Source organism: Marmota monax, unplaced genomic scaffold (genome assembly GCF_021218885.2).
Source record: "Marmota monax isolate L192 unplaced genomic scaffold, Marmota_monax_Labrador192_F-V1.1 WCK01_AAM20220418_F8-fsc00009, whole genome shotgun sequence".
Classification (NCBI taxonomy): Eukaryota; Metazoa; Chordata; class Mammalia; order Rodentia; family Sciuridae; genus Marmota; species Marmota monax.
The window spans coordinates 18,508,967-18,581,055 of record NW_026694710.1 but is presented as its reverse complement, the minus strand read 5'-3'; the positions used below and the strand labels follow the sequence as shown (position 1 = coordinate 18,581,055).

Below are 72,089 nucleotides of genomic sequence, written 5' to 3'. Positions count from 1 at the left end.
TTTGAGTATTAATTGTCCTACAGCCTCAGGATACCTAGTAAGAATAGTGTTAGGAGAATAAGATAAATGTATCCACAATAATGGACCTTCTTGCCAAAATACTACTGTAGGAATATTTTTTGTTGGTAGTACAATAAATAATAAAGGCAAACTTATATCAATTCTATCCAAATGCATATTTTCCATATATGTTTCAATAATTTTTAATGTGTTTCTTGCTTTAGGAGTTAACATGCGGGGTGAATTTGGATCTGATGGACCTTTTAGAATATCAAATAAAGGTCCCAACTCTCCTGTTGGTATGCCTAGATAAGGCCTTATCCAATTTATGTCTCCCAATAACTTTTGAAAGTCGTTAAGTGATTTGAGTTGATCTACTCGTATTTGAATTTTTGGTGGACAGACCATGGTTGAGGATAATAGAACTCCTAAATAATTAATTGGAAAATTTAATTGTACTTTATCTATTGCTATCTCTAGATTATAATTTTTTAATAAGTTTGTAAGTGTGGCATAACATTCCAGCAATGTGTTTTTATCTTTATGTGCTAATAATACATCATCCATATAGTGAAATATTTGTAGTTCAGGATTTTGATTTCTAAGTGGCTGGATTGCTTTGTTAACATAGATTTGACACATAGTTGGACTGTTAGCCATCCCTTGAGGGAGTACTTTCCATTCATATCTCTGATCAGGACCTTCATGATTTAATGCAGGGATAGTAAATGCAAAACGTGGACTATCCTCGGGATGAATTGGAATCGAAAAAAACCAATCTTTAATATCTATAGCTAAAACATGCCAGGTTTTTGGCAAAGCAGACAATTGAGGAATCCCTGATTGAGCAGGTCCCATAATAACCATCTCATTATTAATGGGTCTTAAATCTTGCAATAATCTCCATTTATCAGATTTCTTTTTGATGACAAAAATGGGAGTACTATGGGGAGATACGGAAGGTTGTATATGTCCCTCCGCTAATTGTTGTTTGACCAGATCATGGGCTACTTGTATCTTTTCTTTAGTCAGGGGCCATTGAGGAACCCACACTGGTCTTTCTGATTTCCAAGTAATTTTGATTGTCTCAGTGGCCCTTTCTGAAAATCCAGCCCATGTCTGTCTGTTCCTTGATCTATTTGTATTGGTGCTGCTATACCTTGTTCTTGTTCTCCTGATCTTTTTTCTTTCCTAAAACCTTGTCTAGCCCTAGTAGTGGGCGCATTAGGATTGATGTTATTTGTTAACGTCAAACCTAATTGATCTAGGACATCTCGTCTCCATAAATTTATAGGAAGATGATCCAATACATATGGCTGTATAGTTCCTTCACATCCTTCAGGATCCTTCCAATCTAATGTCATTGCACTTCCTTGGGGATTAGTCGCCACTCCTGGGCCTCGAAGCGTTTGAGTGGCTTGTTGTAATGGCCAATGTTTTGGCCATTCTTGACGAGATATGATGATAAGGTCAGCACCTGTGTCCAGTATCCCATTAAAGTCATGTCCTTGAATATTTAGTTTTAGCATTGGGCGAGAATCTAAATTTAAAGACAGCATAGCCCAATCTACACCTGTGGAGCCTAATCCCCTGGAACCTCTTTCTACTACGACTACGACTAGAAAATTTATTATGTAGGCTGGGTATTATTAACAACTGTGCTATTCTATCTCCTGGTGAAATTACTGATATACCTCTTGGAGAACTAGCTATAATTTTTATTTCACCTACATAATCGGGATCAATTACCCCAGGACTTATCATAAGTCCTTTTAGTGTAGATGAACTACGTCCCAATAATAAGCCTACTGTTCCTTGGGGAAGAGGTCCTTTTACTCCTGTGGGAATGATTTGAACTCCCATCTCTGGAGTTAGTACTGCTCTGGCAGAAGCGTAGATGTCCAACCCTGCGCTCCCTCGGGTTTGTCTGATGAGGGATTTAATGGACAATGTGTCCTGGGCACTACCCTGATGGTGTTGTTGGGTTCCTCCACTGCCCCGTATATTTGTGGTTGTGGGCCCCGGAGCATTGGGCCCCCCAATCCGTTTTTTGACAATGGAGCCTGATGCCTTTCTCCACGATATCGTGGGTAAATACCTGGTCCTTGTCCATTTTTGATAAGGGAGTACCCTCTATGGTGGTTTGAGAACGCCATTCATTAGCCCAATGTCTCCCTCTACGGCATCGTGGGCAAATACCCGGTATTCTATTCCTTTGATACCTAGTTTTGTTAAACCCTCCTCCTATGGGGCAACTCCTTTTAAAATGTCCTGTTTGTTCACAATTGTAGCATGTTTTTGGCCTGGCATCTAAAGCCTGTTGTACTGCAGCTGCCAAGACTTGCCCTTGTTCATTAGTATCTCTACATAATTTAATATATGTGTTTAAATCTTCATGTCTCCATGGTCTAATGACCTCTCTGCAGCAACGATTTGCTTGGTCATAAGCCAGTTGTTTTATTAATGGCATTGCCTGTTCTGTATCCCCAAAAATTCTGGAAGCTGTTTGAAGAAGCCTATCTACAAATTCAGCGTAAGGTTCATTAGTTCTCTGTATTACCTTAGATAGCTGACCTTGTAAATCTCCATGTCCTTGTAAAGTCTTCCATGCCCTAACTGCGTCTGCAGCAATTTGTGCATATATAGCAGGATCATATTCAATTTGTTGCTGTTGACCCTCATAAGGTCCTTTTCCTAACAACATATCTAGATTTCTTTGAGGGTAACCGGCTGCTGCATTTCACCTAGCTTTCTCCGTGCAAAATTCCTCATTGGCAACCTTCCATAACAAATATTGTCCTCCATTTAGCACAGACTTACACATGCTAGCCCAATCTGCTGGCGTCATGTTCAAGTTAGTAATGGACTCGACCATGCTTACCGTGAAGGCTGCATGGGGACCATAGGTTGTTACAGCCTCCTTTAACTGCTTCACTGTTTTAAAATCTAAAGCATGGTGAATTCGCTGCCCTCCTACCTGTTCAAGTACAGGGCATGCTAATCTTTGAGGTCCTGTCTCAGGATCCCATTTATCAACTACGGGGTTTGAGGGCCACTCAGCTGTCTCCATAGGTGGGGCTGTTGGTTGAATTACGCCCTGTGGTGATAAAACGGAGTTAGTAACAGCCTCCTGTTGTAGCCTTTTTCCTAATAACCCCTTTTCCTTTAAATTTTCTTCCTCTGTCTGACTAGCTTGAGAGACCTTCTCTTTGCTTGATCTAAAATGTCTTTCTCCATGGTCTGAACCTCTAACAATTTACTTAACACTTTTTCGGTTTGTTTTTTACTAATTTCTAATCTACTATAAAGATAACACAACCCAATAAGATAACACAAAACAAAACCGAAACTGAATGAAACAAAAACGGAATAAAAAATCGTTGTATCAATTTTCTCTTCCTCAGGGCCGACAAACTTCAAACCTTTAGCCAACCATTTTTCCCAGTTTGCCTGAGAAATTTCTAGGGATAGGCAGCTTGAAACAAAAACAAAATAAATCAAAACAAGAACACATTGTTTTTTGAAATGGTCACCCATTCTCTCGCCTTCCCTCAGAAGCGAGCAATTTCACTTACCTCCAAGTTTCAGACGTTCCCCGTACGGGCCACCAAATGCCACAGTCTGGCTGGGCACAAAATCAGGAGCCACCACACACCTTGTAGATTCAAACAGCAACTCTTTATTCTTGAACTGTCACCGGCACTTTACGATGCTGAGAGCCATTGCCAAGTAGGTATGACGCATGGCATGACCCAGGTCATTTGCAGTGACATTGCATGTAAGGTGACCTTGCTCAAGGACCAGGGCGGATCCAGGTTTAGGGTGTATCCTGCTGGGATTAGGGAGTATCCCACTCCTTGGGTTTAGGGCGGTTCCAGGTTTAAGGTGTACCCTGCTGGGAATAGGGCGTATCCTGCTGCCTCAGGCGTGCCTGCTCCTTGAGTTCCCGTTGAGTTCTCGCGGGATTCAGAGAGTATTTGGGATTCAGAGCCCGGTGGAGTGTGTGGTTTTGCCCAGAACGTGGATTTGCCCAGAACGTGTGTGTAAAGTGCCGGTGACAGTTCAAGAATAAAGAGTTGCTGTTTGAATCTACAAGGTGTGTGGTGGCTCGTGATTTTGTGCCCAGCCAGACTGCGGCAGTTGGGCAGAAATAAAAAGATGAGGGAAGCAGAATGATAGAAAGGGCAAAGGAAAGAATGTGAAAATAAAACAATAATTAAAATGCATTGAAGTTACCAGCTACCAGGCACTGTAAATGTTTTCCATGAATTCATGTGTAATCCTCATAATATGTGGAATATTCTATTTTTCCCACTTAACCAAAAAATAGAGCCATTGTTTAAAGAGAGCCTTTGTTTTATTTAAGGTCAGAGAGGTAGTGAGTGAAAAATCCAAGATTTAAATAAATGCTTTTTAAATCTTGCAATGTGTACCCGATCTTACACTGAAAAGACGATTCTGTTAATTAGTTCATACAACAAATTACATGTCTAATAAGTACTATTAACTTCTGAGCTAGAGCCAAGTGTGACTATTGTGGGATCCTGTTCTGTCTTAGTGGAGTAACAAACAAGTAAACAGAGAATAATACAATTATAATCAGACCAAGTAGAGGTCCCAAGGACCCACACAGAATGGTCTCTCACTCTGCTTTCTACATAGCTAGAGAGGACTTTCTGGTTGAAGTGACCCTTGAACTCAGCATTGACAGATTCACCCACCTGAGACCATAGGGACTTATTTTTATTCACTTAGCATTAATTGGAAAGCAGAATAAAACACTGAATAAATCTAAATTACTAGTCTTGAAAGTCTCACAACTTTTAAGGAAATTCAACATTTTATTACCCATCCCATTCTGAATTAGCTGAAGTTATCTGTCAAATATTCTTCATTAATTTCATTCCCTCCTGTAATGACATTAAGTACATCATATTTTTAAAAGTATTTTTAGTTATAGATGAACATAATACCTTTATTTTATTAATTTATATGTGGTCCTGAGGATCAAACCCAGTGCCTCACACATGCTAGGCAAGCGCTCTACCACTGAGCTACAACCCCAGCCTAAACTATATCATATTTTAACAACAAAAATCAGAACAATGACATGAATAACAGAATAATCTAAATGTCTTATTTCTTGGCAATTTTACATACTTGACACTACATGGTTATGTTCTTATCTACCTTTATCTATGTCCCCAGAACAAGTAGTAGGCATACATAATTGGAATAAAATATTTCTTGCTGCAAGAATAAATGAAGAAAAAAATAATTGAGAATTTGAAAGGCCTTTGTAGACAAGCCTTCACTTTTTTCAGTAATATACATAAATCTTTCTAAGAAAAATGAAACCAAACAAGCTACACTTAAAGTCCTCTTCCTTCAACAATATTTCCTCCCTTTAAGGGTTTCTCACCTTGACCCCTAGGGTGGGAATTCATTCCTATCCTGGGTACTAGGTGAGGCTTAGCAGGGGCCACCTCTTGACCCAGATTTTCAATTCCTTCTCCCAGAAGAATGTAAACCACACCATAAACTATGGTAGAATAACCTTAGATAATTTAAAATGATCTTAGTGGGCTGGGGCTGGGGCTGGGGCTCAGTGGTAGCGTACCTGGCATATGTGGGCACTGGGTTCGATCCTTGACACCACATAAAATTAATTAATTAAATAAATAAAATAAATATTGTATCCATACTAAAAATATTTTTAAATTATCTTAGAAGTATTTTAAGTAATTAGAAAAACATACTTTGCTTCATTACAAATATGGAGATATAATATATACAGTGGTCCATAAAGTTTCTTTGCAAACACTTCAGACGAAAGACTTTATTTTCCTAAACATGCTTATAATGTCACCTATCTTGTTCTTCTTCCTCTTCCCCCACCCCCCCACCCCAGTGCTGAGGACTGAACCCAGGGCCTTGCATGTGGTAGGCAAGCACTCTCCTACTCAGTTACACCCCAGCCTCCACTTATCTTGTTCTCAATAAATATTGCCAAGTCAACACCAACTGCTTGACTTCCAATCAAAGGCTCCATTATGGCTGGCTCACAGAGTGTATAGCCGGAGGGAAAGGTGGCTGCCTCAGGAACAGCTCAACACAGCATTTGTAATGTACAAGTAAAGGTAAGTATAACAGGTTTCTGGGATGAAAAAGGACGATAAGCTTCCTGTAAATCATCAGGTTTACAGTCATCATAATGATGAAATCTGGCAGGATATTGCTTAATCCCTCTCCAAAGAGAGGGGGGAAAGTGTTTAGGGAAATGTCAGTTCTGTTTCCTTCCTCCCTAGCCTTGTTTTTTTGAAAACAACAACAAAGAAGACAAAAAACTAAAATGATTACCCAAAAAAAAAAAAAACCCATCAAAAAAATGACGACAATGTTCCTAGTTGCATAAAGCAGACTTCTGAAAATTTTAAAAAGCTGAGAGCTAATAGGGAAAAAGGCAGAAATTTCTATTCACTGACTGCTAACTTCTTTTGGAACAGCTTGGTTAATACATAAATCAATCTGAGTCCTAATCCCACTTCTGCAACTATCTGTCTACTCAAAGGACCCTCAAAAAATCAATGCCCATTCTGTTTCCTCAACTTCAGACTTGACCTGGGATGCTACTGTGTGATAATGAATGCTAAATAATTAATAAAATAATAATTAATCTACAACACATGGAAAGAGGACTCTGCAGGACAAATGTTTATCTGTTCTAGGAAATCAATCACAAATTACCCAGGTAAGTGAATCAAGAGTGAGGTGACTTTCAACTAATCATCATTTCCTTTGTATGACCAGCTTAACTATGATCAGTTCCATTCACTCTTCCTAAAATGTCTCTACCAAGGTGATTTTTTTGGACTACTATAGGTCTTCTCCCTAGTGTGCAAGTCTTTGACATTTGTAATTGGATCTTTTTTTTTTTTTTTCAGTACTTGGGATTGAACCCAGGAGTGCTTTACCACTGAGCTATTTCCCTAGCCCATTTTATTTTATTATTTTATTTTGAGACAGGGTCTTGCTAAGTTACCTGAAACTTGTGATCCTCCTGCCTGAGCCTCCTGAGTAGCTGAGATTACAGGTGTTCACTTTTAGCCCGGTTGAATATTTTTTTCTTTTCATGCTGAGGATAGAACACAATGCCTCAAACACGCTAAGCATGCTCTCTGTTTTTGAACCACACCCCAGCTCTTAGATTGTTTACCAGTAGCAAGGCAGTAAAGCAAAAATGAATAAGAGTATGGACGCAAGTTCCTCATGTGTGAAGGGAATAGTAAGTCTAGTAAGTCCCTACCTCTAAGGTTATCCTGAGAATGAAATGGAATAGGCCCAGAGCTTGACATAGCAAATAGCTAAATATTAGCTATTACTTTTACCTGTAATATAAGGCAATTGGACAAGACATTCTCTTTAGACTCTGCAGTTCTCAATTCTAGAAACCCTAGGAATAGCATCTTGAAAGCTGTTTCTTAATTCTATAATTAATTAATTTTAACTGCAGAAGGGTATTAGAGTTAGATTTCTTTTTTTAAGTCTAATAACTATTTTATTCAAATATTGAGGACAACAATACTCATGCCCAGTAGTCCAAATATCTCTAGGTTAAACATTTTAAATTTCTTCTTCATTTTTTTTATAACAGAAGAATGCATTACAATTTTTATCACATATATAGAGCACAACTTTTCATATCTCTGGTTGTATACATCGTATATTCACACCAATTCATGTCTTCATACAGGTACTTTGGATAATAATGATCATTACATTCAACCATCATTAATTACCCCATGCCCCTTCCCTTCCCCTCCCACCCCTCTGCCCTATCTAGAGTTCGTCTATTCCTCCCATGCTCCCTCTCCCTATCCCACTATTAATCAGCCTCCTATATCAAAGAAAACATTCGGCATTTGTTTTTTGGGGGGATTGGCTAACTTCACTTAGCATTATCTTCTCTAACTCCATCTATTTATCTGCAAATGCCATGATTTTATTCTCTTTTATTGCTGAGTAATATTCCACTGTGTATATATGCCACATTTTTTTTATCCATCTATTGGAGGGCATCTAGGCTGGTTTCACTGTTTAGCTATTGTGAATTGTGCTGCTATAAACATTGATGTGGCTGTGTCCCTCTAGTATGCTGTTTTTAACTCCTTTGGGTATAGATCGAGGAGAGGCATAGCTGGGTCAAATGGTGGTTCCATTCCCAATTTTCTAAGAAACCTTGATACTGTTTTCTACCTTGTCTGCACCAATTTGCAGTCCCACCAGCAGTGTATGAGTGTACCTTTTTCCCCACATCCTCACCTTAGAATTAGATTTCATTGTAAGTGACAGAATACAAAATACAAATAAACAAGATAGGGTTTTCTTTCCTTTTTCTCATGTATTAGTTTTCTACTGTTACACGACAAATTGCCCCAAAACTTAGTGGTTTAAGACAGCAACACTTATTATCTAAGGATCAGGAAATTTAGAGCTGCTTCAGTTGGCTGGGTGTGCTAGCTCAGATTCTCTCATGAGCCAGGTGTTGTGGAGCATGCCTGTAATCCCAGATGTTCAAGAGGCTGAGGCAGGAGGGTTGCAGTTTCCAAGCCAGCCTCAGCACTTTATTGAGGCTGTAAGAAATCTAGTGAGACCCTGTCTCAAAATAAAAAAGCCTGGGGATGTGGTTCAGTGGTAGAGCACCCCTGGATTAAATCGCTGGTACCAAAAAAGTTGCTGTCAAGTTGGCAGCCAGGACTGCAGCCATCTGAAGACCTGACTGGGATGAAAGGCTCTGCCTTCAGCTCAAGTGGCTGTGGAGAAGCCTTGGACCCCCATAGACTGTTAGATGAAGGACCTCAGGACATCACCACATGGAACTCTCGATAGGGCTACTCAGAGTATGTCAGCTTGCTTTCCCCAAGTTTGAGTGCCAAGAAAGAGAACAAGTGAGCATGAACACCCAAGATTAGCCAGGATTTTATGATGTAATCTCAAAAGACACCACTTCCGCCAGACACTATGGGTCATACAGCCCAACACCAGTACAGTGTGGGAGTCTACAAAAGGATATGTATCTCAGACATCAGGATTATTTGGGGCCCTCTTGGAGGCTGGCTACCACACTTACGTGAAGACCAGCGTAAGTAGTCCAGGCCTGGTTCGGCAGCTCTACTTCATTTTGTCATTTTAGGGGAACAAGCTCCTTCCAGCTCATTGATTTGCCAAGTCTAGGGTGTAGTCTTTGTTTTTAAGTGCGGACAGTGGCATTTGCACTGCAGGTAGAAAAATGGGACAAAGAAACAGAGTCTAAGAGTTCCTATATATTAGTTTTCTCCAGAGAGTCTCTTAAAGACATTCCCATTTATTTCCCATGGGCTAAAACTTACACCACATAGATTACCTTGTTGCAAAGAAGGTGAGAAGAATAACTACATATTCTTTTTGGCTATCTATCAAGCCAAATACCAGGGTTCTACTACTATAGGAAAAGAGAATAACAGATGAGAGCAAACAGAGATTTCTGCCAAAGGACACATTTGAACAAATAATATAACATTGCTCTCCTTTCTTAGTCTCTATTGCATTTTGACAAACCCTCAATCTTCTCACTTTTTTTAAAAAAGTATTTGTTCTCCAAATCGAACCCAGTGCCAATAAATAAAGGTCCATCAATAACTAATAAAAATATTTTTTAAAAAGTATTTGTTCTGTGTGTGTGTGTGTGTGTGTGTGTACTGGGGGTTGAACCAGGGCCTCACACATGCTACCACTCAGCCCCACCCCCAGCCCTTAACCTTCTTTTAATGACCTACAGAATCTAGCTCTTTTCTTCTGGGAAATGAAATGTGCCAGTGAAATATTTAGTGAGGTTCCTCAACTGAAAATGAACATAATCATAGTACTTATCTCCAGATTATTATGAAATAAAAAATTGAAACTACACTTTGAAATAGTTAACATACAACAGGCCATGTTCTAAATTAAGATTCATTATTTCATAATGAAGATATTTTTATATCTTTGCCATATGAAGTTCTATCATTACCCCTTATTGCATATGCAATAAACCAAGGAACTGGCCTAAGTCATATGACTAGCAAACATTAAATACAATGTTGTATTGCTCCTACTCTTTACAAGTGCTAGTGTATATTCTATTGCCATCTTAATTAAAATGTTAAAACAATTCCAAAAAATAAACTGAAATAATTAACTTGAAATGCAAAGCTAATCTGATGAATTAGATACACATATAACAGTGATTCCCACTATTTAGACCTATTATGATCTGTCGTGTTGTGTTTGATTTGGTGGCATCCCATTTTCAAAGAAACCATAATATGGCAAATATTTATTTTAAAAATGAATTAACTTTTAAGGGTTAGGGAAAGAATAGTTATATGTTAGATGTCTGAGCTCAGAATCAGATTAGGTACCCATCCCAGCTTCATCCATCTTTCCTGTGTGAACCAGGGAAAATTACCTACTCTCTGAGTTTCTGAGTCTTCACTTATAAAGCAGGAGAAATAGTAATAAATACCTCATAACACTTGGTGAGAATTAAACTGAGTTAATAATTGTAACAAGCTTCCAGTGCCTGGCACACTGAGCACTCAATACTCTATTTAATATTTATTTTATGTACATTAAAAAAAAAAGACCATCACAAGAGCTCTTCAGAGAGACTTTGCTCCTTTGAAAAAAAATTACACTTAGAAATTGTGTTTTAAAAAAAGCTCAATGTTGAGTGACTTTCACTTCATACTTTCCAACCTAAAAAATATTGAAATCCTTTTCCTCTATTCTGGAAGGAATTAAAATTATATTAGTCCATCATCTCTGTGTTATAAGTAGTTAAATTACATACTTATTTTTGTGAACATGCTTTTTGCAAACAAGACACAGCAGAGCCAGGTGCAGTGGCACACACCTGTAATCCTAACAATTCAAGAGACTGAGGCAGGAGGATTCCAAATTCAAAGCCAGCCTCAGCAACTTAGCGAGGCCCTAAGCATCTTAGGGAGATCCTTTCCTAAAATAAAAATAAAAAGGGCTGGGGATGTGGCTCAGTGATTAAGTTCTCCTGGTTTCAATATTCTGTACCAAAAAATAAAATAATATACAATAGAATAGTAACCAAGTTTGTTATTTAACACTATAGTGCCCGGAAAAAACAAAAAGTATAAATAGGTGCAATTATTACTACCAGATATTTTAGTAAAATAATGTCTTGATAGCTGATCAACAAAAGAAAATAGTAGGTTATATTGACCTAGTATGCAGGGTAAACAATGACATGACTATGGAATATTTGCCAAGTATAAATTTGAGACAGCTTTAGGATGGCCTGAAATAAAACTGCAATTATTCATGAAGCACTATGGGTTTACATGTGTTTAATCTTGCCAGTCTCCTACTGAACATTCCTCAGAAATGAATCCCTTTATTTACATATAGCACAATACTTCAATGACCTTCTCCAAAGGAAAGAGTGGATTCACAGATGAAAGTCATCAGTTATTGAAAGACTACTATATACTAGGCACCCCAGCATCTCACATTGTAAAGTAGGTTGTGGAAGCTCGCTTTTACAGATGAGGGAACTAAGTTCAGAAAGACAGAAGTAGGATTTAAAGCTATTGCTCTCTCCCTACACAACTCACACACCTTTGCTTACTGTTAAAAACAAGTCTGGCAGGGCTTAGTGGCATGTACCTGTAATCTTAGCTACTCCAGAGGCTGAGACAGGAGGATTGCAAATTCGAGGCCAGTCTGGGCAACTTAGCGAAACCTTGACTCAAATTTTACAAATTTTTAAAAATGTTGGGAACGTAGCTCAGTGGTAGAGAGCCCCTGTGTCAATTACCAGTAACACACACACACACACACACACACACACACACTCACACACAAAAAGTCTGCCCATATAGCCATGCCATGCACCTCCTAAGTGAAAAGGGGTGCAGAGTGGGAGCTAATGAAGCTAATGGACAGCAAAGCAACAGGCAGAATGCATACTATTTCAGGGTTCTTGGTGCAGTGTCAACCACAGACTTTGCATCCCAGGGTTACCTGAACTAGCCCAGTCCCCTGCACAGCTATTCCAAGCATGGTCCTGAGAGAACCTGCATTGCAGTCACATCAGGTGCTTTTCAAGCTGTGGTATCTGACAGTCACCCTCTGAAATCTGATTCAATGCATTTGGGCAAGGTCTAGGATTCCATATATGATTCCTATGCAACTGAAGCTTGAGAATTATGATTATGGTTACTGGCTATGCTTCTATATTTAAAAATTTTCAAACTTAACGAAGGGTTGCAGAATCATGGAAGTCATGGTATCATTTGCAAAACTCAATTATATGACATAATAATATAGTCATTCCTTGGTATCCTTGGGATATTGGTTCCAAGATGCTCACCAGTCCTCAAATACCAAAAATCCTGATATACAAATTTTTCAAGTCCCTCATATAGAATGGCATAGTATTTGCATATAACCAGCACACATCCTCCTATATATCTTAAATCATCTTTTTATATTAATAATACCTAGTGAAATGTAAATGCTATGTAAATAGTTGTTATACTGCATTATCAAATAATGACATAATCTGTCTATTTAGTACAGACACAATTCTACCCCAACCCACTCACCCCACAAATACTTTCATTCATGGTTGGTTGAATTCACAGATGAGGAACCTGCAGACATGAAGAGTCAAATGCATAATACATTTAAATTTAATATAGAAGTAGAATAGACTTCAGGAACAAACAGCTCCAAACTCAAATCTCTGCTGCTGATTAGTTATGCAACTATGAGCATGTTTCTGAACATCTCTGAACTTTACTTTCTACATACTGCAGTGTAACATTGATTGTAATACCTGGGTAATGTGAAGACCAAACACAATATACGTATGTACAATGCCTGGCACACAGTAGTCTTTCAATAAATACTAGTTACCTTTATTATTAAGCATCTAACACTGTGCAAAATAAGATGGCATATTTTAATAGACTCTAAAATTGAAATATTAGATGCTGGAAGTTTCAGATGGTTTCAGCCACTATAGTGGTTCAGCACATTACCATTGGAATAAGATGGCCTGGGTTCCAATCCCAGCTGATCCACTTTCTCACTTAATTTCAGCAGGGTAAATCAGTACCTCTTTTGCCTCTTGGGAATGAGGCCCTTGCTAACATTGTTAAGTCATAAACCTGTTCACTGCTACCAATATATCAAAGATTATATAGGTAAAGAGTTTGCAACGGTTTCTGGCATGTGATTTTGTGTGTGTGTGTGTGTGTGTGTGTGTACTCCAAAAAAAGAAAGAAAGAAAGAAAGAAAAGAAAGGAAGAAAATTTGCCTATGTGTGTTATTATTCAACAAATACTATGTGACTACCATGTGCCAAAACCCACAGATTTATTATGTTCCAAAGGGTGAACTCCCATTTTCTCTGTTCTCTGATTTTGCCAAGGCTTCATTGACTATTTACTTATTTTACTTTTTAGTTTTTTAAAACCAGTGTCTTTCTATATTGCCAAGGCCAATCTTGAATCCCCAGGTTCAAGGGATCCTAGCACCTCAGCCTTCCCTGAAGCTAGGGCTACAGGTTTGCTGCCATTCCTAGCCTGTTATTGACATTTATCACTGTTCATACTGTTACCCCACTAGGAAAATGATAGCAAATGAACTTGAGTGTAAGGCACTATTCTAAGGACTTTTGGACATGAAATTATTTCTATTCACAGAATGACTATATGCAGTAGAGATACCATTATCATCCAGATGTTACAGACACAAAAACTGAAATGGGGAGGTTATGTATCTTACCCAAGTCTATCCCATTAGAAAAGAGCAGAGCCAAGATTTAAACCTACAGTCTAGCTGCAGAACCTATATGTTTTAAGGTACTACAAGATAGCACTTCTAGAGATTTGGGGTTTATCTTCAAAGGTTTTGGTATCCATCACTTCAATATCTAATAGGACAGTTAACTTGGTGAAACTTATGGAGCTACTGACAAATTTGCCAGATGTGCCTGAAATAATTTGAATCTCAAAATACCCACAGCTAATAATACTCAAAGTTATATAATTCATGCTTATACGTGTCTCATGCCTTCCCACCTAACTCCATTGCCTATCGCAGACTTCTGTGCATGCTAAACCTCAACAAATGCTTTAAAACTTGTAATAAAAAAAATTAAATGTTAGGGGCTGAAACACAGTGTTTACAGGGCTTGCCAGCATGCAATGACTCTGGGCTCAATCCCCACCACCGCAAAATAAAGAAAAATGAAACAAAATGCCAACATATCAGAGGTAGTTTATCTGAGGAAGGGAACACATATTAAGGATCGGCCTTGCCTGAAAGCTTCACAGAAATTCTGAAATGTAAGGAGAGCCCCACCCACCCCCCCAAAAAAAAACCTACAAGAAACATGGCTGATTTGTAATCTAGTGAGTATAGTCTACCTGCACCTATATTCTAGCATCCTCCAAATGAACCTCAGTCAGTAAGGGAACTTTCATGGGTTAAAACCAGTTTTCTTTTTAATATACAACACCAGTGCAGTTTACTCAACAGCTGAGCAAGGACTGCATTGACTCCCACAAATACATGATCAACTGTAGCCATTAGTATGAGAAATAATTAATGTGGAGGATGTGATAAATAAAATGTGAATTGGCTAGTATATTTTGATTGCTTTCTTCTCATTTGGCTTCAGTTTAACTATTACCTTAACGGAAAAGCTAAAAATTATATAATTAAGCTTCTGGTTAATGAAATTAAATTAGTTGTGATTTAATGTGTGAAGGAATTTTATCTGCTACTAACAAAAGCATAAAGGCAAAAAAAGTATCAGTATTAAGTGTTCGGTTCATATGTTGAAAACATGATCTATTTTGATATATTTGAATTTATAACTTGTAGTATGTATATATGGTACTAGGGATGGAACTCAGGGGTATCCTACCACTGAGCTACAACCCAATCCGTTTTGAGATAGTATATTACCAAGTTGCAGAAGTTAGGCCCAAACTTTCTATCCTCCTATCTCAGCCTTCCAAGTCACTGGGATTACAGGTATGTGCCTACCACATCTGGCACTTGTAGAATTTTAATCAAACCTACATAAAATTGCACCTAAAACATTTTCAGAAATAATAACAAGAAAGAATGATAAAGAAAAAACAGCACTCATGTCCAACAGCTGGAACTGGGATGTAAAATAAGTGATAATATGAAGAAAAATGTTGAGTTTAAACAGCAAATTCAGACTTTATTCAAACATATTTTAAAAAGAAAAAGTTTCAAAAATCATAATGAAAATAACAATATGTGGGTTTATCAAATATGCCAATAATATTCTTGAAATAAAAATTTAAAATTTTCAAAATTACAAAGCTATTTGAAAATAATAGCTGAACTTATTGGTAAAGAAAGGGAAAAATAATATATTCAAATTTCCAGCCTCATTCCTCATTTATTTCACTGTTGTTAGTGATAAAATCTTATTATCATCATTAAAGAATATTGTGGGACAGGATAAAACAACACCTCACATATTTTCTTCCAACCTGTTCGTATATGGTATGTACAACTTTAAATCTCAACTAGTTAATTAAAAACTATGCAGAGTGATGACACATCTAGGCAAGTGCTCTACCTGAGCCATATCCCCAGCCAAGCCCATTTAATGTTTTACCACTGCAGAACATTTAGAAGCAATAGTTATTACAAGTCTGTACAGATATCATAATCCAGCTTGTTAAGAATAAACTGCATAACATTTTCTGTTTGTTAGATATATGTAGCAAGATCAATTAGTAAATCATATCTTGTTTAAATATAACCTCATACAAAACTTCATTCCATATATTTATAGGAGTAAAACAGAGTTAGATGATTTAAATTTTAACAAATGTTTTATGAGGAAAATTTTCAAAACAAGCACAAAAGGGAAGAGAGTGGTGGTGAACACCCCTCATGTATCCAATACGGGGCCTCAGCAAGTATCCACTAAGACACAAGATAACAAAACTGGCACCCAAAGACATTCTGCTGTTTCCACACTGGGAAAAGTCATCTTCATTAGATCCTCAATAATACTTCATAGAAAGCCCCGTGTGGTGGTGCACGCCTGTAATCCCAGCAACTCAGGAGGCTGTGGCAGGAGGATCAAAAGATTGAAGATAAACTGGAAAAATTAGTGAGACCCTGAATCAAAATAAAATTTAAAAAAGAGACTGAGAATGTTAGGGTTAGGGTTAGAATGCTCCTGGGTTTAATCCCCAGGACAAAACGAAACAACAAAAAACTACTTGGTCAACAACTTTTTATTACTTAGTGTCATGGTGTGGATATGAGGTGTTTCCCAACAGCTCATGTGCAAGATAATGTGGGGATGTTCAGAGGTGATGATTAGATTATGAGAGCTGGAACCTAATAGGTGGATTAATCCATTTGTTGGGTTAATAATTTAAATGGATTACAGAGTGGCAACTGTAGGCAGATAGGGTGTGACTGGAGGAAGTAGGTCACTGGGGGATGTGCCATTGGGGTTTTATATTTTGTCTTTGGTGAGAGAGCTCTCTCTACCTCCTGGCTGTCAAGAACTAAGCAGCTCTCCTCTGCCACACCCTTTGACCTTGGTGTTCTGCCTCATCTCAGGCCCAGAGCTATGGAGTCAACGGACTATGGACTGAACATCTGAGATCATAAACCCAAATAAACTTTTCCTCCTGTATGTTGTCTTGTCAGCTCTTATGGTCCCGTCGACACAAAGCTGACTGGAACAAATATTTCCAAAGACATTATCTAAGTTATAACATCACATATGTATATTCAAGCACAATTAAAGGTATTTATTTCAACATTCAAACATAGCCATTTCTGTTAGGGCAGTAATCACCCTAGCTACTCCATATTCCTCAAACTTGCAACATATTATAGAGGAGATAATTTAGAAAGAAACAACATTAGAGATATTGTTACATATTACTTTTTTGACTCAAACTTTTAAAAGAAGTTTTATGAAAATGTAATTTTCAAGGAACTACATGTATGTAATAGTAGTTCATTCCTTTTTATTGCTAAGTAGTAGTCCTTTATATGTTCCATTGTGTATTAATTCATCTATTCATTTCTTGATATACACTCCATTGCTTCTAATATTTGGTTATTACAAATTAAGCTATTGGGGCTGGGGATGTGGCTCAAGCGGTAACGCGCTCACCTGGCATGCGCGGGGCGCTGGATTCGATCCTCAGCACCACATACAAATAAAATAAAGATGTTGTGTCCACCGAAAAAAATTAAAAAATAAATAAATATTAAAAAATTTTTCTCTCTTTAAAAAAATCAATTTAAAAAAATTAAGCTACTATGAATACTAGGATAAAAATCTTTGAGTGGACAAGTATTTCCTTTTCTCTTGGGCAAATATCTAGGAGGATGACTACAGCATGTACATGATACATGCTGAACTTTACAAGAAATTTATCAAGTATTTTCCAAAGTGGTTGTTCCATTTTACATTATTTCTCCTTGGTAATATCCCTGGCTTCAAAATCTATTTTAATAATAGCCCAGATACTCCTAATTTGGTTGGTGTTATTTTCATAATTTTTTCCCATCCTTTCAACCAATTTGAGTCTTTATATTTTTGGAATTTGTTTTTTCATCCAATCCCAAAATATCTAGCCTTTAACCTGAGTGTACATGTACCAAGTGGTTCTCAATTAGAGGCAGTTTTTGTGCCAAAAAACATGTGTCAATGTTTGGAGACTTTTTTTTTTTCTTTTGAAAAAAATAAAAACTATTCTTAGCTTCAGGCAGGGAAATAACAACTCAAAGACCATAGTTAGCTGGCCCCTAAGGTATTTCTTTCTGCCTGAAAGACTCTACTTCCTTTTAATTTCGAATACAACACATCTGCTGGTGAGGAATTCTTTTAGCTTTTGTCTGAAAAAGCATTTTGTCTTTGTTTTTCAAGGATATTTTGGGAAGTATAGAATCTTAGACTGAGTTTTCCCAGGACTTGATAGGTGCTGCTTCACTGACTTCTCTATTGGATTGTTTCCTACAAGTAATCTGATATCATTCTCAACCTTATCACTTCATTTCTGAGTTACTTGGAAACCATGCCCTTTCCCCTCTTCAGATTTTATTTTTATCATTGCTTTTGAACAATTTGATTATGGTGTACCTTGGTGTAGCTTTTTTTCATGCCCCCTGTGCTTGGGGTTCATTGATCTTAGTTAGATCTGTGGTTTCCATAGAATTTGAAAAGTTTTTAGTGAACATTTCCTCAAATATTTTATGCCTTCTGCCCCGCCTTTTTTTGTCCCACTAGAAACACGATACGTTAGGCTCTGTAAGGCTGTGCACAATTTGCTGACCATCTATTTCAGTTTGACTTGTTAGTTTCTACTCAGTATGTCCTTAAACTCATGAATCTTCTACAGTCTCTAGTTTGCCATTTATCCCACCAAGTGTATATGTCACATCTTGTTGTTTTCATCTTTACAAGTTTAATTGACATCTATCCATATTTCTATTTAACTTTTTGAATAATATGGAAGAGTTACAATATAACATCTGTGAATTCTAACATCTGTGTCATTTTTATTCCCATTATGAGTCCTGTTTTCCTGCTTATTTACATCCTGTGCTAAACATTGCAAAAATTGCCTTTCTGGGTATTGGATACTTTTGTATCCCTATAAATGTTCTTGAACTTTGTTCTGGAACAGGTTCTTGGAAACAGTTTGATGCTTTAATCACTTGTTAGCAAGACAGGAACAGAGCTCAGATTGAAACTAGTTATTCCCCACAATTGAGGCAAAAGCCTTCTGTACACACTCTACAATGTTTTGTGATCACTGAGGTTTCCCACCTGTCTTGTAGGAACAGCTACTCTTCCCAAGCTTCTTGGAAGAGAACACAATCACCTCTAATACTTTTGGGTTGATCCTTTCTTTGGCCACATGTTATTTTCTCACATGCTTGTACTGATCAGACCCAAAAACTCAGGGTGATTCGTTCCAGAGGTCTAGAATTCTTTCTCTATAGCTTTCTGCTTTCTAGTACTCTCTACTACAACTTTAGCACCTTGGTTTCACGAGGTTCTTTCTCAAGTCAGGGATTCCACCAGGATACATGTTCACCTTCCCTGGTTTGGGGCCCAGAAATGTTCTCAATGAAGCAATCATATAACTAACCTAGTTTCCTATTGTTCAGGGTTCACTGTCCTTCATGTCTGTTCAATATCTTGACAACATATGTCTCTCCATTGGTAAGTGGAATGGATGTGGGACCATCTCTTGATGTTGCATTTAAATATTAGTGAAATTATATGTGATCACAACATTTTTTCTTACAAAGTAAAGATACTGCCATCAAAAAACATTTATCCCTGTCAGTTATCTAATTTCTATCACATTAGGAAATGATCAATAATGGCTTTTGATGATAAATTAATTTCTCACATATCTGTAATTATTACTTTTGCAAATTCTCATCACTTCATTAGAATTCACTGAAAAAAACAAAATAAAAAAATGCAGAAAGCCTGCCACTGGAGACCCCTTTACACACCAAACAGACAAAACAACTGTAAGATATTTCAGTGAAGTGGAACCAGGCTTAGAGAAGATTTTTCCATTTCACTGATTTCAGGTTTAGTAAAGTAAGCTGTAGAAAAATGCAACATCCTCTACTTCGCACTTTTTATATATTCTTCTATTTTCATTTTCCTCAAATTAATATTGGCTTACAGTTAATATTTATAAGACAAGTGAAACTAAGACTGTTAGTATAAAAATGAGGTATCACAAAAATTATTGAGGACGTAACAATCTATTACTGTAGCCTATAAAAATTTTCTTGAATTCCTCTCTCTTAGATTTACTAGGCTTCAACCTTAGATCCCATCTAAGCCCAAACTCAAGCCTTAGCTACTATGTGGCAGTACAAAAATAGAACCAGTCAAAGAAACTGAAATTTTACTGTCTTGACTTCTCAGTCTTCAAATCTCTAGTTGGACAGGCAGAAATGTTATCCCGACCACCTCTGGCTTTTCTCTGAAGGCCCATATACCATCAGATAAAGACATATATAACTGAACCAAATTTTAAAAGGATGGGAAGAGAAAGCCCAACTTATATTACTAAAGTATGTGTTTGTCCTTAGCAAATATTTAACTATCTGGGCCTTAGTTTTCCCTCATATAAACTAAGGAAAATTAAAGGAGATAAGACTACAGAGGAACACAACTTGGGAAAAGTATATTGTTCATTATAATCTTTAATTCATGTGTGTGTGTGTGTGTGTGTGTTTAATTCATACACATACACACACACACACATTAGGACACTGTTTCAAAAATGTTATTGAAGTCTTTTAACTCCTAATATGATATAATAGGATACTTTTATATATACTACTGCATAAAAAGTATGTTTGCCCCTACTCTCCCCACCAAGTAGCCAAACCTGAATCTGGTCAAGCATCTAGATTTTATTGTCCATTTATAGGAAATATACATGATAGAAGAGGTTAAATACATATGGTAGAATGAAAATAGTCAAATCCAGAATATGGGAAATTCAACCAGACAAATGACATAATTTCTACAACATATAATGTCAAGAAAAAAAGAGAAAAGTCTGGTATATATTAAAAGAGACATGAGAAATCTCAATCAAATGAAATACATGTATGAAGTGTAGTTTCTAATTTAAAGAAACACGTGTGAAAACAATTCAAAAAAGTTAGAATAATCCAAACTGGATAATAGTGAAATGCAGTATCAGGGATTTGCTTCAGTGTAATTCTGGCTGAGAGCAGGGGGAGAGTGTACACACATATGGGTCAGGGGAGGGAAGAGAAATAACACTGGCCAAATGTTGGTCATGGTGAGGCTGGAAGTTGGGTTTTTTGGTTCATTACACATTTCTTTACGTTGGTGTATATATGAGCACTTTCATGATACATATTAATTCAATTCTATTAGTTTTATGTACCTGCTACCTGGTATATCACTAGTCCTTGTTGAATAAATGAGTTATCTGAGCTAAGAACAGTATTTTAATAAAACCAACATAAGACCAAAAAAGGTAGTCACTAGTGGTCCAATAAAATTACCCAGCAAATAATACATTCTACATCAAAGGGAAAAAAAACATTGAAACCTAGAAAATTAATATAGTCCATCAGCTTAAACAATATTCAAATCATAGTCAATCTTTGTTCATTTAAAGCTTTCATGAAAGATACCCTCAAAGCCCTGGTTTTATATCAGAAATCAAATTTTTAAAAGTTCACTGGTTTGACATTTTTTCCCCTTTTCCTTGAGATGGAGGTCTTGCTATGTTGCCCAGGCTTGCCTCAAATGTCAAGTATCATTTAATCAAAAAATTTTCAATTAGTACTAGATTGTGAAAGCTTATCAACTAAGACAATGTTATGTAGTCTAGAGGTAAAAGAAAATAACAGAAACCAGAAAGAATGTAACAGTTGTCCACTTTATGCTATGAATATAGTCCTTGCTACCCTGCCACTGACTTATATTTAAAATGAATAGGTTTATTTCTCTTCTTCTCTCTCTCCTTCTTCCCAGTCTTTCCCCCTTCCTAATCTCAGGGAAAACAGACTACCTTTCTTTCTTTACCAACCTAGGCAGTGTTATCTGTCCTGGAGCGCATACCTACCACAGGAACAAAGTAATTCAGACTTGGGGATGGCACCAGAAGAAATTACTATCTCCCAAATTAACAAGTGAATTACAACTCTAGATAGAGAACATGAATTTGGAAGAACACAATTCAGTTCATAACACTACCTCTAAGCCGTTAGCTAGAGGACCTTTAGATCATGTTTGAGAATACTGATAACAGTTTAGTTCAAAATAGCAAAACATATAATGAATAATTCAGGTGTGCAATATTTCTAAAACAGAATACTACTCAGCGGTAAAAAGAAAAATACTATAGTACATAATTAAATTTGTATTACTCTTAGAAAAAATGTTAAATGGAAAAAATTAGCTACATAAGTATACATGCAATATAACTCCATTTATGCTAAGGTCAAAGAGAGGCAAAGATACAGTACATATAATTGTGATACAGCTAGACAGCCCTATAACTATAGTCAACTCCAAAGAAAACAAGGTAATGAATAATACAAAATTCAAGAGAGTATATTTCCTCTGCGAAGAAAAAATACATTTATTGAGAAAAGGACACAAGAGGCTTAAGAAGCTATCTAAACATCTTCCTTCTTAGTTTGAATGTTGGGTACATGTGTTCTTTTGAACCCGGGATTGAATTCAGGGGCACTGGACCACTGAGCCATATCCCCAGCCCTATTTAGTATTTTTATTTAGAGACAGGGTCTCACTGAGTTGCTTAGTGCCTCACTTTTTTTTTTGCTGAGGCTGGCTTTGAACTCATGTATGTGTTCACTTTATTATCCTTTTGGATATAATTAAAAACATATTTGTTCTTTGTCCTGGGTGCCTAATGTCACAGCTCTTGAAACCCTTGGAACTTCCTGAGTGGGGAATGTTTTCTATAATTCACTATGTGTAGCTTTCAGTACCTAAATTTATCCTAATGTGGGGGCTCATGGCAGATGGAAGATAAAGACCCTAGATAGCTTCAGGATAGGGGCTGGTCACTAGAAAAATCAACTAGGTTTAGAGTTGGAACTTTCAGCCCATCCCCCATCTCTGAGAATGTGAGAGGACCTGGAGAGAGTGCCAACTAGTGGCCAATGATTAATCAATCATGTTTGCGAGATGAAAGGCCATATAAAAACGTTTAAACAACAGGCTCAAGGAGCTTCCTGTCTGGTTCCAGGAAGATGTGTTGGAGCATGGCCCAAATAGAGAGGGTGTGAAAGCTTTGCACCCTATCTCCCACACATGACCTATGTACCTTTTCCATCTAGTTATTTCCAATTTGTACCCTTCAAACTGAAACTATAATGAAGTATAACACTTTCCTGAGTTCTGTGAATCATTTGATCAGATCACCAAAATTGGATGGGTGGGAATATTGGGAACCCCCAAATTTAGATTCAGCCAGAGGCTTGTGGCTACAGTCTGAAGCTGGAGCAGTCTTGTGGGAGTGAGCCACAAAACCCTTATCCTGTGGGATCTGTGCTAACTCTGGCTAATTAGTATCAAAACTGAATTATAGGACATCTGTGATGGAGAATTTCCAGTGGACAGAATGTGTATTTAAATATGTGTATGCATATCTCTTTCTCTGTATATTTAGTAAGGAAAAGTTCAACTACTATAAATTTAAAATGAAAAACTATGAAGCTTTACATATCTTTAATCATGGGCAAGTCATCATCCCATGACTTATGTCTTGAAAGAGTCAGGACTGCCTGAATTCTCACATTTGGAATTTTATCTTTCAATCTAATGAGAATGACTTAATTTCATACACAAAACATTATCAATTTGGGCATTTTATGGCATATTCCTCAAGAACTTATCTAGAATTTGGCACACCAAAAATTTAACTTCATTGCCATGAGTACAGAAATGAAAACAAATCAAAGCTTATCCCCAGATGGTATTATAATAACAGTCATTTTATTTTCTCCAAATTCAGAATGCAAGACTTTAATAATAATTCATGAGGCTATAATTCATGAAAAAAATGAAAAGCCATAATTTTTATTTCCCACATAGATATACTCCATATATAACTTATTATACTCTTTTTCTTAAATTTATTTTTCAGTTCACAATACCTTTATTTTATTTATTGTTTTATGTGGTGCTGAGGATCAAACCCAGGGACTCAAGTGTGCTAGGTGAATGCTCTACCACTGAGCCACTACCCCAGCCCCTTATTACAGTCTTAAAATAACTCTTGTCTGAAATATTTTCCCCAAAACAAGGAACAATAATTTTGGGATAAATCAGGTATGGTGGCACATACCTATAATCCCAGCATCAAGGCTGAGGCTGGGGGATTACAAGTTTGAGGCCAGCCTCAACAACTTAGTGAGGACCTAAGCAACTTAGAAAGACCCTGTCTCAAAAAATAAAATGGTCTGGGGACATGGCTTAGTGGTTACGTGCCCCTGATTTGAGATCTGGTACCAAAAAAAACATATATATATATACAATAATAACAATAATTTTTGGACAAAAAAATATAGTCTTTCGCCTTTCTTTTTAAATAGACCACTCATTTTAATATATTTACCTGAAACTGCTACCTTTTTTAAAAATTAAAGCTAGCATTACCTAATAAATCAGTTTTTAATTATAATCCTATTATTTTATCCTACAGAAAAATACTTCCAAGGTCACTTTAATATAAATGTTTATCTGTTAATTGAACCCTTGGATGTATTTCCCTTAAGTTATACAAGCCCTTATGGTTTTCAATTCAGAAAAATTTTAAAGGATATACATACCAACTGTAAATACTATAAAAAGTTGACAAAACTTCCAGAATACCTTCAAGAAAAAAGTAAAATAATTAAAATCACTTGAAATGTCACTGTCTTCATCTTTTTTATAATCTTCTTCCTGTTTTGTGAAATGAAGTAATTGACAGCTCCAGTTAATTTCAGTTAATGAACATGTGCTGGGAGGCTGTAGCACACACCTATAATCCCAGTTACTAGGGAGACTCAGGGAGGAGGATTGCAAATTCAAGGGCAGCCTAAGCAACTTGAATAGACCCTGTCTCAAAAATAAAAAATAGGAATGTAGCTCAGTGATAGCACTACAGGTTCAAGAAACTAAGGAAAAGAAACTTGGTGTAATATTTACCCACATCTTCCCTGTTGTTGAATCACTTGTCATAGAGGAAGGCATATGGGTTTTGATCACAAAAGATTTGACTTCCAAATATCTTTGAATCCTTTTAAACAGATATAGCAAAGTCACAGTTTAATGGGGAAAAAAAAAAAGAGTTGCAGTTCAACACTGTCATTCAAAATTAAGCCTTTTTATCACACAGTCATTTCTTTTTTATATGCTGTTTAATTATTCTAACTCATATTCCCATGATTTTCAAGATTTTACTGACGAAATTTTCATCTATCAAAAAACCATCACCCCAGTTATATTCTTGTTCTTTCCTAACTCTCTCAAAAACAAAAAAAAAAAAAAAAAAAAATCAAAACAAGCAATACCACTCATTCCCTGCTGATGGACCACACTCAGTATATTTATCACATTTACAAATATATTTCATCTGATCATGCAGTTCTCTTTTGAGACTCTAGTCACTCCTGCAAATGTAAAAAGTGACAAGTATTTCCTGAAACACTGTTTCTAATATCCAAAGAGTAGAAACCACATGTGTCCTTTTATAAGGGATTGACCATATAAGTTGGAATATATGTACAAAATAGAATATGTGATAGGAAAAACAAAGAAATTTAATGAAGTACTGATAATATCCAGAATATACTGTTAAATTAACAGTATACAGAACCCTTGGATGTATTTCCTTAAGTTATACAAGCCCTTATGGTTTTCAATTCAGAAAAATTTTAAAGGATATACATACCAACTACAAATACTATAAAAAGTTGACAAAACTTCCAGAATACCTTCAAGAAAAAAGTAAAATAATTAAAATCACTTTATCTTCATCATTATACAGAAATATCCAGAATATACTGTTAAATTAACAAAGTGCAGAATGATGCAGAAAAAACAAAGGAGGGCTATAGTGAAATAAGAATGTAGATTTTCATTTGTTTGTATCTACATGAAGTATGGAAGGATTAACAAGACACTAATTAAAAATGGTTACCTGCAGAAGACTATCAGGAATAATACTGGGTTAGTATCAAGGAGGAAGTGAGCCTTTATGTAGTTTGAAACATGTAAAATAAGTATTTGCTAATCAAAATTGAGTTAACAAATCCAACTGGGATTAGAAAAATATTCTTCTAAATTTGTTTTATTTTAATTTTTAATTGACACATATAATGATACATATTTATGGGATACAATGTAATATTTCAATATTGTATATAATGTGGAATGACTAGTTTAGGGTAACTGGAATGTCTATTGCCTTAAACATTTATTATTCTTTATGTTGGAAACATTTGAAATTCTCCCTACTGGCTATTTTGAAATATACAATTGTAAACCATCATTACTCTGCTGTGCTACATCAAAATTATTCCTCCTAACTAACTGCATCCCTGGAGAGAAGCAAAATTTTTAAAAACTTTGTGTAATCTATTTCAAGTAATGACTTAAACAACTTGAAAAGTAGAAATGCTAACAGCTAACAAAGTCCTACAAAGTCTGAGTTAAGACTCAAGCTTCTGTACCACCTTTTTCTCTATTTCTTAATTTGTAATAAAAGACCATAAAATACACCAGTTGGAAAATTATAACAAAGATGCACTTATTTGCACAGTCTTACTTGTTAATGATCAAGAAGTATGTTTCATTAAAATAATTACAAGGAAGATATAAGTGTAGATGTTTCAAACTTATTTGATGAAATGTAGATTTATTTTAAAAATCAATGACTGCTAACCTGAAGAGACACACAGACTCCCATGGTTATTAAATGCAATATAGTACTCTAAATAAGTAAAATGATGTCGAAGCTCCACAGTTCTTGCACAGATTCAAAATTCCCTTGGAATGTATACTCTCTGCGCCACCACCAGCTTTGCCCGGAAGCCCAGCGGTGGAGTCTCCGCAGATTCCCGCAAGCAACCCTCGGAGCGTCCAGAGCTAGGTTACCGCCAGATCTTTCAAACAACTCCCGCGGGAGGAGGAAACACCGCGAGAATGCCGCGAGACGGGTGAAGGCTAAAGAAGTCCGATCCGTTGCCCTGACACCGGCTTCGCGCTTGCGCGGATCTAGTCCTCTTCCTGCTGGAGGTTGGGGGCGCGGGGATAAGCCGGAAGTGGCGTAGCGAAGCCAGCGGGAGGTCCACTAAGCTGCGCTAGGCTTGGCCGGGTCGTGGTGGCTGGAGGCGAGAAGGAAAATGGCAGTTTCTGATGGGAGTGGCCCTAGCCCACTACAGCGAGACACTCCGGGGTTGGTTGCGGGGAGATACATTCCGGGGTTACCCGGGCGAGTTGAGGCCTGCAGGGAGGATGGCCACAGCCGTTGGATCTGAACGGAGGGTTCCGGGGTCGCTGAGCGGCGCGGGCCGAAGTCCTTTGAAGTCCTGGTGGCGTCCCTGGGGCGCCGGAAGAAGCCAGTGGGCAGTCTGGGAAGAGGATTGCTTTCTACCTCCTGATGCTGGCGCCTGGAGTCGCCACCTGTGTGGCCCTGCGGGGTTATATGACAGATTTGCAATACCTTCGGGAAGGCACCACACCTTCTAAATGCTCTTTTGAAAATATACTATTTTAGAGAAAAGGCAGAAACAAAAACTACTGTACGTATGTACTCACCATCCAGCTGGGGAAATAAATCATTATGTAAGTAAGTGGAGTCCTTTGTCAGCTCCTGTTCCCCAGGGGCCCTTGGCTTATAATGACCACTCTTCCAGACACCTTTAAGTTTTGATTTTTAATTACATATATAGAACTGTTTTGCCCAATTTTAGCAGTCAGCAATTTATTTGTCCTTTACAGCCAGCGTATTTACTTAGTGTTATTTTTAAGATTTGTCAACATTATGTAGCTCTAGTTCATTCATAACAGCTGAACATATTTAGTTATATTAATATATCAACATTCATTTTTTTTTGTATCCCCAATGCCCAGAACTTTAGATGTACTTAACTATTAATTGCATTAGGTAAATGCTATAACTTTTGAGCTAAATCATAACAAATAAAGAGGATTTCAATTGTCTAAGAAGGCAGGAAAAATATTCCAGGCAAAGGGGATACTAACTAGAACAAAAACAGAGTTGGGGGCCAGGTACACTGGCCTATTCCTGCCTAACTACTAAGGGAGGCTGAGGCAGAAGGGTCACAAGTTCAAGGCCAACCTCCTTAGCTCTGAATCAAAATTTTAAAAAGGGATGGGGTTATAATTCAGGGACAAAATACCCCTGGATTCAAGCCCCAGTACTACCAAAAGGGAAAAAAAAAAAAAAGGTAGACTGTCTGGAGATAACATGATAAAGAAGAGACCTAAAAAGATGAGGCTTCAATTTAAAGGATGTTATCTGGAGGCATTTACAATAGTGTAGAGCCACTAGAGGCTTTTGAATTATGAGGAAACTGATCAGACCTGTATTTTTTAGATGTTATTCATAGACCTGGAAAACATACCTTAGGAGATAAAAAGTTAGTGACCTATCAGGTGTTTGAGCAGTATGATTAGTGCATTTGGCATGTAAGATGACCATGCAGGCTCACTTAAAATCCTAACTTTTCCTAGTCCATTCATGTTATTAGTTTCCTGGACAATGGTTTCATACATTCCTCCGTCAAACTCCAACATTTTCTGCTTCTACCTCCTACTTAGCTTGTACCTTGTGTCCTATTTCAATTAAGAAAGTACTTCCCTATGCTTTCCTTACACATTTACTTGGTTTGTACTCTTAAGACACTGCCTCTGCTATTCCTGTAGGTGAAGTGTCTGAGTTAGAGGAAATTAAGAATTTTTTTTTTTTTTAAATACAACAGTAACTGGAGGATTACCAATTATAAACCCCCAAGGGGCATAAAAGAATTACTTCTAAGTTGATAAAAAGCTATACATACATACAATAATATAAATAAGATACTGGTTTTTGTGTGTGAGTTTCTTTTCTTCAGGTAGAATTAGCTATTAAGTTTTATAAGACAAATTTAGATATAGTTTAATATGTTTTTATAGGACCATTGTTTCTGGCACTTAACATAGCAAGAAGTTTATTTTGAAAAATGCCACCTGTGATGACCCTATTTTAAAGAATATGTTTTACTAGCTTTTGTCTTACCTATTACTAAATTGCCCAAATATAGTTTGATAACTTATTTTGCAGTGTTCATGATAAAAATAGAATAAATGAGAGAAATTAATGTAACCTATATATGCTATAGGTTACATTAATTTTTCTCATTTATTTTCTCAAATATATTTATTGAGTACCAACCATGTGACAGAAACTATTTGAGGGACATGTAGATAATCACTCACCTGAAACTATAGCACATGATCACATGAATGCACCTTTCATGTGTGAGAAAGCTTCAAGTATTTGATCACCTTAGTGGAAATTCTCTGGAAAGATGACTGACTAGATTCACAGCTGAACAAAGAGCATTATCACTCTGACGTAAAAATAGCCACACCGCCATCTTCAGTATGCACATGTTAAGCATCAGTGAACACATTTGTAGGTCTGTGAAGTTTTGGCGGAAGGAACTTATCCCAACAGAACCTGTCTGGGTTACGGAATCTTACTTGCTCATATTCTGGGGGGTGTGTATGTGTGTAGGTGTACACATGCACTCTGATTTATGTTGGGTTCTAACTGAACATATCTATTTAAATTAAAGCTCCAGAACTTATGTTTAGGCAAGGATGTCAGGTTTGATCCTGTTTCTCCAAACTCCATTGGCTTTTCATAAAGCTCCTTTCAAAGACATAAGAAAGGGCAAACAAAAGACTGAAGCACTATTTAACACCACATTTCTTTAACTATGTAAAAATATCTGTAAAATATCTAGGGAGAGATGGTAGAAAAACAAATGTTCCATATTGGAACTTTTATCTATGGTAGGAGGAGAGTCAATAATTATTTTTCTTCACCTGTTAAGGGCAACAGTGCCTCAAGGTTACTATGAATTGCCCTGAAACTTTTCTTACTCATTAGAAAACTCTTATGGTTACTTTTCCAGCAGTATAGTTCTGGTCTAATATATTGATGATGCACACTGTGCTCTGACATCTAAGAGATATCTGCCATAAACTCTGTAGTCCTTCTGATATCCTTGGCAGATAGATGACTTAAAACCTTCAGAGAAGTCTTTTCTGTTTCAAGCCAAGGTTAAATATTAGAAGCATTGTCATCTTTTAAACATGTAACCAAGAAATTAAGTCAAAGGTGTCTACCAGGTCTTGAATTCTCTCTCATATCTGCACCTTTCAAAGTATGACCGGATACCAAATTCAATAGATCGTTTAGCTCCAAAAATGTAGTTAATACATTTAGCATTGTTGACTTCCTGGAAGAACTCATGACCTGCAAAATTCCTGCTAAAAAATAAACTGTATGGGGTAAAGAGGGTCAGAGCCAAACAATACAACTGGGTAATCAGAACAGTAACACAATAACAGTGTTTTAAACTGTTCTCAGGATTTGTTTTAATCTGTATGGTAAGATACACAGATGTGATAGTAACTTCAAGAAGGAAGAAGTCCTCAGAAATAGGATGCACAACAGTCTATAGCACGCAGGGGCACAATACTGGAAAGTACTAGGATCAGTGAGTGAATGGAGGAAGTACAATGGGAACCAAGGAAGCATTTCTTTGGTTTTCTTGGGAAGGAATAGGCAAAGCATGATAAGCAGGTTTGAACAGGTTTAAGATTAGCTAGTTTGAATAATTAGCCCAATTTTGCATTTTATTAGAGACAGGGTCTGACTGAGTTGCTTAGTGCCTCACTATTGCTGAGGCTGGCTTTAACTGTTTGGGACAGAAAGGGGCTATCCCTAATTGCCTGGTACCAGGCCATGAGTGATTAGGCTGGGAATATTGGCCAGGAGTGTAGAAGCCCAAAAGATAGGTGGGTAGTTTAAGTTGGTTTGTTTGCATAGGAATTATCCCTTGGAGGAGCAGTAACTCCGCTGCTCACCAATATAGGAATATTGACGTCCATTTCAATATATGAGAAAGTCATTTGATAGAAGGGATATGATGAATAGAGAGTATATTGACAAAAGCTTTCAATAATTTGCTTATAGGTGTCACTTGGTGTCATGATGGCAAGGTTAATGTGCAGTCCGCCTTTATATTACCATGACTTACAACTAGATGTGAAATCTGAGACTCATTTGCAAACTGAGACCATTTTTAAAATCTAGGCTATGTATTTTTTCTTTTTTAAAATTTACTAGCAATTATAACATTTTAATTAAACTAGAATAAATTATTGTTAAAATGTATCATTTTTTTTTCTTTTTTTGGTGGAGGGGGCAATACCAGGGATTGAACTCACGGCACTCAATCACTGAGCCACAGCCCCAGCCCAATTTTGCATTTTATTAGAGACAGGGTCTCACTGAGTTGCTTAGTGTCTCACTATTGCTGAGGCTGGCTTTGAACCCTCGATCTTCCTATCTCAGGAGGGATTACAGGCATAAGCCACTGCACCCAGCTGTTCATTTCTTTATTAAGAGAAAGAGGAATACTGGAATGAAACATAAACAAACATGTTCTGGGCTGGGGTTGTGGCTCAGTGGTAGAGTGCTTGTCTAGCATGTGTGAGGCACTGGGTTCAATTTTCAGCACCACATATAAATAAATGAGTAAAATAAAGATCACTCAACATCTAAATTTTTAAAAATATTTTAGTTGTAGTTGGACACAATACATTTATTTTATTTATTTATTTTTTTATGTGGTGCTGAGGATTGAACCCAGGCAAGCACTCTTATCATTGAGCCACAGAACTCTTATCATTGAGCCACCCAGAACTAAAAGAAACATGTTCTGGGTCTGAAAGTGTGAATATTGATGACATTGAGCAAAATATTAACTGTAATCTTCCAATTCAACTTCATTAGCGCCACATTTCAAAAAAGAAAAAAAAAATAAGTGCAAGGCATTATAATAAATACTTAAAATATGGTTTTATCAAATGTGAAAAATGGTGATAGACCCCAGTGTTATTTGCAATAATATTCTTGCAAATGAAAGCTTAAAACCTTCAAAATTAAAGAGACATTTAGAAACTCAGCTTGGTAACTTATTGCTAAGCCTCTTGAATATTTATGTCAGGTATGCATGGCAGGATGATATCAAGGAGGATTTTTTTGTGCTTTTTTAAATTTCTCATTTAAATGAATTAGATATTTTTACAGTATTGGAAAAGTGCATGGTTGGTCACTATAAATTAAACTGGAAGAACTGTAAAGGAATTGCAAGTGATGGAGCAGCAAGCATAACCGGAAAACACAGCAGAGTAATTAAAAAGTTGCTGGATGTTACTAATAATGGTGCTGTGTGGAATCATTGTTTATACATTGTGAAGCTTTAGTATCCAGAGAAATTCCACAGAATCTCATGGAAATGGAATTTGAAAATGCAATAAATATTGTCAATCTTATTAAAGAAAGCTCATTGAATAGCTGACTTCTTGAAACATTTTGTTTAGAGATTGGAACTAATCACACCCACTTACTGTATCATACCAAAGTTGTCTCAAGAAAGAATATTAACCAGGATCTATGAACTCAGGAATGAGATTAACAGTTTTCTTATGGAAAAAAAAACTCATTTAGCAAATATTTTTGAAGATGATATTTGAGTAATGAAATTGGCATATTTAACTGATATTTTTGGCATTTTTAACTGAGTTTAAAACTACAAGGGAAAAGATTTTCCTACATGTTGAACGTATCCAAGCATTCCAAAAGAGATTGTTGTTATGGCAAGCAAGACTTAAAAAGTAATCATCCTAGCTACTACATGTTCCCACGGTTTTTATGACATATTGAAGAGAATAGTATTAATTAAAACAATTTAAAGGAAATGAAATTAGAGGTATTGTTGCATCTCACTTCCCTATCTCGAACTTTTAACCATTTCTTTCCAGAAGAGAAATTTGAGATATTAAGGGAAAACAGTTGGGTAAAAGATCTATTTGCTTTTCAAAACCCTGAGTCAATAATTGAGTTAAACTTAGTACCTGAAGAAGAGAATTATTGCTGCTTAGTTATCGTATACATTGATGCTTATGAGACCCTAAGTTTATCAGTGTTTTAGATTAAGATTAAGGAAGACTTTCCTTTGCTAAATAGAGTATCCTGCTATTATTAATGCACCATTCACAACAGCTAGTTTGTGTTAGCTGGGCTTTTCCATTGTAACCCAGTTAAGATCAAAGGGAAGAAACAGGCTGCAGATTATCTTCCAGTGCTACAAGCTGGAATGAGCTGCTGAGCAGACAAGCACTCTCCTCACATTCAACCAGATCTTACCTAGATTTGCCTTTGTATTATTTTTAATGTTATTTTGTAATGTTTTCCATTGTGTTTAAATGTTAGTGTGACTTTGTAAGTGATAACTTTATAATGTTTCATGTTAGCTTTAATATTAATAAAAGTCAATGATTTTATGTTTATTGAACAAAAAATTAGCAAAGTGCTATGAGAAGCTAGCAGTTCTAGAGACATTTGCGATACAAAAGTGAACAAAATAAAAATATTCCCTGGTGGAGCTTATGTCCTGGCAGGAGAGAGACATAAACCTAATAAATAAGCTTTATTGTATCTAGAGGGGAAGTTCTCTAGCATGAGTGTGAAGGGAGAAGTTTTGAGGACCAAATCATGAAGGATTTTGAAACAGCAACTGAAAGATTTAAGCAGAAGATAGGTGAGATATGAGGTTTTTAAAGACTTATTCTGGCTCCTACCTTAAATAAAAATGAATAAAGTAAAATTAAATGTTACCTCCTTAAAGAGGTCTTTCCTAACCACCTTAGAGCAAGTCCTCTGCTATTCTTTCCTATTATAGTATGTAATTTGTAATAATTTGATTTACTTAGTTACTAGCTAATCCTGCTACCCTGAAATAAATGTGCCATAAAAGCAAAGATGTCCATTTGCACAATATATAGTGTGTATTCATTATACATTTGATGCAGAACAGATGAATCAGTGATTACACCTGAAGTTTGCAGTCATGTTACCAGAAACAGATGAAGGCATGGCATATTCCTTTGCTTTTTAAAAAAATCTGATTTTGTCAGAAAACCTCCATACACATCCCCAAATGGCATGGATTCATGTTGCTTCCTCATTCTTGTTGGTGCTTAAGCAACTTACATAAAATGTCTTCCTCACATTTCAACTTCTGCCCCTTGTGTATTCCCTGACCCCATGGTTGAGTTCTTTTGGCATTTTTTAAATCCTTTTATTTGTTGATGGACCTTTATTTTCATTTATTTGTATGCGGTGCTGAGAATCGAACCCAGTGCTTCATGCATGCTAGGCAAGCACACTACCGCTGAGCCACAACCCCAGCCCCTGGCATTTTATTTTTAATCATAGTTTAACAATTCCTTTCTATCTGCTATGACACCTAGCCTTGTAATATTTATCAGATTTTCTGTTCTAATGAAGGTAATGCATTTTACATCTTTTATAGGCTGTTTGAAATAGTGCTGGAAAACAGTTCTCCATGAACAGCTCACATTTTTGCATAGATCTTGTCCTCTGAATGAAGGCATTTTAATTCAAGTTAAGAATGTCTATAAGGAAAGAGTCTAACAGAGTGAAGCTAAAATTTGTAGAAACATCCCAGAAAATAAAGGAAAATGTTTTTTCCCTCCCTAGAGACACTTGCTTCCACTGCATGAGTAATGAGTAACAGAGTGAAGTCTATTAAGAGGGAAAGGTGGCTTATCTGATGCTCAGTAGTCCATTCATGCTACATCCAGACTGAAAGGTCTCTCAGGTGAAGGTCAATTATCACTGTTGCACCCTTAACCATTAGCATAAAGTCTGGCACACAGAAGGAGCCCAAGAAATCATTTCCAGGTTCATCAGTGAGCCCACCAAATCTGAAACAGGAAAACAAAAATCATGCTTCCTCTTTTTACTGATAAGGAGGCAGCAACATTGAAAATACAGCATGAACTGTAAAATCATGTTTTCAGTCTATTAGCTCTTTGAACTTGATAGTTCCCTTTGCCTGCCTTTACAAATCATACACAATGAAAAAAATCAAGTAAAGAATGATTATGTCCCACTCCTCAGTTTATCTAAAGGACTTAAAATCATCCTACTACAGTGATATAGCCACATCAATGTTTATAGCAGCTTATTTCACAATAACTAAACTATGCAACCAACCTAGATGCCCTTCAACAGATGAATGGATAAAGAAAATTTGAAATTAAAATAAAAATTTTAAAATACATTCCGTTGTCATATAACAAAATTAAAAAGAATGTAAGATACACACACACACACACACACTGGAATGTTATTCAGCTTTAAAGAAGAATACAGTTATGGTATTTGCAGGTAAATGGATGGAACCAGAGAACATCATGCTAAGTGAAATAAGTCAATCCCCCAAAACCAAAGGCCAAATGTTTTCTCTGATAAGTGGATACTGATCCATAGTGGGGTGGGGGTAGGGAAGAATGGAGGAACTTTGGATTGTGCACAGGGGAGTGAGGGGAGGGGTGGGGCAGTGGGAATGGGAAGGACAGTAGAATGAGACAGACATTATTACCTTATATACATCTATGATTACACAACTGATGTGACTCAGCACCATGTACAGCCAAAGGAATAAAAAGTCATGCTCCATTTGTGTACAATGTGTCAAAATGCATTCTACTGTCATGTATAACTAGAACAAATAAAAAATAATAATATATCAAATGGTGGTGGCACATGCCTGTAATCCTAGCAACTCAGGAGACTGAGGCAGGAGGATCACAAGTTCAAAGCCAGCCTCAGCAACTTACAAAGGCCCTAAGCAACTTAGTGAGACCCTGTCTCAAAATTATAAATTATTAAATAAATGGCTAGTAATGTGGCTCTGTGTTTAAGTTTCAATTCTCGGTACCAAACAAATATGGTTATGTCAGAAATAAAAAATGGTATACAATTTTCTTTACATTTGAGGTACTGTGTTAAGCCAGCATTTGATGTGGACTTTCTTAATTATTTTCATTTTATTAGACCTTAGCCTGTGGACAGAATATAAACAGTTTTCTTAAAGAAGCTGGTACTGAAGAAATACATATTGAAACACATTAAAAGGAGAGCTTGGTCTCCTGGAAGGATGCTGACATTGTGAATTACTCAAGGTTCATGTCATTGGGCCAGTTAGGATGGAGGTTATTCAGAGCTGGGCAGATGAGGAGGCCCAGTGTGAAGGGTATGGCAGTGTCCTCGGGGTCTTCATGGTGATGCCTACACTGACTTGCTGACTTGGGGAAGTTCCTTCTGCCCACAACTGGGCAGCAGACCCAGGATCTCTGTTGGAGATGAAGCTGCCTTGCCACCCGTGAGCTCAGCACCTGGGCTGCGAGTTTGCTGCTTAATTTTTCTGTGACACCACAGGATTCTGGAGCCAGCCTTCTTTAACAATCAAGAAGTGGTGCATTAGGGTGTTTGTTATCTTTGATTTTGAAATCAATTTATTTGATTGTAAGTATATAAATATTCATTAAGTACATAAGTAAATATATATTCACTTAATAACGTGTTTAATAATGGCTCACAAGATTCTTGAAAAATTTATTTGTCAAATATCGCCAGCCAGTTCCAACATGATGTTTCCTGTGCTGTCATCTAACGTGCCTCTGTCCCCACACTCCTGAAAACTAGTGGTTACATCTAAAGATTGCTTGCTCAGATTCAGATTTTCTTTATGTGCCTGAATACCTCAGAAGTGGTGCTGTGTATTTCCCATTGCTTAAAATGTGTGAGGAGAAAGTCATATTTTGAAAGTTTATGAAAGACTTCTTTTCTCTAAGCAGACTCCCCAGCCTGCTCCCACTGATCATCATGTGAACGTAAGCACAGAGAAAGTGGAATAAACCACGAGGGAAAAGAGAAGAGATTGCAATTGCAACAGCAGACTCTGGGAAGGTGAAAGGAAGTGACGAAGACAACAGCACGGTGGACATGGAGGCTGGCTAGCAGGGACGGGTGTGCAAGCTGAGAGGGAAGCTGACAGCTGCCCTGCAGGTCCCCAGGGAGAGCTGATGGAGGTGGGGGTGGGGTGGGCAGAACTCTTAGGGATGGTGGCAGGTGTACCTTTTGTAGCCCTGTGCAGCAGCATCTCGCCTCTCCCCACCCAGGACCCAGGCAAAGACTGAACATACTCCCTGGGGAGGCTTGACCAAAGGGAGTCTGGCCTTGGGGTACCGGGCGTCGTTGAGGCCAGAAGCTCTTGGAAGACGTGGTGGGACAGGAGAGAGAAGTGAAAACGCACATCGTCAATAGTGAGATTCCTGCAGTCTCCATCCCCTCTGGTCTCCCCATTGCTGAAATTCAGGCTAATCCCTTCCAGGCAGAATGTCATAACATTCCTCCCTGGGAAAGCCAGCTGTCTGCAAGAAAATGACAAGAGTCTCCTACTGAGAAAGTGCGGTGTTTCACGCTGTGGGCAGCCCACCCCTTGACGCCCCTGACAGTGCGTCATTCATGTCTTAGGTTTATTTTATGTTAGAGAAAAAAACCAAAACAATCAGCCAAGGTCAGACTATGAAGAAATCTCACATTAAAGCTAGTCAACCAAAATGAAAATGGATAGAAAGGTACTCAAAGGTAGCAGGCACTGGCAGAAGAAACTTTAAAAGAAAATCAAAACACCTACACCTGTAGAAATCGCCTTAGAAAGATCCATGAAGCAGCAGAGGAGACTAAAACAAACAAACAAACAAAATATGCAAAAATACTGTCAAACAGTATAAATAATAAAAAAATCAAGGGAGGAGTTGGAAAATGATAAATTTATATTCAAAAAAGTATAAGAAAAAAGACAAAGTAGGAAACAAAAATATGAGAAACTTCACAACTGAGAAGTCTAAGAAGTCATTAGTATATGAAAAATAGGGATTAAAGAGAACAAATTGGAGGAGAGGGAATTACTAAAGAAAAAAAAAAGAAAATTTCTTAGGATTTAAAGGCATGAGTTTGTAGACTAAATGGGTCCATTGACTCTCTGGCACAATGAAAGAAAACCACCTGCTCCCGAGTTCATCTCCAAGATTTCAGGCTCCTGAGAATAAAGTCCTAAAAACATAGAGAGAAAAAAAGTTGGGTAAACCTGAGTGGGAGCATGGCTTCCGGTTTATCAACAGCAACACAGAATGTAGAAAACAATGGAGCACTGTCTCCAAAATTCTTAAGAGAAATGATTCCCCATTTAAAATTCTATGTAACCAGATTCTCAGTTAAGCATGAGGGTAGGAAAATGATATTTTGCCCTATGTGAAAGTGTCAGAGAGTTTAGTTCTGAGTATCTTCTAAAGAACCTATTAAGAAATGTGCTCCATAAAACAAGGAGAAGAGAAAGACATGAGGTCTAGAAAACAGGGCACTAACACGAGAGAGGGAAGGGAAGGCCCAGGATGACCATTACACAAAAGTCCATAGCAGTCAGCTCAGGTTGGAACAGAACGCTGGACAGCTCTAGGAAGAATATTTCCAAGAAACCCAAAAAGGGAGAGAGAGAGAAAACGAGAGAGACAGAGAGAGAGAGAGAGAGAGAGAGAGAGAGAGAGAGAGAGAGAGAGAGATATCACACACATGCCCTGAAATCTTGACTAAGGCTCATGAGCATATTGAGAGATGTGCATGTCTTGCAGAGAGCTGGACCATAATCTTAACTGTACATGGAATACCAAGCCAGGAAGGAGGAGGGAGAGACAGTTATCACCTCTGGGGTAAATTGAAGTTTTACAACAAAGGGAACGTACCCATAGAGTGGTATAAGCTCAGCCATGGATACCAGTCACAAGGTCATGATAATGTAAGTGCTGATGCATAATTGATTTAAAGTGGTAACATTTCCCTACTGGCAGGATAAAGGGTAAAAGAGAATGCTTTGAAGGGTGGGGTTAATGCCAACATCTCCTTTTCCATACTAGGAAGTCAAAAAATAATATTCAAAACAGAAACCTAGAAACAGCATGTAAGCATGCTATTTAGACATGTGGAAGTAAATACCAGGAAAAAATATAGAAGGAATTGAAAATGCTTAGCTTGGAAAGTGGACTTTGACTTGAGGAAGGGCTAGATAGGAGAATGTGGAGTTTGGTTCAGAAAAATAGATTCAGAGTCCATAGCCATCATTACCATAAGAGGTGTGGACTTGGCCCCCCACGTGGAGCCCTCTGAATCCTGGCTTTCTTGCGCCTGTCAGTAAGGAATCTGTGCTCTTTGTTTTTCCAGAGTTTACTCATCTGTAAAATAAGGATAATCATAAACCTAGCTAAGGAGATTTGAAAAGTAAATGTATTCATTTACTTGTGGAGTGCTTGACACATAGTAACATCTCAATAAACATGAGCTTTTGTGGCTATTAGTTCCTGAAAACAGGCAAAAACCATCACTGGCCCTTGGGAAAAAGGACGCCAAAGTTGTAACACAGTTTGGAGCCAGACAAGTCTTTCTTCTGATGACTGAAATCCTCTCTCCTGTTCTCCATTTTCGCTGCTTCTTTGGGGTTTCAATATCTGGCCCTGTGCAGGTGAGACCCAAGCTCAGCCTTGGTCCTGAAGAGGAAAGCGCAGAGCAAGCAAGGATGCGCGGTGTCCGTCGTTCTCGGTGTAAACTCATGGAGGAGCCGCCTTCGCGGTAGGCGAGGAAGTGGGAGGAGCCCAGAAGGCACCCAGCTGCAGGAATTCCAGTCTCCTCGATGGCGGCGCGGGGGTGCGTACCGTCGTGGCTGCCGCTGCTCCAGCTGCTGCTGGCTGCGGGCGCGGGGGGCGCGCAGTGGAGCGGGAAGGGCACCAGCCAACGCCTGCAGAGCATCTTCCTGGGCCGCTGCGCCGAGTACTGCTCGCTGGTGAGCCCTGAGCTGCGGTGAGCACGGCAGGCGGAGTGGGAAAGAGGGTGAAGGGCGTCGAGTTGGCAAACAGCGTCTCCCAGGGGTCGTGGCTGGGGCATTAGCGGGCCTTGCCCAGATACATGTGAGGGAGAAGGGTAAGGGTTATAAAGGGCCGGGGCCAGTGTGGAGGGTGGGGGTCTGGAGGTGAGGGAGCAAGGGTGGGGGCTACTGTGAGGGGTGCACTGTTGTGGGGGTGTCCGCCCAGGGTGACGGCTGGGTAAAGGCCAGTTTGGAGTGTTAGGGACAGATGCGGACGGTGAACATGAGGTTAAGAGAACAATTCTATAAAATGGGCTCCCTGTGCTGACCCCTACATGCTCTTTTTTTCCAAGAAGCAATTTACCTGCAGTCCTGCCTGGCCTCAGTGCACAAGATATGTCACATTACTGAGCAAACTACCTTTTTCCTGCAGGAGAAATGGAGGCCCGAGGTAATGTTGATAGGAGGAACCCAAGTCACTCTGAAGGAGGAGACTTGTGACTAGATCTTGAAACTCTGGGAGCTAAGGATAGTTCCTCCTAACCTAAAATCTGTAAGAATGTGCGGTTGAGAACTGGTCAGCATGGGCCAAGGTGACCTAGAGTTGCCATGACAGTGAGGACTTCTCCCCTTGTCTTATGAGCCTGGGGCAAGGCTATATTCCTTAGTTCAGAGAGCCACCGCAGCGGCTGATTTTAAATCCATTGTTTGAGCTGGGACTGTTTGCTTTATTTTTTGTAGCTCTGGTTCTGTTGTCAATATGTGACCAAATGGCCTATAAAATCTTGGGAGAAAGGCAAATCTTTTGCAGCACATCATGGTGTAGATATATATATATATATTTTTTGACTTGTATTTTTGCGCAGGGACAAGAACTGCACAGCCATCTGGGAAGCCTTTAAAGTGGTGCTGGACAAGGACCCTTGTTCTGTGCTCCCCTCGGACTATGACCTTTTCATTAACCTCTCCAGGCACTCCATTCCCAGAGACAAGGTAACCACCTCTGTCTCAGATAAATCCTCACTCTTTCTCTGTGGACATAGACAATGGTCAGGTACGGGATCAGCTGGCCCCAGCATCCTGTGGTATTATGGAAAAATCAAGCAGCAAACTCTCAGCCCATGCGCTGAGCTCACTGGTGGCAAGGCAGCTTCATCCTAGTCACGAGCAGAAGGAACTTTCCGAAGTCAACAAGTCAGTGCTGACCTCAGGAAGTTGCCACACCCTTTACACTAGGCCTCCTCATCTGCCCAGCTCTGAATAACCTCCATCCTAACTGGCCCAGGGGCCTGAACCTTGAGTAATTCAGGAGACCCATCTCTCCTAATATGTCTCAATATTGTATTTATTCAGTACCAGATTCTTTAAGAAAACTACCTGTCTATATTTTGTCTGCAGGCTAAGGTCTAATAAAATGAAAATAAATGAGAAAGTCCACATAAAATGCCGCTTAGCACAGTACCTCAAATATGAAGAAAATTGTATACCATTTTTATTTCTCTGACATAAACATATATATATATATATGAAATAAACACACACACACACACACATATATATATATATGTATATATATACATATATATATGTAAATATTTGTTTGGTACTGGGGACTGAACCTGGGGTGCTTAACCACTGAGCATATCCCCAGCCCTTTTTTTTTTTCTTTTTAAATTCTGAAAGAGTATTGTTAAGCTTCTTAGGACCTCCTCAAGTTGCTGAGGCTGGCTTTGAACTTGTGATCTTCCTCCCTCAGCCTCCCAAGTCACTGGGATTATAGGTGGGCACCACGCCTCTTGACATAATCATTCTTAACTTGATTTTTTCATTGTGTATGATTTGAAAAGGCAGATAAAGGGAACTATGAAGTTCAAAGAGCTAATAGACTGAAAACATGATTTTACATTTTTGTTGTATTTTGAATGTTGCTGCCTCCTTATCAGTAAAAAGGGGAAGCATGATTTTTGTTTTCCTGTTTCAGATTTGGTGGGCTCACTGATGAACCTGGAAATGATTTCTTGGGCTCCTTCTGTGTGCCAGACTTTATGCTAATGGTTAAGGGTGCAACAGAGATAATCAACCTTCACCTGGGAGTCCTTTCAGTCTGGATATAGTGTGATTGGACTACTGAGTGTCAGATGAGCCAACGAGTGGGGGATATTGTCATTTATATTGTGTTGCATGAAAACACTATCGATAGTAGGAACGGTAGGGTGTACTATAAGACTACTGTGTTTTGAGGCACTTCTTTAGACTATGAAGTACGTTCTGTGATGGCACACCATCCTGATCACAGCTGGGGAAGATGAGAAAGGACTCATGCTCCCCATCTTCCAGATGCAGAAACTGAGACAGGGAGTTTACACATGATGACACATCTAGTCAAGACCTTGGTCAAGATCACACATTTAGTGCATGACAGAAGCAGCATCCCATCCCGTCTCTTGGTCTTTTTTAATGCTGTTTACTACATGTACGTACATTTTGTACATGGGAAAATATTTCATTATCTTTTGCAGGATAACCTTGGAATAAAGGGAGTGGGAAGGATAGCACTCTTCAAATGCATAAAAAGAGACTCAAGGAAAACGTAGTCATCTGCAGCAAGTTAGATTTGAATGAGAAATGTGTTTCCTGCTTGTCTCGATGACATTGTGCCTGAGTCATCTGTTTTGATTATTTTTGGTGTTTGTTTTTCTTCAGTCCCTGTTCTGGGAAAATAACCACCTCCTTGTTACTAGCTACTCAGAGAACACCCGTCGCTTTACGTCCCTGAGTGATGTTCTATATGGCCGGGTTGCAGATTTCTTGAGTTGGTGTCGACAGAAAAATGGGTCTGGTAAGACTGCTGTGCACATGACAAGAGAAGCAGGAGCTCCTGCTTACTGTGCATTTGCCATCCACATCGAATGCTTTCGTATGCCTTCATCCCATTTATCTCACCAATCCTCTGAGGCAGGTGGTGACAATAATAATTAATAGTAATAGTAATAGAAAACACTCTTTTTTTTACTAGGTATGAGTCTAAGCACTTTACACATATCAATTAATTTAATCTCTGCAGTAGTCCCATGAGATCCCTGTTTTGACATGAGAGTACTGAAGCACAGCATGATTGGGAAATATGCTTCAGGGCGGCAGGCTAACAAGCTGCTGTCACTCAGTCTGACTGACAGCTCGTGCGCCCAACCCAGCTCCATGCTGCCTTCTTATCTTCATTGCTAGAACACAAAACTGAAGCTTGGGCTGGTAAATGACTTGTGCACCTGGTGCAGAATGTGGGCTAAATGTGGGGCTGGCAAATATTTTAAACAGATTCTTCCCTGATATGATCTTTGAAATGAAATGTGATTTTTGCTTTTCTCTTAGGGCTGGATTACCAGTCCTGTCCTACATCAGAAGATTGTGAGAACAACCCTGTGGATTCCTTTTGGAAAAGGGCATCCATTCAGGTAAATCTGGGATGGATGACTCAGGACTTGAGCAAGTATGGGACCTGTGAACACAGAACAGAGGGGCTCAGAGACGGGGACCGCAGGTCATTACTAACTTTTATAAGCCTCAATTGCTACTTGACAGCATCCTGATTCATTCTGCTCCATAAAGTTGAGAGGGTTTTAGGAGATAAATATTTAATGCAGTGTCTGATCAGAGAAAGCATTAAGTAAATGTTAACTGTAAGTGAGGATATTACATAGCCATTATTATTTCTGTTATATCACGGTTGCTATTAGTGTTTCAAATCAATTTCTCTTTTATTGTCATGTCAGATGGGGAGGATAACCCCTCTTTTATGGAAGATCTTGGTACAAGGACTAGATGGAGTGGTTAGAAATGTTCACCAACTAATATTAATGGGAGAGGAGATGATAAGAGTCTGCAGATAAATTGGAGATGAAGAAATAGGCCCCCAGCTAAGCTAGCTGTGTTGGTCAGAGAATATCGTCACCAGGGTTGATGATAGTTTTTAGTAGCTATAAAATGCCAATGATTATAGTTCATATTCTTTGTCACCAGGCTTAGAATAAAGGTTAGAAATAAAGAGGGTTAAGTCCTTAGCTCAGTGCCTGGCAAAGAGCTGCCAACTATCAAATGTAAGTTATATTGATCAGGAGGCAGGCAGAAATCAGGCTACTTCCACCCACCCACCCCCGCCTCCCTTTCAGGGATATCATATCTCTTTGGGTCCCATCTTCTATTCTGGATCTCCAGATGTCCACTGGGTCCATTGCTATTCAGGGTGAAGGGCTTTTGGCCAAGTCCTCCACCACAGCGGCAGTCAGGAACTAAGCAAAGACTCCCTCCATCAAAGGACACTGTGGACCCTGTGCTCTCCAGCCTGCTCCAGTGAGAAAACACTGTTTCTTCCTCCTTCCCAGGGGTTCTATCTTGAGTGCTAACTCCAGTCAGCTGGCAGGGCCTGCCAGAGCCCCAAAGTTGAGGATTGGGAGGCTATAAATGTGTCTACACCTGAAAGTGGGGTCACCACAGTGATTCAGGGAAGATGTCAGCATTACACGTAAAGGAATCGTATTCTACCTGAGTGATCTGCCAGACTTCAGAGTGTGTGCTGCAGACCACCTTCTCACACTCCCCCAGTTCTGTCATGGGAAACCAGTAACAGTGCTCACCATTTTCGAGCCCTTAGAATATGCTGGGTAATTGAAACATGAAAAGATGTTGTCTAAAAAAGTGATGAGGAAAGGACTTGAACCTGAGGTAATAAATACTCAATAAATATTAAGTCATTGATATTATCACTCTTATTTTTGCAATGCTAAGGATTCGAACCTATAGCCTTGTGCATGCTAGGTAAACTCTCTATTATTGAGCTACATCCCCAGCCCAAACATTAAGTTATTATTTTAAAATTTTTCATCTTTACAACAATCTCATGAGGTAGATATTTTTACAGATGGGTAAAATGAGGTGCATAGAGTTGGAGAAACTTTGCTAGAGTGCCAGAGGTGATGTACAGGATTAGAAACCAGGCAGTCCAGCAGCAAAGACCAAAATTTCAACCACCATATTATATGGCCTCACTGTATCTGTATGTATTTTAAAATTAACTCTTTATTGTCAATATAATAGCTGCTTATGACAGAGAATGACAAATTACAGAAAATGTAAATGAGAAGTGTTCCTGCTCCTATTACCTAGAGGCAACCTCCACAACACAGTGGTCATCAGACCTTGACATTTGAGGACTTAATTTTGCCTGTTAGCACCACTTGAAAGCAACCCAAGACATGTGTGACATGGAGTGTCCTGTTGTCATGGCACAGCTGGTATGGGGGTCGTTTCCCTTAGAGCATAAACCCAGGCTTGTTTATCTCAGTGACACATAATTCTTCCTCACTTGTGTTTATTCTAGCACAAACATTTTTTGGGAAATTACATGCTCCCAGGGTTTTCTGAACTGGAGATTAGGAGTTTTCTGTGGCCTGTTTCTCCCTTCGGAATTACCAGACTTCTGATTATTTATTTTAAATGTGGCGAAGCTCATGCCCTGTTTACCTAATCTTGCATTTTTCTTTGGATATAAACCCTTTCTCTGCTATTGCAAATACACTGTAGACATTTACTAAGGGCTGGTTAGTATTTCAGATATGAGTATCACGGTTTACATACTATTCTTTGGTGGCTGGGTGTTTTAAATTGGCTCCTCATATTTTACGATTACAAACTGTGCTGCACTGCACATCTTTGTGCCTAGTGCTTCTGGTGGTCCTTTGTGTTGTTTGCCAAATATTTCTGGCTTGTTTTCCGCACCTGTGGTTTGCACTCCCCTGCTTCTTGGGATTATTTTCCCGTGATTTATATTGGCCCATGAGATGTGAATGACTGTGACCTGTATGATGTTGGGAGAAGCCTTTAGAATGGGTGGTGATGGTCACCTGTGAACCCAATGACAGGGGGTGTTTTGGGAGCCGAGACAGGAGGATCACAAGTTTGAGGCCATCCAGGGCAATTAAGAACCTGGCTCAAATAAATAAAATAAAATAAAAAGAGCTGGGATAGGGCTGGGATGTAGCTCAGTGGCAAAGCATCTGCCTTGCATTCGCAAAGCCCTGGGTTGGACCCTCAGTTCCAAAAAAGACAAAAAAAAAACAAAACAAAACAAAACAAAAAAAACCCCACCCCCCCCAAAATAAGATTAAAAAAAAAAGAGCTGGGATATAGTTCAGTACTTTCCTAACATAGGGTAGGCTCTGGGTTCAATCCCTAGTATCCCCCCGACAGACACCAGGAAAAAAAAAAGTGTGGTCTATGGTTTGCCACCTTCCTTTCTTCCCTCTGGCCAATCAGAGATTTTGCAGATATGGAGACTTCCTCAGCCAAGCTCCCAGAGAACACAATAAGCAAAACTCCTTGGGCCTGTGATAAACTTGTGGAATGAACATAAAATAAGTCTTCTTGTGGCTTTAGCCAGCGGGACTTTAATGCTGTCTGTTATGGCAACACAAGCCAGTGTATTCCAGCTGGTACTGATGCTGTGTATTTCATATAATTTTTGTGTATTTTGTATCATCTTCTTATAGTAGAGCTCCAGTTAGGGAATTACTGAATCTATGACTTTTTGACATTTGAAAGCAATTTGCTTCCCCAAATAAACCAGTGATGAGATTTGCCCATGTTGATGATTGTCAATTTTTTTTTAAAGAAAGTTTATTTCATAGCAAAAAAAAAATGACATGTCTTACTTTGCTCAAAATCATATTGTTGTTGTTTTTTTCTTGCAGTATTCGAGAGACAGTTCTGGGGTGATCTATGTCATGCTGAATGGTTCTGAGCCCACAGGAGCCTATCCTGTCAAAGGGTAAGAACTACAGCACCAACAAGTACAGCACAGAATGCCAAAATGTTAGCTGTTTGGAGGTAAAGAGAATGGTCCTAGTCTCCAGTCTAGTGCATGCTCCTGCAAATTCAGGTAAAGCAAACAGCTGAATGGCCTGGTGATAGAATCTTGTCTATATAGTTAAGCCATTAATAGCTGATGAATGCATGAATAAGTAACCTAAAAATAAAAGCTGAAAAATAAAGCTACTTAAATGTTAATGTATAGATCAACTAACAACTGAAATAGAAAAATATGTTATTGCCTTAGGACTTTAAGAAATGTCCTCCAGGGCTGGGAATGAAGCTCAATAGTAGAGCCGTGGCCTAGCACAAGCAAGGCCCTGGGATTCATCCCCAGCAGTGCAAAAGGAAAGGAGGAAGAAAGGAAGAAGGAGGGAGGGAGAGAAGGAGGAAGGAAAGAAATGTTTTCCCTGTCTCTCAGTTTTTTTGCAGATTTTGAAATTCCATACTTCCAGAAGGATAAGATCACACGAATCGAGATCTGGGTCATGCATGAGATTGGGGGAACCAATGTGTAAGTCATGGTGCTACTGAGGGTGGCAGCTATGCAGACACGCTTGTCTCGGATGTGACATGATCAGGTCCATTTACTTTTTCAGTTTTGGAGAAATGCCAGTCTTCTTTATTTCTAGCATGGTCAATACAGAAAGACAGAGGCTTGACTCCTCGAAATGCTACTAGCCAGTCCTGAGTCCCCAGAGAAATCCTCCTTTATCCAGTAGACTTATGGTGTTCCTTCCTGAATGACTTGGGCAGCTTTGGATAGCCGAATTCCTTATGCATTTGTGAGGGTCAAAGCCAATTTCTCCTTCTGGTCATTTAAGCCCCAAAGCCCTTACTGGTTTTCAGCACCAAACCAGGGACTCTGAAGACTTTTTTCTCAGGGAGAAAATAACTCCACAATTGAATCCCAAATAACTGGGAAGGGAAGTTTTACGGTGCATATTGTTTTGGGAATCTACTTGAGTTTATATACAGATGCAAGCTTGAACTCGTATTTCTCACCAATGAAGGGCACTCCTGGCACAAAATAATATAAAAACAGTTAAACCCATTAGGTTTAGACACTTGCCTGTGAAGCTACAGCCCATTTAAAGCTAAGCAGCCATGATGGAGCTTCAGAAGCAAGCTGGGGCCTGGTTCTTCAGAGCTTTGATGGTACCTGGAGGAGAGTGTTGCCAGACTCAGGAGTAGGTGTGCCACTGGATGTGTGTTCCAAGAGAATCTCAGTAAATACCTGTTTTCATCCCATCTAAGACTCACCATAAATTGGTTGTTATTTTTCCCTATCTCTTGGGCAACAGATTGCAATAAATTTGAGACTACTTATGACATAAATTATGCCATATGTCTCTTAGGAAGTATATTACAATAAATTTGCTAACTACATATTAAGTTTTACCAAGATCTGCATTTCCCTCCCAAAAGACAAATTCCACTCATTGTTTCCTGAAAAACATTATTGTTTTCCTTGTTTTCATAAGAAGTTGCTTCTTGTCTAGAAATTATGCTTGCTTGTGGTTTCAGTGTCTCCATTAAGAGGAATCTTGTCCTTTGAATTTACCTTTAGAGAGATTAGGAAACTGCAGTTCAGTGTCATGTCAGCTCATCATTTCTATTTCAGGAGATGTTCCAGAAAGGTCAGGATATATGGTTGGATATCTGAGTCACCAGGTAGAGTTGTAGGTCACGAGCTAAGAAAGGGAGTCTTGAACTGTTCAGAATTTAAGGAAAACACATGAAGATTATAGTTAATAAAATTGTATTGTATTAGGGATTTTTGTTAAATAAATAGATTTTAACTATTTTTTGTCACAAAAAAGTAGCTATTTGAAATGTTAGATATACTAATCTGTTTCAGTATGGTGATAATTCCTCTCTCTCTCTCTCTCTCTCTCTCTCTCTCTCTCTCTCTATATATATATATATATATATATATATATATATATATAATCAAAATGTCACATTGTAATCCTCAAATATACACAATAAAATTTATTTTATAAAAACAAGCAAAAACCCATATAGGCAAAGACCTACAAACGACATGATTAATACCTGATTGCATTTGGCATGGCTTTGGCAGTCTTTATTCAAAGGAACTGTAGAGTGACCCTTGACTCTTCTTTGAGTCCAGGCACCCTGAAGTCTCCATGTCACTGCTTACTGAAAAATCCTGATAGCAAGTCTCGCCCAGAGAAGGGCATTGTCCTGACTTTGGCAAAGTTCTGGAGGCCCTTTGCCCTCTTCATTCCATAGTGGCTGGAATTCCATACTGTGGCAACTTGTGCAGGAAGTTGCAACAGGAGGTTGCTCATTTCCTCCCTGCACTCTGCCTCTCTACTGATGTCATGGTGGGAGGCTGTTTAACCTCCCGTTCCTCACAACCTAGGCAGGGCTCTGCCTGCAATACAAACACCAGGCCTAAAAACCACATGGCAGGGTCGTGTCTGCCACTGAGGCCTTTATAAACCACCCCTGCTTCATTGAGACCATCAGGAGGGAAGACTCCCCACTGGTGAGGGAGTGGAAAAGCACTCCTGCTGCACTCTGCTGGGTGTGACCTGCCAGTGCCTGTGGGGAGCTGTAAAACAGATGCAAACCCTTGCTGCCGGAAAACCTAATTTTACACATTTACACTGAGGAAACAAATGAGGAAGAATGTATATGAAAAGGAAGTTCCAACAAGGTTTATTATAGCATAAAAGGCATAAAAGGAATCAGCGTAGGTCTTCCAAAGAGGGAACTCAGTATATGAATTACAGTCTGTAAGGGAGACCATGCAAGGGTGAAACACCTCGGTACATGTCTATATAAGGGACACACACACACACACAGACATGAGCTAAAGCAGAACACAAAACATCATGGACAGCAGAGTGTCCTTGCTATGTTTGAAAAACCTTGTGGAAATAAATGTATCTTAGAAGTCCATAACTATGATCCAAGACCCAATTGGACGCTTGAAACTGCATATTGTACCAAATCCTATATGTACTGTTTTTTTCTGTACAAGCGTACCTATGATAAGGTGTAATTTTAAAATTTGCACAATAAGAGATTAACAACAGTAACTAATAATAGAATGACAAAATATACTATAATAAAATGATATAAATGTGTCTCACTGTGCTTTACTCATGTCTACAAGATGAGATAAAAGGGAGTGAATGACAAGGCATTCGCCACTCCGTGTGGCTGTAACTTTTGCAGTGTGAGGTGTGACAGCAAAACTAGCATCTATTTCTTTTCCCTTCTTCACAATTTCATGGGTGGAAAGGAGGGTCACTCCTACATAGTTCTGAGCACTATCCACGTAGGATTTTTTTTCTTTGCTTATTACATTGAGAACTTTCACCTTTTCCCTTGAAGGAAGCACTTCCCAGCTTCTCTCTGGTGTATTCAAAGACCCAGTGCTGGGTCTTCCCAGCATCTTCTGCCGGGTGCTTTCCCATATTCCCTCTGAGAGAAAAATATCTGAGAGCACACAGTCAAAAGAAATTTTATTTACGTTAGGAACCACTTCTTCTTCCTCCTCCTATATTTATTTATTTTAAAATACATGTTCTTATGTTTTAGGGAATCCTGTGGAGAGGGCAGTGTGAAAATCCTGGAGGAGAGACTGCAGGCCATGGGCTTCCGGTCCAGCTGCGTTGACGACTACCTGTAGGTGGTCCTGTGTGTGAGACATGCACTCTCAAAGGGGGGGTGGGCTGTGGAAAGGGTTCCAGGCATCACCTCTAAAGGCCACCGGATTGTCTTCTGGGTTGCTTCTGGATGCAGGGGTGGGGAGCACCTTCTGGCCAGGGTTTTGTCTGAGTCCTTCCCGCTTCTCAGAGTCCATTTGGATGATGGTTAAAGAATATTCAGAGAAGAACTTTATCCTTTGCCCATATCTGGTTTCCTTCTCACCTTGTTTACTGTGTGGTGAGGAACTGAAAAAGGATTGTGTATTTGGGTCCCTGGGGGTTCTTGTCCACAATTGGTGCTAAGGCCCGAGTTGGTTAGAGATGTTTACAGACAGGTACTTCACCAGAGAGCAGTGGAGAAAAATAGCAGCTTCTATTTGTTGAGTAATTATGGACCAGACTCTTTATGTCATACTCAGGTGTCCCTTCCCGCTTCTTGGACATTGAGAGAAGCTCAGCTAAAGCCCTGGGGTGGTTGTAAGCCCCGCTCTCCTGGACTCAGATCCCCATCTCCATTGCTCTCCGCCTCAGCCTCTAAGGGAGCAGACACGCTGGCTCTTTGGGTCTGGAGTCCAACATTGTTAGGACTTGGTGGCTTTCTTGAACATTTATTAGTGTTTCCGTGTGGAAACTGTCATTGACTAGGGCTCCGAGGGGGTCCCCCAGAAGAGAGACCAGGACCTCAGCTTGACCCTGGCAAGTTCTTTTTTTTTTTTTTTGTGGTACCCGGAATTGAACCCAAGGGCACTTAACCACTGAACCAATCCTCAGCCCTTTTAATTCTGAGCCAGGGTACTGTTAAGTTGCTTAGGGACATGCTAAGTTGCTGAGGCTGTCTTTGAACTTGTGATCCTCCTACATCAGCCTCCTGAGTTTCTGTGGTTACAGTCATGTGCCACCACACCTGGTCCTGGCAGGTTCTTGATGTACAGGGCAGAAAGAATTTCAGGATGCATCAGAAAGAGGCACAAACAGAGATTTACTCAGGAAATCAAGGAGTGCACACTTAAAGGGACAGGGTGAGGGCTAACTTGAGAGTGAGTTGTGCTTTTGGGATCTCAGGCTCTTCTTCTAAAGGATATTTTGTAAATGGCAAATGTGAGAAACATGCGGGGGTGACATTAGCTTGATGGACTGGATTCTTTGCATCACAGAGCACAGGGCAGGCCATGGTGGTCTGGTTCTTTTTAGGATCTCTAGGTTAACGTTATTTAGCTCATAGAAAATGCATGAAATGTACCCATATCATGAGTTTAATAATAAGTTTACTAATAATATCTCTAAGCTTCATTTAATTAGTCTAAAAAAGTGCATTGTAGAAACTGTCAAGGTACGAAAGTACTAAGTAACTGGGCTCACAATGCTCTAGTATTTATGGGCCTTTCAAAAATTCAGGAGAAATTTGCCTGCAGAGCACAGGTGAGGATGTTTGAAGCCTTTGAGTTTAAAGTTATAGTTTCTTTTCCCTTCCTTGTTAGTCTCCTTTCTAGTTTTCCTTATTTCTTCCATCCTGCCCCAAAATGACATCAGAAGTCTTCTTGTCTACTACCCACGATCATCCTGCCACCTCTGCCTTCCCCAAAGCTCCACAGGCTGGCTACATATTGCTTCCCGCAGAGCAAAGCTCCTGGAAGTGAGGGCCACTGGTTCCCCTTAAAGCTGTTCTGTTACCTGTATCATTTCATCTATATTAGCATTAGTATTGCTAATGTTTCCAGGAAACTCCAAGGTCGGGCACCATTTTATCACCCCCTTTTAAAAAACAAAATAAAGCAAATACCCTTTTCTGGAAATATAACCTGCATACAGGAAAAAGCACAAACATGGTATACAGTTGGATAAATGTTCACAAGTTCATCATACAACCAGCACTGTGAACAAGAAGTAGGACCTAACCAGCATCCATCCAAAGTTCGCCCCCGCCTCCATTTTGGCTACTACCCTCTGCTTCCGTAGATCTGTTTCCCACATTTGTAATGCCACCCGTTAGTTTTGTCTATCTTTAAACTTTTGTAAATATTCTCTTTTGATAGATGAAATAAGTGGCCCAATGTCAACACTTAGGGACAGAACTGTGTATGGCCTGGAAGTAGATTCTTTCCCTCCTGCTACCATGCTCTTCTTTCTGAATCAAAGCCCTAGATTTTAATCCAAATGCGTTGACATGCTCTTGTGGTCCCAGCACATGGGAGGCTGAGTCAGGATGATTGCTTGAGCCCATTAGTTGGAGACCAGCTGGACCATACAGTGAGACCCTGTCTCAAAACAAAGCAACAACAACAACAACAAATAAATAATTGCATAGAGTAGACTTTAATGAAAAGTAGGTAAATCCAAGGAAGGATTGCTTAGCTTAGCATGCCCTTGAGTGACAACATAGCTTTCCTGTTCTTCTGAATCCTCTTCAGTCATCCTGCCCCTGAGATCCCATCTTGGCTTCCCTCTGATCTGATGCCCTGTGCACTGGCACCTGCTCCTGTCTCCAGGGCTGCTTTCTGTTCCCTCCTGCTCTGGAACTTCACATCTTCTCCCTCCACTGTGTACAGCAAATGAGCTTTCTCCATGGAAAGCCAAACACCAGTTCTTACCCATTATTTGAAGTCAATCTTCTTCCCAAAGCAGAGTTTTTTTCCAAACACTAAGTACTGGGCTCTAAGTATGTGCATGTAGACACGGTTACAAGCTCAGGCTCTGGAGTCATCCAGCAAAGTTCAAGTTCAGCTCTCTGATTCACTACTGTGAGAACTTGGGCAAATCATTGTCATCAGCTTTCTCTAGTGTAAATTGGAGATGAAAATTGTCCCAACTCCATTTGCTTGTTACAGGATTAAGTGACACTATCTATATAAAACACACAATCAATTTTCTTGATACATTGTAAGTGCTCAGTAAATGCTAGCTAATGTTTCAAAAAGGAATAGTTTGTATTTTTTTGAGGGCAAAGACTTTGTTATCTCCAGGTCTTCTCAGGCATATCATAAATGTTTGAAGGATGGAAGTTATATAGATAATTCCTTAAATCTTATTTTCTTTCTGTAGACCAGTGAAGCTCTTAAAGTGCGTGGACCACAGTACTCACTCTGATTGTGCCTTAAATTCGTGAGTAAAAGACTAAACTCAAATTGCCTTTCTTTCTCAGATAACCTCTCCTTAGTATTATAGAACATGGGTGAATTGCAGCATGGTCTTAACCCACCCTAATCTGTGTGGCTGCAAGGTGAGGTCTATTCTTCTGCACCACATCTCACCTCCTCTGTCTCTCTGGGCTTCCAGGCGGGTGCAGGTTTGATAGACATTTGCCAACCTGAGCCAAACTCCTCCCAGGAACTTCAAGCAGAGGTGGCTCTATGTCATCCTCTGCTGTGGCAGCACTTGCTTCTGCAGAAATTCTATTAGTGAGGAGGCAGGGGAACCTTTTAACATTTATTTATTAATCTTAATTTAACATTTTATTAAATTGAGACAAAACTCAAAATTATGAAAGGGTTGAGAAAGTCTCTTGGTTGCCCTATCCCAAGGTGCAGAAGAATAAACCTCCCTGCTTCTAGAGTCTTGTGTGTCCTTTTAGAGTATCATGTGCTCATAACAACACACACACACACACACACACACACACAGTTCTTTTATACCAGTCATAATAAATTATAATATTCATAAGATTCTGGACCTTTTTTTCACTTGACAGTATATCCAGGAGCTCTTTCTACATTTTTTTTTTTTTTTTTTTTTTTTTTGGTACTGTGGATTGAACTCGGGGGCATTCAACCACTGAGCCACATCCCCAGCCCTATTTCATATTTTAGAGACAGGGTCTCACTGAGTTGCTTAGCGCCTCCTAGTTACTGAGGCTGGTTTTGAACTTGCAATTCTCCTTTCTTTGCCTCCCAAACTGTTGAGGTTATAAGCGTGCGCCACTGCGCCAGGCATGTTTCCACATGTTTTTCAAAAGAAATTTTATTTTATATATTTGAAACTTGCCACATGATGTTATGGGAAATATATAGATAGAAAAATGGAGACTACAGTCAAGCTGATTAATGTGCCTGTCATCTCACATGGTTACTTTTTTGTGACAAGAGCAACTGAAATCTGCCTCACAAAAATCTCTGATATGAAGCAGTTTTAATACTCACGAATGTCCTTTCCCGACACCTGCCGTGGCACCGGCTGTTTCATTCTTTCTTTCTTCATGTTGGCTCACTGCAGTCTTTTTTTGTTCCATTCAGTAACAAATATTTAATGCCTCCTGTGTGTCATGGTGCAAAGCAGTGTTGTCCCTAGAGACACTAAAGTACACTTAGGGAGAAGATGATGAACAGCACATAAATAAATTAAGTCAGTCTAAGTGCTAGTGCTGCTCAGGATATGAACGTGCTCAGAAATGGAGGCACTACTTCCACAGTGAGGATCAGGGAAGAACCTTTCAGAGAGAAGGAAGAGCAGAAACCAACACCCTCAGGCTAAGGACCAGGCCACACAAGAGAGAACCCAGGGGATGGAGTCTTGTGAATGACACGCCCAGGCCCTGGGTTCAAGCAGCTCCTATCTGAGGAAGCTGTGGGGGACAGTAGGTTTCCAGCATTGTTTATACTAGTCCAAATATGGAAACAACCTGAATGTCCACTGATAGATAAAGAAAATATTCATGTATAATATATATGTTTTTCCATTGTGTACATGTATATAAATGTATGTGTGTATATTTACATTTTATAAATTCAATGGAACATTATCCAGCCTTGAAAAAAGGAGATTGTGGGGTTGAGGATGTAGTTCAGGTGGCAAAGGATTCTCTCTCATGATGAGGTCCTGGGTTCAATCCCCAGTGCCACATGTGCACACCCACACATGGAGATGTCACCATTTGCCGTAGCACGGAGGAACATTATGCCAAGTGAAATAAGCCAGATGCAGAAAGAAAACTATTGCATGATCTCATCTATATGTGCAGTATAATTTGAAAAGAAGGAATGGAGATGGAGCTGAGTTGAACTCAGCACACACGAGCCCTGGGTTCAATCCCAGGTACCTCAAAACAAAGCAAAACAAAAAAACCTCAAATACACAGAGGAGATTTCCACATTTTTGATGAAGCTGCCTCAATCTTTTCACAGTTCCTCATTAATGTTACCGTGTACAAGTGTGATTTTTTTAACCTCGTTGCCCATGGGTGGACAGTTAGATTGTTTTCAGTTGTTACCCCTCGTCAACTGTGAATAAGAGGAAGTGCTCTTGGCCCATCTCATCCCACAAGTGCTCAAGGCACAGGCCTGCGCTCACGTTAGCAGACACAGATGTAAGCTTACTCATTGGCTTCTTTCTGATTTGAACTTATTTTTATTCATTTGACTTTGTTTTTTGTACAAAAAGCAGTCTTGCCGTACGCGTTGTCCTGCTGGAGATTTCGTCACTTAACAGTGCCAGGGCCTCCTCTTTTCAGTGGGTTCAGACCGATCTTTCAGTGGCTGCAGAATATTCTGCAGGATGGCCCTGCTTCCAGTCATTTAATCCTTCCCCAGCCATAGGCTGGCTTAGTTGTAGGTCACTGTCACAGTTGTTGTGTTATTATAAATAGTGCTGAGAAATCATCCTTGTTCATAGGCTGGTGTGGAAGTATTTGTGGAGGGCAATGATATGGTTTGGATAGGAGGTGTCCCCCAAAAGCTTATGTGTGACATGAAACAATGCTAGAGTGTTCAGAGGTGACGTGATTAGATTGTGAGAACTCTACCCTAATCAGTCCATCCTAGTTTGAATGGACTGACTTGGGGGGTAGCTGACTGCAGGCAGGTGGTTGTGGGTGGCTGGAGGAGTTGGGTCACTGGGGCCTGCCCTGGAAGCAGGCATCTGCCCTGTAGCCCCTTCCTCCCTCCTGTTCTCTGCTTCCTGACCCCACTATGAGCTGGCCCAAGCTGCTTTGGGCCTTTCCGCATTGAAGTGCTGCCTCACTCTGGGCCCAGAGCAGAGGAGCTGGCCATCTGTGGACTGAGACCTCTGAAACCGTGAATGCCAAATAAGCTTTTCCTCCTTTAAGTTGTTCTTGCCATGTGCTTAGGTCACAGTGACAAGAACGCTGACAAAAACAGACAGATTATACCAGTGTTGGAGCTGGTGGCTCAATGGATGTGTGTGCAGCATTTTACATTTTGACCTTTGGGGCCAAGTTTTGCTGTTCCAGAGAGGCTGCACACTTTGACTGACAGTATGTGGTGTGGCGTTCTGTCCCACTCTATCACCAGCCCTGGCTGTTGTCTCTGTCTGCATCCAAATCTGTACCTATAGCTATGTGTAATTCTAGGCAGTGTGGTGGGTAAAATATGGGGCTTTATTGTTGTTGCTTGGTTCTGGTACCCAAAGTCTCCTCTCCTCCCTTCCTGTCTGGTAACATCACTCCTGTCCTTGAGGACCCAACTCCAAATGCTCCCTCCCCTGCAAGGCTTTCCTGATTCTCCCCAGGGCTCTGCACACAGTGCGATTATAGTGCTTCCCTCTTCCCAGCTGTGTCACTCTGCCCGCAACAGCACCGAACATAGAGCAGAAAGAGGCTGGAGAAACTATCAATCCTGCAGTTACCGAGAAAGAAGCAAACATCTGTCTTCTTCAAGTGACTCCAATTGGGGTCATTTGACAAAACCCAAGCCATCCATTTTCTCTTTGTGTGTCTTAAAAGCCGCACATAGCAAGTGCTCCATAAAAACCTGGAGGACTCATTTTCCACCTGCAAGGGGAAGAGCTGTCGTCGGGGCTGGACAACAGCTGTGGGCCAGGCATTGATCCGTGTGCACCACGTGGAATATCTTGCTCATACATGTAACCAGTCCATTAGGGAGAAGGAAAGAGAGTGTACATTCACCATCCCCACATCTTTCTTCTTCCCTCCTTTGTTTAGTAACAAAATCCTTGAGTCTTGGCTGGTCTCATGGCCACCAAGGCTAATGAGTGTACATCCAGCCTCCTTCCAGCTGTGGCTGAGAGTAATGTGCAACCTCTGTCCAAGTCTCTTGAAGTCTCTTAGTCTCTCTCTCACATTTCCTTCCCCTCTCCCACTGGCTGGCATGTGGTCCCAGGAGATCTGGGTGTGAGCCATCTTCAACTGGGGAGGGCAGAACCTACAACAGGAGTTCTGTGTAGGGGTGTCTCTGTACCATGGAGTCCTGTATCAGCCCTGCTCAGATGCTGACAGAGAAATAAGCTGTGCTGTTGGGTGTTTTGACAAGTGCCAAGCCTGTATCTGAACCAATGTGCTCATTAACTTCTAGCTCAGAGAAGTTGATGGAAGGCTCACTCAAGTCCACCCAGCTAGAAAGGGCACAGCCGGAGTCTGAAGGAGCCTGTGAGGGTATGAGAATTCACCTTGGCAGATGTTGTGCTCTTTGGACTGGAAGCTGGGACAGCAGGCCCATCCCCTCTGGCGGGTATGCTAGCGGCTGACCTCTCAGGGTTCCGCGAGGGACTTCAGTTCTCTCCTCCTGGGAATTTGGCATGCGGGATTTTGAGTTATAAGTCGTGGGAGGGAAGACTAGTTTATACACGTGGGCCTTCCCTGTTCTCACCTGGCTTTCCAGGTTCTTCCTATGTTTTCTCAAACACATCACTCACTGTCTCTCACGGGGAATTTCCATTTCAAGCTAGGTTTTGAGCCACTTCCCTAACGACCTCATGAACTGTCCTGCCCACAAAGCCGTGAAGAAGTCACCCTCCTGGCAGTGTAAGAGCTCTGCAGCTGGAGTCAGAGACCCGAACTTGGCCCTTTTCTTATCTTTGAAGTGTCCAGGAACTTCTCATAACCTTAAATACTGAGGTTAGCCTCAGTATTTACGTTGATCTCAGTATTTAAGTATTTAAGTTGATAGCCTCTACTGTACTTCTCTGGTTCTTCAAGATCCCACATAGAATCTATGTTTCTCATATATTTTTTTTTATCGTCTTTCAACTGACTGATTTATGGAGCCGTATTTCCTGTCTCCCACTATTATTAGCTTGGAGAGGGTGGGAACTTGAACCTGTTTTGTTCACTGACGGATGTATCTGGAGAAAGAAGAACAGAGCTTGCAACCTGGCAGACACTAGGAATGAGTGAGTGACTAACTGAATAAATGAACGTCTGTGTCTGGTAGAGGCCCGGATTGGAGGTGAACAATATTCAAGGGTGCTGAGCCTTCCAAAGAGATGACAAGTGTCCAAGGGCCTCAGAGAGTGTCTGTGGCAGCAGATACAGATTTTGTGTGCAAGAAAAAGAAACCATCTCTGCCTAGTTCAGTGGGAAACAGGGGAATAAGGTTATTTCAAGGATTTAAGGGGATGGACTTTCTAAAGGCCCTGGCACCTCGGGAAGGGTCGCATTGTTTCTTAGGGCTGTACAGTTTTGCTCCAGTCTCTGTAACCCCGTGTACCTGTACAGATACAGGTCATGTGAAAATCCTTGAAATACCTGTTGCACCTCTATCATTGCTCCTGGAACAGGCAAAGGACACCACCTGTGGGGCCCCTGCTGCAGGGAGCTCAGTGAAGGAGGAAGCTCTTCTGGCCTTTCCTGGGGAATTCCTAAGCACTTGGGAATAGGCAGGCTTCCCCGGAGTTCCCCTTTCATGCCAACGAGACTCCTGGAAGGTGGGCAGCGTGAGCCCCATCCGTGATGCTAAGGTTCAGGGAGATGAAGGGATCACAGTCACTCAGGACCAGCTAGACCCAAGTGACACCAGGGTCGCTGTGCTCGAAGTCCCCTTCTCTCTACCACACCACACTGCTGCAACCCTCTGGGTGCACACACGTCAGGCAGGGGAGGGGACAGGAGTTCTTGACCTGTTCTTTCGCCTCTGTTTGGGCATTCCTTTCAGTGTTTGTTGGCAGATCTCTTTCTAACAGTTCTGCCCATTTTCTTCAAATGTGAAGAATGAAACCGTCTTTCGCTCTTTGCCAAGTTTTCTCCACTTTGGTTGCCTTAGCAGGAATCTTGCAAATTTCTTTTTTTGAACATTTTAGCAATTGTAGATAGTTTATGAAACAGGAATCACAAGTAGCAAATGGACAAGATTATTTAATCACTCTAATAATAGTGTAATAAAAAATAACAAGGTATAATTTCTACCTCAACTTCTTTGACATATCTTAAGAAAAAACGGCAAAAAACTTTTTAAAAAACATGTTATTTAATGCCTGAGAGCACCACCAATTACTGGAGTGCTCTGGGAAAAAAATTTGACAATATGTGACCAGAATTCCGGAAATCCTCATGATCTCTGACCTATGTCAGACTTTTGGGTTGTTTTAGGTACCTTCTTCTAAAGAAAGGAGTGGATGAATCAAGATGCAAGTAAAAATGTGGTAAGTTTAGGAACAATTTGTCTTTGCTACTTATTTGCAAAACTTTAGAGAATTTGACACAAAAGAATAGCTGTTGGATTAGCCATGTGATCTTGATATATGTGTGACTACTAAGTCATTGATTTTAGACTTGAAATTTGTAGTTAAAAGTTATGAGACAGTTTTACTAATTTTTTTAACCATTATTGGAATATTTAGAAGAAGTAAGATTAACTTTTATACATTTATTAGGCTTACTAGAATCAAATATTTGAGAAGACTTTGCTTTTACAAAACATTTAAAATACTTAAAAAGAAAATGTGATATTTAAAAACTTAACTGTAAAATATTTTAATATAAAATAACTTGGGTTAAAAATATCCAAGGTAATTAACAAAATGTGAAGTGCCCTTAAAACCTGTCAGAGCTCAGTAGGTTTTAAAATAGAATGACACTATTCGAAAATTAAATAGAAGAGTATATGAGAAAACCAGCCTTTGAGATTTATAAATTTCATAGCAAGAATTAAGTTTCAAAACCAAAGTAACTGCAAATAGCTCTCCCCCCATGTACAGCCTCACATCAACAAGAATAGCTTGTTAAACTAAAATTTGACAAACTCATGCACAGAACATGAACACAGACATATAAAGCAAAGGAAAACAAAACTATTTTTTCTACTTGTGGATAATAATCATAGAAGAGGTCTGAAAAGGCAAATCCATGCTGCTATTGGTAGTTAACTTTCTAACTCTGGTCACCTTTGGGAAGAGAGTGGGAATTGGAAAAAATTGACAGGAGCCTCTCATTATTACTGTGTTTAGTAATACTGTTCTAGTAAGTACTGTATTAGTATTTTATTTTCTGTAAAATAAAAATAAATGTATCCTCCTACTGATTATTAATTATTTGAAAGCAAAGATTACCAAGTACGGACATGACCTGAATCGGAAGTTCAGAAGTGCAATTACAGAAACTGTCCAGCAGGAGGAGCCCTTTACAACGTTGTGGGTGATATTTCCTCAGTAAAAAGAGGGTCAGGAATTTCCGCCCCCCTACAAGACTGGGTCTCTCTGAGTTAGGAATTTTAGAGGATCCAGCCACTAGTCCAGAGTCATAAAACACATTTAAGAATGAACATTATGTGTTTCATAATTTAAGCAATTACCTTTTGACTGGTTTCAAATAATTCAGGAATTTGTTTTAAAATAACCTAGAGGTCAGACTCTTATTTGTTATGAACAGGGTCTGTATTTTGACGGTCCCTCTCAATGCCTATATGTCAGGATGGGTTTTTCTTCATCGGTTAAACTCTGGTGATGTAATGTCTATTAGTAAAGAACTTTGCAAATAGTGGGGTACATCCACACCACGTGAATTCACACACAAAGGAAAATGAATTGAGTTCATGTGCACAATATGGAAGGGTGTCCACCCTATGGCATTAGGGTGTGTGTGTGTGTGTTTCATATTCCTGGAAGGACAACCCAAATTATCAAGGGCAATTTTCTCTGTAAAGTGGGAATAAAACGACTAAAGAAACTTTTACTTTCCATTTCATAACTTTCTGTACTGTCTAAAATTTTCTACAGAATTCGTGAGTATTTTTGAAAGCAGATGTCAAAACACAAAGACTGACTATTTCTTTTTCAATTTTCAGGGCAGCAGCATCTACTCAAAGAGAAGTCTCATCTCTTGATATAGAGCAAAGTGCCAGCTTTATCATTCCTCTCTTGGTGGCTTTAGCCTCAGGTTCTCAAATGTAACTGGAGACCCGACTGTGCTGTCCTAAGAGCCCCAGGCCCAGCACTTGCCCTTTTGTAGTTTCTGTCCCTGTTCTGCCTATGCTGAGCAATGCCATCATCTGGACACTTCATTCTAGGAAAGTCTACCAGCCTGAGATGGCATTTCAAGGACACTTATGCTCAGTATTCCAGAAGCAATAAGTAATCAAGTCCTATTTAGCAGGCTAAATCTGCTACATTGGAATTAGAGCAAGTTATCATTTTGTTATTTTTATAATGGTACAAAACATTGAGACCTGAGCTGTTGTATAATCATATAGAATTAAACATATTTAGAAAATTCCAGTAGAATTTTATTTTATATTTTATGTGTTCCTATACTTCCAGCAGTGCATGTGTGTTGACAGCTTGAGACGTATGTATACTATGTAAACGTACACATCTACGTCTGATTTGCAAAGATTCGTGTATGAAGATGTTTATTTAATGATCACTTATGTTAAAATAACAATCCCAAAGATCCAGTAATGTTCACATTTTTATTCAACTGCTTAGGTCTGCTTATAGAAAGCATCATGTGCTATGGGAGGGAATATCATCGAACAAGTAAAAGTGTGTTCACCAACCCAACTGCCCTTGCCCCAGTGAACACATAGATTAACTGCTGTACATCTCCGCTGTGGGATACTGCTCAGCAACAAAGAGAAACAAGCTGCTGATGTGTGCAATGATGTGGACGAAACTCAAAGGATCGTGCTAAGGGAAAGAAGCCAAACCCACAGGCTACATGCTGAATGAGTCTATTTGTATATATTCCAGAATGGGCAAAGCTCTAGGAAGGGAGAGTGGATCGGTGTTGCCAGGGGTAGGGGCAGTGGCTCAGGGCTAGGGAGGGACTGACTAAAGGGGGCAGCGCGAAGCGAACACCCAGCTGTTGTGTCTCGACTGCAGTGGTTTGTTACATGAATCTTTGTATTTCTTGAAACTTTTGGAGCTGCACATCAAAAAAGAGTCCATCTCACTGTACGTAATTTTTTTTTTTCGAGAGAGAACTTTTTAATATCTATTTTTTAGTTCTCGGCGGACACAACATCTTTGTTTCTATGTGGTGCTAAGGATCGAACCTGGGCCACACGCATGCCCCGCGAGCGCGCTCCCGCTTGAGCCACATCCCCAGCCTTCACTGTATATAAATTAAGAATGTCTCCAAAGGACATTTAATCACATAGGGAAATGTGAACAGTGAGGGCAAGAGTAGGATGTGAGACTTTATCATATGACCCACTTATCTAAAATATAATACAACTTTAACAGATTATGTCATGAGCATGTCTATATGAGCTACACATACTGTGAATGAATGGAAGGAAAGGAAAGAAATCAAAAGGCCGAGGAGAGAGAAGACGACTCTCTGATAGTGGTCTTATAAGTGACTCTATTTTTACTTTTGGCTTTTTGCATTTTCCAATTTTTTTCCAATAAAAATTCATTACCTGTATAGTCAGAAAGAGAAACACACACACATACCCCAGGTATGTGTAGAAATTTGACCCAACGCATTTTCAGAGGAGACAAACAGCCCGATGCTTGCCACAGGTGTCTGCTCCCTGTTTGAAACAGATGGGTGTCACACATGTCCTCTCCCTGATTCTGATGCGCTGGGGGCAGCAGGGGACAGGGGCATTTGTTGCCCTCCTGGAGGGCCCTCTGGGCCCCTGTGGAGAATGGGAGAGCTGCCCAGGCAGCTGGCCATGGTAGTGCCTCTCCCAACCCCACCCTGCAGGGGGTCAGAGTGTGGACCTGCCCTCCCAACCCCACCCTCCTCCATTCCGGTTAGACTCTCCAGCAGGGCCACTCCTCCACTTTTGTAGATGCTTGAGCAAACATTCATCATAAAACTGGGATGCTGTATGGTTCGATGCTCATTGTACAGAGCACATATTTACAATTCAGCCTTGTGACTACATGGAGCTCAGTGATTGTCCTGGGCAGGCCTGGTCTCTCTCTCTCTGCAAACGATACAACAGCTTTCTAACTAGTGTCCTTGACCATCCATCCCCCTCCTGATTACGCCTCATCTCTTGCCAACACTGCTCCCTTCAGGGGCCAACGCACAGAACCAGCCCATCCCCTGTGCCCAAGGCAGGGGATAGCCTTCTTTAGCAGGAAAGGCCGTGGTACTAGGCCATTGCCAACAGTGGTCTGAATATGATTTGTCTTCCTGGACTCATGCAGGCATTTAATCCTCAAAGTCTTAGATTAATATGTCAAGAGGGTGGAAACTCCATCTGATATTGTATTTAGAGGTGGGACCTTTGGGAAGTGATTAAAGTAGATTAGATCAGCTGGGTGGAGCCCCCATAATTGAATCCTGGTGGCTGTTTAAGGAGAGGAAGAGACAACACAGACACAAGAATGATACCTACACAGTCCCGTTATGACAGGATGTACACCAGCTGGGTCCTCGCTGGAGTCTGCCCCCTGTTGTTTGGAGCTTGGGCTTCAAAGACTGTGAGCCAAAATAGATCTCTCTCTCTCTCTCTTTTTTTTTTTATTAAATAGCCTGCCTCAGTTGTTTTGTTACAGTAATACAAAAACAGACTACTGTACCACCAGTTGCCTCTACCCTCATCAATATCATAGTGACTGCAGCTGCCATTATCTGGTTATGTGACATGCCTTCCACCTTTCATGCCCAGCATGCTCCCAGGCACTGAGTGGAACAGAGATTTTTTCCTTCTACACCAGGACACTCTGGAGCCAGTATGGTAGGACACAGCCTGGACATGGACAGGGCAGGAGATGGGAACCAGGTCAAGCTCAGGAGGTGAAGGAAACCCTGGGGAAGTGAGAATAGAGAGGAATCAAGACCTGGCCCATGTAGACTGTTTGTCTGGTGCAGCCCCCAGTGTGTTATCTGAATTTGGTGTCACTTCTTAGAGGATCCATGCCACCTGGGCAACCATCCAGCCAAGCTGCACAGCCATAACCCGGGTGTACCCTCCTCTCTCCTCCGTGACTGCTCTGCCACCCACTTAGCAGATGTAAAGCCCGACCTTAGGCATCACCTCCTTAGTGCAGCCTTCTGTCACTCCCCCTGGGGGGCCTTGGCTTTCTGCTCCCCTTGTCCTGGTCTGTCCCCAGGACTTGTCCCCCATGGTCCATCTCCATGGTCTCTCGTTGTTTGGGTCCTGGCCTGCACTCACCTGTGGCTTATTTGGGCACTGGTCCGTCTTCGGAGCCCTGGCTTAGCCAGGCCTGGATGGAGTGGACCCTGCACACAGTTGGGACACGAGACTGGGCTGTGAGTGAATCGAGCTTTGGGAAGAAAACGGAGCAGGTCAGGAATGGTCCATGAAAAGATTAAAATAACGATGCCTTTGTCTGTGTTTACGCCGAATTTCAATAAAACTCTTGAAGAAAGTGGTGTCACTGTGTGTGCCAGGGAAGCAGAGGGACAGTGGTGCCCAGGAGCTCACGACGCTCCCCAGGCTGATCCCATGGAGGCCCAGCCAAGGGCTGTCTCAGGCAGCCTTGGGGACGCAGTGTCCTCTGCCTTCCCGTTGCCTGGGTTACGTGGCGACTTACAGTCACCCGCAGCACACTGACCTGCGACTTAATTAGGCGCTGCAATTTGGAGTTACATGGAAAAGAAAATGCTCTTTCTTTCTTTCTCTCTCTCTCTCTTTTTAAATTGTTGAACTCAATCCTTTATTTAATTTATTTATTTAATGTGGTGCTGAGGATTAAACCCAGTGCCTCACAGGTGCTAGGCAAGCCCTCTGCCACTGAGCCACAGCCTCAGCCCTTTTCTTTTTTATTTTCTTTTTATTTTTTTTTCTATAGCTTTATTGAGATAAAATTGAAGTACAATAAAATGCACATATTTGAAGCATGCAATTTGGTGGATTTTGACACATATGCAACCAATACAATCAATACAAAAAGCATTTCCATTCCTTTTAAAAATTTGAATCATGCAGACTGTGTTTCCTGGATGACTTGTTATTTAGTTATTCTAGCCCTTTTATGAGTTTGCAATTTCAGACATACCACTGCTCCTCCTCTGCTGTTGCCCCTTCCAGCTGGACTCCCTCAAGGCTGCAGTAGTCCCAAGTTAGGGTCCTGTCCATGCTCTTGCTCCAGATGATGAATGGCTCCTCATGTCACCAAGTGAAACCTATTTATGTATTATTTATTTGGCAGTGCTGGGGGTCAAACCCAGGGCTTCGTGCATGGTTGGCAAGCTCTCTACCCCTGAGCCACAGCCCTCACTCAAAGTCATGTGTTTAAATCTAGTGTTCAAGACCTTTCCCTTTGCCCCCAAGCCACCTTCCCAGTCCTATGCCCAGGGGACCCCTCCATGCTCTCTAGGTGTCCTCTTTCAGTTTCCTGTTTTCGACATGAGCCTCATGTCCACCTCCTCCTTGCTCACCTCCTCCTTGAAGCCTTGCTTTGTTCTAGTTTTCTAGATGTTTCTCTTGAGGACAGTGACCTGACCATTTGTTTTTGGATCTGTCACAGTGCTTTTCCCTGACCAGCCACAACCCCCATGAGCATTTGATGAATGAAGAAGTCATTACTGACTTTCATTTAAAATTAAATGACTTAGGTGCCCTTCAAAAAATGAATGGAAAAAGGGAATGTGATATTCATACACAAAGGAGTATTACTCAGTCACAAAGAATGACATTATGGCATTTGGTGGTAAATGGACAGAATTGGAGACTGTCATGCTAAGTGAAATAAGCCAGACCCAGAAAGTCAAGGTCAAATGTTTTCTCTGATACATAGAAACTAATCCAAAATAAGGGAGAAGAAAGAAAGAAGAGAAAACAAAAGGGGAGATTCCATCAAAATAGGAGAAAGATTAGTGGAGTAGAGGGAAAGGAACTGGGGGAGGGAGGAGGGGAGGGAAAGAGAAAGTACTGGGACTGAATAGAGCAAACTCTATTCCATGTTTTTATAGTATGTCAAAACGAATCCTATTGTTACATATAACTACAAACAACCAATAAAAAAATATTAAGCAAGTCCATCGGGCTTGGGGAACCAAGGAAAATGCCCTGGGGGGCAGCCTAACATTGCAGCTAAGGGCATGGATTCTCGGACCTAACAGTCTGGCCCACGCCTCCCCCTAGCACCCGCAGGCTGTGTGGCCCCGGGACAAATCACTGACGTGTCTCAGCTGCTTCGCCTGCTCTGTAAGGAGGGCTATAACTGTTCACAGTGAGATGACTTACTGTGCATCAAGAGCTGGGACCAGCGCCCCCGTCAGCACTGTGTGCATGTCCCCACCGCTGGGTTGTCTGAGGCTGTCTAGACCCCACCTGCCAAGGCAGCACTGTCCTCAAGCCAGGAGCCATCACGCGGCAGCCACTGCAAAGCGTTCTCATTCACTGTCCCTCCTTATCTTCTCCCAGCCCACGAAATTGGTCTGTTATCATCCTATTTTACAGAGGAGAAAGCAGGGACTCAGGAAGGTTACTCCTCACCTGACCAAGGTCACCTCCCATGACTCCGGTTCCTCTCTGATCAGGGCAGGGGCCAGGCTAAGAAGGCCAGCCCTGTGCTTCATTACCAGCAGTCAGATCCCAGCACCAGCACCCTGCCCGGCACCAAGAGTGCTTAGTGCAGGTCTGCTGAGTGCAGGAATGCATAAGTGAAGGAATGCATTAGTGAATGAGTGCATAAGTGAAGGAATGCATTAGTGAATGAGTGCATAAGTGAAGGAATGCATAAGTGAAGGAATGCATTCCCCCAAGAGGGAAATGCCCTGGGAAGACCCCGGAGCACTAGGGGAAATGCTGGCGGAGCAGGAGAGAACTGAGTTCTTGGCTTCCTTTTCCTGCTCTGGGCTTCAGGTTCCCACGGTGGCCACCTAAACTTGGCTGTTTTCTCTCTAGCACATCAGACTTGAGAATGAGGGACTTTCAGAGCCTGATGGTGAAGATACTGAAAAAGGTGAAACTGTCCTCAACTCCCGCAAAAAGGAGGCCCAAATCCCCAGGGGCTCTGGTAGGAGGTGACTCAATTGCAAGCCTGCCTGCCCTGGTACAGTCCATATTCACGCCTCAAAAAACATTGGAAACAATGGGACAATATTGCCCCAAATTTTTAGGGCTATAACATATTCTGTGTGATAACAAGACAGCAGATAAATTGAATTCCATATTCATCCAAACCTACAGGGTGACCATGTGTTTGCGTTTTATCACCCTGTGACAGAATACCAAGAAAAGCAACTTTAAAGGAAGAAAGGTTTATTTGGCCCACAGTTTCAGTGGCTTCAGTCCATGGTCATCTGGTTCCTGCTTTGAGGACTGTAGTGAGGCAGGGAACACGTGATGGGGCAAAGCTGCTCAACTCATGGACGTCGGGAAGGAAAATGAGAGAGAGAAGGGTCTGGAGATAAAATATATCCTTCAAGGGCACAGGCCCCGTGATCCACCGCCTCCAACTCATCTCACCTCCCAGAGTTTCCTCCACTTCCTGAAAGACCATCAGGCTGTGAGTTCATCTATAGATTAATCTGCTGATGAGGTTAACACCCTCATGATGCAATCACCTTTCAGAGACCCCACCTCTGCACAGTGATGCATGCGCAACCAAGCCTTTGGGGGGCATGTTGTATCCAAACCATAAGAAGCACAACACCACAAGTGAACTCTAATGTTACATATGGTCACTGGGTCTAGGGCTGGGCAGGTCCATCAGTTACAGGAAACGTCCTGCTCTGGTAGGGGATGTTGATCATGGGCTGTGTGTGTAGGGTGAGTCCAAACAATAACAGCAGCCTGAGCAGCTCACACAACAAGGAATGCTTCCAAAGTGAGGTGCAGAGACAGACAGCTGCCCGAGTGGACACCAGCTTTCCCTGTCCGCCTTTCTATGAATAACGAAAACCAAGGTTTGCAAAGGGTGCTGAGTGGATGGGAGTGGATCAAGAGGGCCACTTGGTAGTCATGTCCCACTCCAAGTGGGGCAGTCCAAAGCAAGTCGAACTGGCTCCTAACGCTTGTTCCTCCATTTATTTAGTGTTTTTGAAATTCCTCCGGGCAGAAAATTACAACTCATGAAAGTGAATCTCCGTCGAAGACTTTGCAGTTGCTGGAACTTAACGAAAAGGACTTTGAAATTCAGAACTCAGGCTTACCCTTCTCAGGAGACTTTTGGCACCAGGGAAAGGGACACACTGAAAGACTGCTGGCGACCGAGGCACAGTGGTTGTTGGGACTGGGAAGCTGCCTCTGAAAACCTGGGAAGACTCCAATATCCACATTCAGAACCAATGGAGCAGGTTGTGGAGTCTGAACTGGGCTGATTTCAGCACAATCACTCATTACTTTAATGCCTTACCATGTTTTTGTGTTTTCTTGTTAGAGCTACTAAAATATATATCCTAATAGTAAGCAATGTGTGAATTAAGTCACTTTATTCAGCATTTTAGAAATACAGGTTTGTTTCTTACTCCAAAGATAAAGAGGCGGCAGCATCTCTAGGTCATATTTATTGTTATATGATTTAGTTCTTTGGAAATTCTGCCGTGTAGCTGTTAAAGTTGTCAAAATCACCCAAACTCTTAACAGAAATAACTTTTTTATTTGGAGTGGGGCTGGGGTTGTGGTTCAGTGGTAGAGCGCTTGCCTAGCACATGTGAGGCCCTGGGTTTGATCCTCAGTACCATATAAAAAATAAAACAAAGGTATTGTGTCCATGTACACTGGAAAAAAAAAAGAAATGATTTATTTATTTGGAGTAAATGAATGTTGAGAACTCAGTTGGAGTTCCTGTTTCTCCCATGCAGAAGTGAGGGGTTCTGTCTTGGTTTATACCAGCTGTACCTGCATGAGTTTGCTCCAGAGAACCACCATCATAACGCTACCACAAACCTAGAGATCTTCCAAAGAACACATTAAGCTTGCTTGAATATTGGGTGATACAGTGACCTGTGCAGAATTATAATCAGAGTAAAGCTATTCTTCTCTGTTGCTCTAAGAAAATCTAGGGAGGGTGAGCAGGGAGGAGAGAGAAGGAGCAGAGGGAGGGGGAGGGAGAAGGAGGAAGGAAGGGAAGGGTCTGGAGCCTGGGGATTGCAGAGTGGGGAACCTAACCTACTCTCGCATCAGGGCAGAAAGGCTATTCAGAAGAAGTGACCCTCAGTTGAGACTGGAAAGAGGATGATGGTCATTTGGCCAGGGGCGGGGTGGGAGTGGAGGGTGGGTGAAGTATTTACAGGCCTGAAAACGAAGAACAAAGGTTTATGTTCTCAGCTACTGAGTTTGTCTCGAGTGTTTGCACCTTATTTACTTAATGAATTATTTTTCCCAGCCAATATTTACTGATTATCTTGATTAGAAGTCTCAGGAGGAGCAGTGGTATTTTCTGGTAGTTTTATATCTGAGGACACAGGTCTGAATTTGGCCCTGGTACTCACTCCCTCTCCAGTGCAGTTGCCTCCCATTGCCGATGCAGGCAAGTAGAATCCTGGGTGGGAAATCAACTATCGTTGCTGTAGCTTGATCTTGAATGTCCCCCCATGGCCTATGTGTTAGTGACTTGGTCTGCAGGGTGGCATTATTGGGAGGTTGTAGAAACTTAAGAAGGTGGAGCAGGGTGGGGGTGGGGCTCTAGGTCATTGGGAATTACGCAATCTCAGCCTCCTCCCCCCTCTCTCTTGCTGTGTGGACCTGAGGTGAGAGTTCTGCTCTGCCTTGCACCTCTGCCCTGGTGTACTGTCTCACCACAGGCCCAATGCAGTGGGGCCAATCAACAATGAATGAAACCTCCAGAATTGTCTGATAAAATAACCCTTTTCTCTTCCTAAGTTAATTACCTCAGGTATTTTGGTACAGTGACAAAAAATTGACAACCACAATTATTTAACAGCTGGATTTTCAGGTTTCCACAGGGATCTATGTTCATACCTGAGGCAGATAGGCCAGGGATGAGATATGTATGTGCTATATGATAACCTTGCCTGTGGGCAAAATGTTGCCAAGACTTCTTTGTTCCTAGAAATCCTATCAGAAACTCTTTAAATAGGGGAGGGAGAGAGGAAAGAGGAGAGCTGAGGCAGATCAAGGGAGGGAAGGTACTGAACCATCTGACAACCCTCAGGAAGAATCACAGTGGTAGGTACTGGGATCTCCCCAACTTCAAAAGGCTTGCAGTTCCATGGGCGTGGAGAAGCCACGCTCACCAGCATTATGCAGACCCTGTGTCATGGCCCACAGAAGGGGCTGCATCTGTCACCTGCTTTTGTACAATCCCAAAGCCGCGAGTGGGTTTTAAATTTTTAAATACTTGGGAAAAATCAACCATTTATGAAGAACACTATTTGAAGGTACATGACGATTACCGGAAGCTCCGATTTCAGCGCCCACAAATACAGTTTTCTCGTCAGGCAGCCGGTTGGCGGTCTGTGCAGTACCCACGGCAGCTTTCCAGGTGTGGAACAGCTGCCTCGGGGGTTCTGTGGAGGGCGAAGCTGACACTGTTCTCCCACCCTTCATAAAGAACACTTGCTGGCCTATGGCTTAGAGGTCTGGGGAGGACACTGGGAGGACAATGGGCCATCGGGTGGACGCATGAGGCCTCCAGGCTCTCTTTCACCCACACAGCATGCAGACCTCGTCCCTCTTGCCCTGCACACCCTCGGCTCGGCTGGCTGTCACAGGTGGGACAAGCCCAGAGGCAGTTCTGCAGGACTTGGGATGGGGAGCAGGGGGTCCTTTCTCCCATGTATATGCTGAACCATTTTTTAGGAATTATCCCCTTTATCACTTCAGCCAGATGAAGTTGTGGTTGGAGTTCCTTGGAAGCACCCTGTGGCAGAGAGTAAGTCCAGGGAGTCTATGTGGGAGTGGGGAGTGAGGGAGCAGGGCAGGAGCCCAGCAGCCTCATGAAGCTGTGAATCACTCCTGCAGGGACACACCTCAGAGTCACTGCATGGGAGGCAGGAGGAGGTGACACGCTTATCACCCATTGGTCTGGGAAGTGCTCCCCAGGGGACATGTGGCCTGTCCTGTGGTGGTAACTGGCACCAGAGCAGAGATGAGATGGGCAAGAAAGGAGCAATGTTTTGATAAGAAGGTTCAGATGAGCCAATTATTAAGAATAGTTTTTAAATGAATTTTTCCATGTAATTTAAGGTGGAGGAAAATAATGCACAAACAGGACTTTCAATTGACATACAGGTCACCAAGCTATTTTTTGCTGTTGCACAAATCTCTGCAAATCACAGTGCCGGAGAAAACATCAAAATGCCATTGTAGTTGTAAGCTTAAAATCAAATTCAGATGTGACAAGTAATTTGTGTGAAGTTAGATCTTTCTAGAAAAATTGTGACACAAGTCATCAGTTCTAGATGTTCTCAAGTTTGTATTATAAAGTAATTTATTGGATTTATTTCAATGCTATAAGTTATGCCTAACAGCTCAAGTAACAGGTATATTAGCATAAAATCCTTCTCAAAATGTAAAATTATTAAATGCATTTGAAATCTTACATTTTTCAAGTGTCTGATATTACTTGGTTACACTGACTGATAATAAAGTTTCTAAACGTACAAATTTTGATGACCTAATACTTTTTTGGTGTGTGTGTATGTTACTGGAAATTGAACCCAGGGCCTCCTGAATGCTAGGCAAGTACTCTACCATTCCTAGTCCCAATGACCTAATAAACAAATTTATAGAAAAGTGAACCAGAAAAATCTCCTGACAAATCAAGGCATCATTAAGAAAGTGGCATTATTTATTGTTTTTTTAAAAA

At 40.3% G+C, this 72,089-nt stretch overlaps 1 protein-coding gene and 1 long non-coding RNA gene across 6 annotated transcripts; one reads left to right on the top strand and one right to left on the bottom strand.

Moving 5' to 3' along the window:
• The first annotated feature begins 39,522 nt into the window (after positions 1-39,522).
• Bst1 (bone marrow stromal cell antigen 1) lies at positions 39,523-61,658 on the top strand. 5 transcript variants are annotated; one of them, XM_046423745.2, is made up of 11 exons: positions 39,523-39,710; positions 40,581-40,707; positions 42,418-42,553; positions 43,084-43,166; positions 46,458-46,534; positions 46,997-47,089; positions 50,155-50,241; positions 53,304-53,363; positions 57,524-57,679; positions 59,536-59,588; positions 61,229-61,658. In XM_046423745.2, exons 1-10 carry the CDS (start codon positions 39,544-39,546, stop codon positions 59,579-59,581), a joined length of 1,032 nt encoding a protein of 343 aa, XP_046279701.1. In that variant the 5' UTR covers positions 39,523-39,543; the 3' UTR covers positions 59,582-59,588; positions 61,229-61,658. The 5 variants fall into 5 exon arrangements, with proteins under 5 accessions (XP_046279701.1, XP_046279702.1, XP_046279707.1 ...); XM_046423746.2 differs by lacking the exons at positions 59,536-59,588; positions 61,229-61,658 and adding an exon at positions 58,244-59,506 and having other exon boundaries at positions 57,524-57,603; XM_046423751.2 differs by lacking the exon at positions 57,524-57,679 and having other exon boundaries at positions 39,524-39,710.
• A 2,209-nt stretch (positions 61,659-63,867) lies between these two features.
• LOC124078628 (uncharacterized) lies at positions 63,868-65,557 on the bottom strand. The gene is made up of 3 exons (XR_006846987.2): positions 65,367-65,557; positions 64,520-64,631; positions 63,868-64,152 (listed from the first exon to the last, which is right to left on the bottom strand). It is a non-coding gene; the product is annotated as an uncharacterized LOC124078628 (long non-coding RNA).
• Positions 65,558-72,089: the final 6,532 nt, after the last annotated feature.

Coding starts and splice junctions, on each gene's coding strand:
- Bst1 (XM_046423745.2), top strand. CDS start 39,544: ATGGCGGCGCGGGGGTGCGTACCGTCGTGGCTGCCGCTGCTCCAGCTG. Junction 47,090..50,154: donor GAGATTGGGGGAACCAATGT/GTAAGTCATGGT, acceptor CTTATGTTTTAG/GGAATCCTGTGGAGAGGGCA. Junction 53,364..57,523: donor TCTGATTGTGCCTTAAATTC/GTGAGTAAAAGA, acceptor ATTAACTTCTAG/CTCAGAGAAGTTGATGGAAG.